The 69,616-nt window shown below is 54.1% G+C and overlaps 1 protein-coding gene across 2 annotated transcripts; it reads left to right on the top strand.

The window, feature by feature from the left end:
• Positions 1 to 13,011: 13,011 nt before the first annotated feature.
• On the top strand, positions 13,012 to 60,598 carry TLE3 (TLE family member 3, transcriptional corepressor). 2 transcript variants are annotated; one of them, XM_082648068.1, is made up of 20 exons: positions 13,012 to 13,046; positions 13,595 to 13,695; positions 14,211 to 14,274; positions 15,267 to 15,311; positions 33,592 to 33,654; positions 35,243 to 35,317; positions 42,910 to 43,114; positions 44,901 to 44,917; positions 48,506 to 48,625; positions 49,553 to 49,603; positions 50,254 to 50,406; positions 50,821 to 50,953; positions 51,521 to 51,705; positions 52,548 to 52,624; positions 53,390 to 53,639; positions 54,025 to 54,272; positions 55,101 to 55,248; positions 56,048 to 56,198; positions 57,314 to 57,390; positions 58,496 to 60,598. In XM_082648068.1, the coding sequence occupies exons 1-20, from the start codon at positions 13,023 to 13,025 to the stop codon at positions 58,601 to 58,603; spliced, it is 2,295 nt and encodes a 764-aa protein (XP_082504194.1). In that variant the 5' UTR covers positions 13,012 to 13,022; the 3' UTR covers positions 58,604 to 60,598. The 2 variants fall into 2 exon arrangements, with proteins under 2 accessions (XP_082504194.1, XP_082504193.1); XM_082648067.1 differs by having other exon boundaries at positions 51,521 to 51,720.
• The last annotated feature ends 9,018 nt before the right edge of the window (positions 60,599 to 69,616 follow it).

Genomic DNA, 69,616 nt, shown 5'->3' with positions numbered 1-69,616 from the left:
GCAAATCCCCAATCCCATCTCACCCCCCCCCCACACACACACACATCTGTTACCCACTGAAAACCCACCCCCACTTGCATTTTCCCTCTGATTAACATTGACCTCCAGCATTTGGGCCTCTGAGTCTTCCCCTCTTTTCATGTCTCCCACTAATGTGAGACATATTTAAGTTCCGGGAGCAGAGGATCTAGCTCTAGTAGAAAAGCATCTAAGTTTGGATTCAGATAAAGAGGCTAAGGGGTCTGAACACATTGAGACAAAACAGTTGACGTGCCCTCATTCATTCAGAATCACTAACAGTCATTGAAAGCTTGATGCCAGCCCACGTTATCCCACTTAATTCTCACAACCACCCTGTCAGGAAGGCACCATTAATATCCCCATTTTACAGATGAGGAAACTGAGGCTTAGCAAAAACAAGTGTTTTGCCCAAGGTTCCACAGCAAAAAAAAAAAAAAAGAAAAGCAGAAGAATCAGAATATCAACCCACATCTGTCTTCCAAGAGCACTTGGGCTCTGAATAGAAGAATGTACCCTCCACTAGGTTGCATAAATTCAACTGTTTATGCTCAGGCTTGATGGCCCTGAGTCATTGTTATTTTCAATATCATTATTCTTGTGAAACAGTTAAACAGCAAGGAGAGACAAAACACCCCAAAAGCCCAAGTCAGGCTGAGGTTGGCACAGTCAGGAGGTTGGCCGGAAGAAGTAGGAGGGTACCAGCCAGGAGTCAGGTGCGGGAAACAGAAGCCACTTTAGCGATGTGACACAGACAGCATTCAGTGGAAGGAATTGGTATCTGACATACCACTGGAAGGGCTAGAGCAGAGGGCTGGGGCTGGGCCTCTGGGAATCATACCTAGAACTCCACAGAACTTGTCTGCCAGAGGGGCTGCCTCTTTTTTTTTTTTTTTTTTTCAATTATGGTAAAAAGCACATGACATAAAATTTACCATCTTAACCATTTTTACGTGTACAGTTCAACAGTGTTAACTAAATGCTCATTGTTGTGCAATCCATCTCTAGAATTTTTTTCATCTTGCAAAACTGAAACTCAGTACCCATCTCCCCTCCCCCCAGCTCCTGGCAACCACCATTTTACTTTCTGTTTCTATGAATTTGACTACTTTACATACATTAAGTAAGTGGGATCATACAGTGTTTGTCTTTTCGTGACTGGATTGTTTCGTTCAGCATAATGTCCTCAAGTTTTACCCATACTGTAGCACACGACAGAATTTCTTTCTTTCTTAAAATTGAGTAATATTCCACTGCATGTATATATCACATTCTGTTTATCCGTTCGTCCATAGATAGACACTTGGGTTGCTTCACCTCTTGGCTATTGTGAATAATGCTGCAATGAATACAGGTGTGCAAACACCTCTCCAAGATCCTGCTTTCAGTGGTTTTTAGGTGTATACCCAGAAGTGGAACTGCTGGATCCTATGGTAATTCTATTTTTAACTTTTTGAAGAGCCTCCATACTATTTCCAATAGCGGCTACACCATCTAACACTCCCAACAGTGCGCAAGGGTTCAAATCTTACCACATCATAACTAACACTTGTTATTTTCTTTTTTTAATATAATGGTCATCCTAATGAGGTTGAGGTGATATCTCATTGTGGTTTTGGTTTGTATTTCTCTAATGACTAGTGATGTTGAGCATCTTTTCCTGTGCTTGTTGGCCATCTGTATATCTTCTTTGGAGAAATGCCTATTCAAGTCCTTTGCCCATTTTTTTTTTTTTGCGGTACGCGGGCCTCTCATTGTTGTGGCCTCTCCCGTTGCAGAGCACAGACTCCAGACGCGCAGGCTCAGCGGCCATGGCTCACGGGCCCAGCCGCTCCGCGGCATGTGGGATCCTCCCAGACCGGGGCACAAACCCGTGTCCCCTGCATCGGCAGGAGGACTCTCAACCACTGCGCCACCAGGGAAGCCTCCTTTGCCCATTTTTAAATCCAGTTATCTATTTTTTTTGTTTGTTTACCTGTGGGAGTTCTTTATATAATCTGCATATTATCCCCTCATCAGATATATGATTTGCAAATATTTTCTGCCACTCTGTAGGCTGCCTTTCACTCTGTTAATTGCTTCCTTTGACACACAGAAGTTTTAAGTTTGATATAGTCCCATTTGCCTACTTTTGTGTTTATTGCCTGTGCTTTTGGTGTCACATCCACTAAATCACTGCCAAATCCAATGTCACGAAGGATTTTTCCCCCATGCTTTCCTCTAGGAGCCTTGGTGGGAGGGCTGCCTGGCACAGTCAGGAGGATGGGGAAATAGATGGCCACCTCTAGCATCTCTGACTTGACGAATACCTGCTGTTACCAAGAGTCAGAGCTTAGAAAGCTGCCCTACCCATCACAACTTACCCTTGACACTTATGAAGCTAGCAATTAGATACTGGAACACGGGTGCAGAAAAAACCACCCTCTTTACAAACACACCACCATTCGGAAACGATTGGGGTAGCCAGAGATGGTCTCTGCCGTACTGCTGCTTTCCTATCTTGCTTGAGAGCATCTAATTGTTGAACTGTCTTTTTGTTCAGGGCCCTTGCAATGAAGGAGTGTAGAAGTGTGATGTTTAGCTGTCAGCCTCTGCAGTATAGGAAGGTGCCTAGTAAGGAAGTTGGAACGCATGATAAGTGTTGGGGGGCCAAGGTAACACATGAGATGATGTATCAGAAAGTGCTAGGGCCTTGCTTAGCAGACAGTGGAGCATTCGTTCACTGTGACTTTCCAAGCACAGAGGAATGGTGGGTCGATGAGGCAGGGTGGTACTGGGTAGAGCAGTTCAATGCTCATGAGCATTGACTCTGCAGCTGGACAGGGCTGGGGTGGAACCCCAGGTCTCCCACTCCTGAGCTGAGTGACTTGAGCAGATCCCTGGGTCTCCCTGGGTTTCCCTTCTGTCCTCTATAAAAGGGCAGGTGTGGGTGGTGGGGAGGGAGGTGGCCCAGACTTATCTACAGCTCTCCCCTTTGAGCCATCCAACCCACTCTGAGGGTTTAAGAGTGGCCCTCAGCCTCCCGGAGTCTCCCTTTCCTCTTAGGCCATTTCACAAGTGCAAATGGGAAGCCAGATTAGCACTAAGGACTCCCTAGGTGTGAAGACAGTGCAAGGCCTTGGGCTATGAGGCATCTGCAGTGCCCCTCCCGGAGCATGGGGCTTCTAGAGCCCTTCTCACTAAGTGGGGGGGGGGGGGGTGCGGGGGGGGATTCTGTAGTCACAGCCGAGAATGTCTGGACAGATATCAAGCAGTTTAGTGATTCTAAAACTTCTTATTTAGCTCCAGAACCTCTCTTTATTTCCCCAAAGTATTTTGTAGAACCTAATGTATTAAACAGATAAAAAATTGGAGCGCTTCCAACGGAAGTAGGGGAGGGGATCCCTGTCTCCACCCTCTCCACTTCCCCATCTTCTTCCCACCCCATCAACTTCTGCAGATACAAGGACCGCCTTAGAGCACAGTTTAAAAACCTGACTGGGGCTTCCCTGGTGGCGCAGTGGTTGAGAGTCCGCCTGCTGATTCAGGGCACACGGGTTCGTGCCCCGGTCCGGGAAGATCCCACATGCCACGGAGCGGCTGCGCCCGTGAGCCATGGCCGCTGAGCCTGCGCGTCCGGAGCCTGTTGCTCCTCAACGGGAGAGGCCACAACAGTGAGAGGCCCGCGTACTGCAAAAAAAAATAAAAATAAAAAAAATAACCTGACTGGGTTATTCCAACTCCAGAAGGCCTAATTCTGGTCAAACTCACCATTATCAACTTGTGCGGTGGTGTACAAACCACTTTCTCTCCTTGATCGTCAATTTTTTCATCTATCAAATGGAGACATTTCCCTGCTCTACATGTTGTGTGTTGCTTACGAGTCCATAGATATGACAGTGCTGTAAACTGAACACACGGCTTTCGTTTTGTTTGTACCTTGCCTCCTTCTTGCAGATGTTCTGCAGTGGGTTAGTGGTCAAACAGCAAGTTGGTCCTCCAGACTTTCAAAATGAGTCTTTTTTGCAATTCTACTCCAGCATGAACATCTGAAATGGTATATCAGCCGTATTTCCTTCTTTTTTACATCAGAAGCCCCTCCCTCTTCTACTGCCCCCGTCTCTCCATGCTCCCAGAATTCCAGGTCCACCTGCAACCTGGACCTTCACAGTCTCCGTCACCTTCTTCCCTCTGTACCCCCAGCCTTGCCCCAGCCCACCCTTCTCAAGTTGCCCCAGGCTCCCTCCTGCAGGACCTTCCTTCCAGCAAAGGCACCTCCAAAGAAGGCAAAGTGTACGTATGCCATTCCTGGGCCACACCTCCCCCATCGAACTCCACACAACCTCACCCTATCTAGCCTTCCACCTGGATGGCTTTCAGAGCTGGGCCAACAGCTACTTTCCTGACTATTTCCCAGTGTAATACAGATGCCCGGAGGGGCCAGGTTTAATGTCCTCACTTGGAGGAGCTACCAGGAAATCCCAGCCAGCCCTTCCTAGAGAGAATTTATTTGAACAACTACATAATTGCTAATTTGTAGGGCAACCTTTAAAATGGCTTAAAGTCTACACAAGGGAGGATGCCAGAGCTAGTTGGTTCTAATCACCTTCTGGTAGAGCTCTATTCTCTGAGAATAGAGAAAAGAGAAGAAAAGGGGTCTAAAGACCCTGATCCCGTGTTTGAAGATAGAGGGTCTGAGTTCAACAACCACTTCTTCACATCCTAGACGAGTGATACCTTTTTGTATCTCAGTTTGCTCATCTGCAAAATAGGAATGGAGAGAGATCCTCTGCTTGTTAAGGTTAGGTGAGACAGGTTTGTCAGGGCTCCTGGACCTCAGGGCTATGCACACCTGGGACTGGATCATTCTTTGCTGTGGGGCTGTTCTGTGCACCATAGGACGTTTAGAGGTGCACAGATGTTTAGAGGCATCTTTGGCCTGTACTCACTAGATGCCCGTAGCACCGCAACCCACAACTGTGACAACCAAAAATGTCCCCAGATAGTGCCAACATCCCCTTAGGAACCAAATCCCTCCTGGTTGAGAACCACTAGTATAGGTGAGCACACTGGATGAACAAACTCTTCACTGTTATTGCCTGCATGCGACAAACAGACTTTTATCAATTCATTTACTAAAAGGATATAAAGCTGAGAGCAGATTTGGAAGTGAAAATCAAAGCTGTGAGGCAAATACAGATCCTCTCCTCTCTCCTCGCCCAACCCGCACCCACCATCAAAGACCAAGTGTGCTCGGTGACAGTCCCCCGTTAATCACCCAGCCTGACCCGGAGCACTCCCCTCTGCTTGCTGGCCTGGATAATTCTTGCGGCATGGGCCTCACCTTTGTGAAGTTGGATGCATTAATACCAGCAAAATATTTCTTAATCTCCTAAGCCTCCTTTTTGAATCCTTAAAAAGGAAAGAAAGAAATGGCACAAATCTCTTAATTAGGACGCCCAATCACTTCGATAAATATTTACCCGGTTCCGGCATGAGGCATAGAAACCCTGCACCCTTAGTCAGTGGAGGTCAGCAAAGTGCGCCTTGGGAACGGCGGGATGCGGTGGGGCTCGGCTTCGGATGGAATGCTGGGAGAATGTTTCCAGACTTAAGCTTCTGCTAAAGACAGGTGAACAAACACATTCCATGCCTACTCGGCACAAAGTCCCAGGTAGACGTGAGGGGCTCATTAAATTACTGCCCGGCTTCCTTAGCTTTCCGGAGAGAGGTGGTGGCCTCCTCCGCCAGTTGGGCCACCAGGCAAGCAAACCATCCCCAGCATGCTCTAGAACGTCCCGGCTGGGCACCTTTGCCCCTGTCTGGAACTCTCCCCTTCCTCTCCACTTAGCCACACCGAGGGCCACCCTCTATAGGCAGCTTCCCTGACTGTCAACCTCCACCCTTCTACCCAATACTGCTTCCCTGCATAGACTCTATTTGGTTCTTAGGGCCTACATACAGCCTGGAATTAGGGGTTGTCCTGCCTTGTGTACGTTCCAAAGGCAAAGGCTTCCCTTAGATTGTGGTACCTCCAAAGAGGTCTTACACAGAGCAGACTTTCTGTACATTCTTGCCGGGTAAGCAATCATTCCCATTCTACAGATCTGGAAACCGAGACTCTGAGAGTTTCAGGGTCTTGCCCAGGATCTTGCAGATCCTCAGGCCTCCTGATGCCCAGGCTGGGGCTGCCGCACAGTACTAATGAGTGGATTCCTCTCTCCTGACCTTAGGAGACTTTAGAGCCAGATTTCACTGGAGTCTGAAATAGAAGTTGGGATGAGGGCAGGGGTCTTAAGGAAGGGAGCCAAAGCACGTTGTCAGGTGGCAAAACACAGAAAGGATCCAAGGAAGCGGAAAGCGCCCTGGAGCAGGCTGAGGGGGAAAGGTTTCCGTTACAAGTCTTTGTTCAGCCTGGTCCCCTTTACCCACTGGCGCTTCTGTCCATCCTTCTCGACTGAGCTCAAGCTCCACCCTTCCAGGGAGCCCTCAGAGAACGCCCCCTTCACAATTCCTGTTCTCTCTCAGAGCCAGACCACTTTATACTCATATACTTCATTGTTGTGGCTTGTCTTCTCAGAAATGCTATGGACGCCACTGCTGTTTAGTCGGACTTCTCTGCCTCCAGAACCCCTCACCCCTCCAAGGCTTAGCCTTGAATTGCCCCCTCCTTTCTGCCCTTCCCCTCCCACACACACCTCAAGGGTCCTTGGGCAGTATGGATGTCCAGGGTCATCTGAGGACCACGAGAAAGAATGGGAATTCCAGAGAGGGAGGGGAAGGCCTGATGACCTCAGGAGGGGCTCCAGCGAGCTGGGTGTTCCCACCGGGGCTTGGCTACTGCCTGGATTATTCCCTGCAAGGGCTGGGACATTAGACCTTCCTCATCTCTGCAGGCACCCACAAAACGTGCATGGAGTCGAATCATCTGATGGTTCTGCATCATCATCATCATGACCAACATGGCTAACTGTTACTGATCACTTCATGTGCCAGGTTCTGTACTAAGTACATTGCATGCATTAACTCCATCAGTCCTCAAAACCATCCTCTGAGGTGGACAGGACTGTTATCTCCACTTTACAGATGAGGAAATGGAGGCTTAGCAAGATGAAATAAGTCCCCCAAGGTCACATAGCTGGGACCAGCCAGAGAATTGGAAAAGGGGTAAGGAGACCCTGGGAAGTTCCCCAGCCTCTCAGAACTCAGTTCCCTTCCCTGAAAAGAGGTGGTTGCAGGATGAGCTCCCTCTGGGTCTTCCCGGGGCCCCTCCAGTTTCCTGTGGTCTGTCCTGCAGCCCTGATCTCCATTCCCAGGAAAGCCAAGCTTGCATAGTGGAGTGTGGGGGCTGAAGACTCTGGAGCCAGATTGCCTGGGTTCAAGTCCATCAGCCACTGAAGTGACTCTGGGCAAGTCATTGTACCACTGCATGTCAATTGCCCCCTCTGTAAAATAGGGGTGATACTGATAGTACCCACTTCATTCACTGTGAGAGGATTAAGTGTGTTAATATTTGTCAAGTGCTTAGAACAGTGTCTGGGACAGAGTTAAGCACTATGTAAGAGTATGTTAAATAAATAAAAATTCCCTTTCCTTTCGCTCTGTGGTGAGGTGCTCACTTGTGGAAGAAGGCTGGGGATGACTGAGTGGGGGGTGGGGGTGGGGTAGGGGTGTTGAAAGTTGGGGGACAGAACTGCCCCAGGAATGGAGTCAAGAGCCAACCATCAGAGGAGCCTTACAGAATCAACCAAAGGGGAGAGGGGAGAGAAAGATTTCTCTTCCCTTTGGGCAGTCCCAACAACAGACCTTTAGAAAATCAAAGCCAGTGGAGGCTGGGGGGCTGGGGGCGAGCGGGGGAGGGATGATAGAGAGCGATCTGAAACCCACCCAAGGTACTGAGCTCTTCCTCAAATAGGAGGCCACAGCCCAGTGGCTGACCTCAGTCAGACCCTTTGATTGCTGGGAAAGGGAGAAAACATATATTAACACTTTATCTAAAGTGTTTGACAATTATTTTTTAAAAACCAGAAAAGCAGCTCTTGGAGCTGGCAAACTGCTACCCACCAACCACCCTGCACCTCAAATGAGGGGCTGGGGAACCTCTGCTCTGCAAATCCAGGCCGGACTTTCTGTCTCACCGGGTGACTTTTTTTTTTTTTTTTTTTTTTATGCCAGGAATTCCTCTCCCACGTGGGGTGGACTCCGAGGTACTCAATTAAGCAGCCAATGAAAAGTCAGCTCTCCGGTAGCAAATGACCCTGACACTTCTTGTAACATAAACAGTTGAAACGTTTCCAATTAGAACTGGAGACAGAGACGTTTGAACTCTCTCTCTCCACTCCCCTCCTTCTTTAAAAATAATTGTCAAGCGCTTTGGACGGGGTGTTGTATACATGTTTTTTCTTTTATCTCTCGAGCATAAAAAAATTATTTTTCTCCTTGTTTTTCCTAATTTGTGGGGTGGCAAGGTGGGGGGTAGAGCGGTGGCGAGCTGAAAGGGGTGCTGGCCTGGTTGCCTACCTCTCCGTTCCTCTTGAGGCAGGAGGCCCAGACAGCCCTGCAGAGCTGGGAGTGATGCTGGGTGCAGAGCGAGTAGAAGCCAGGGGCTGGGGAGCTGGGCCTCTGACCTCATCGCCAGAACCTCAGAATGAATAAGTGAATATGAATTAATGAATGCCTTTCCTTTTGCAAAAGCTCGCCCCGGTCCAGCTCGCGCTAGCAAAGGGGCGCTGAAGTTGGCTGTTGAGCCCGCTGCCCTGGACTCTAATCCTGACACCTCTGCCCAGCTTGGGGCAAGTTACCGAACTTTCTCGGCTTCTCTTTCTTACTCTATAAAATGGACTACCAGCCAGGCCGCTTCCTTCAGGAGTGAGGTGAGGATGAAGAGAGTTCTCGCCTGGGTAGCTGTGTCCTGCCCTGTACACAGAAAGTGCTTGGGCGCCGTTATCATTTCGGTCTGGGTGGCTGAGTAGTCCACTCGGGCCCTGCAGAGGAGGCGGCTCCCTGCAAAACAAGGTCGATCACACGCCCCGCGGGCTCCTCCAAGGTTTCAGGCCTGGCGCTGGCCGTAGGGCTGTGGCTCACAGGTGAATTCGACGCGAGTCTGCTCTGCTCATGGGGTCCCTAGGAGAGTGGACGTCGGGGCAGGAGCGACGCCAAACCCGAGACGTCTCTTCTGGCCACGGTCTGCGTAGACCTGACCCAGGGCCCGGGCTCGTCGGCCGACTGCGGGCGGGCGCCGTCGGAGCCGGTCTCGAGTGAGAGCGGAGAGGGGGAAGGCCGGTACAGGGGCCGCGTCCCGGGCATCTTGAAGGCATTGTGTTTAATAAATCCGGGCGAGACGCACACTCGCTCTCCCCCCCCCCTCTTCTCTCAGCTCCCAAATCGAGACCTGCTGCGGGAGCCCCAGTTTATGGGGTCTTAAACCCCCCCTCCACTTTGATTAGCAGCTTCAAAGAGCTCCCTTTAAAGTTTGCCCCCTTCCCCGTCCCCACCTCCTTTTACATTGCCACCCCTCCCCCATCACTCTTTCTAGACTTCTGGACGACAACAGAACACTTAATGCAAGTTTAAAAGTGGGGGGAGGCTGGGGGGAAGCTTCAGGCTTCCTCCTGAACGTGGGCCGTAGAAATTACCTGTTTCAGGCTTGCACAGGAGTCGGAGAACCGTGGAGCTTGGCTTTTTTCCTTTTTCTTTCTTTTTTTCTTTTCTTTTTTTCTTTTCTTTGGTGTGTGTGTGTGTTTTTACCTTTTATTATTTAAATTGATACGTTTCATTACTAGGGAGAAAAATAAAATATTCCTTTGATACACAAAATCAAATTGATATTTAGCCTCTGCTTACTTTTTTATGCATGGCTCCTTTATACCACATGGTAGTGACAGATTGTTTGAGCTGGAAGGAAAAGCCATTCAAAGCTAATTAAGCAGCCATTCCAAGCACTATTTGCAAGCGGGAGGCTCAGAAGCCTCGGCATTTGTCAGCGCTCCCCCACCCCGCGTGGTTTTGACTGACAGCCTTGGTCTCGGACTGACAGCGCTCGGCAGCTTCACCAATCGGTAACAGAGACTCCCATCAGCCGTCTCTGATTGGCCTTTCGGGCCTTGATCGGGGGAGGGGTCGGCGACCCCCACGTGGGGGCAGGGGCGAGAAAGGGGCGGGGCGGGTGGGAAGCGGGTGCGCCCACCCGTGACGTAGAGGGGAGGGCAGAGAAGGGGGAGGGGGAAAGGAAGCTCCAAAGCGGAGCCATTTTGTGTCTAATGAATGCAGCGGCCAGATGCTCGCATCTGTTGAGCCGGGCTTCTCCTCCCCCGCCCTTCGGTGCGTGCCGCACACGATTTATGTTTTTATTTAGGAAAATAAATAAATGAAGAGAGGAGCACGGTTCGGGGCTGGCGGCCGGAACGGACGCGGGGAGGTTCAACTCCGAGGCGGGTGTTCACGTGTAACTCCCATCGCACCGGCCTCCGAGCGCCCGCTCGCTCTCAGCTCCTCATTAAGATGCAAAAGCGAACTCCAGCTCCTAATGAGGAGAAAATATAGATCCGGGGACCGCCGACGGCCCCGGGGTGCGTGCGGGTTCGCGGAGATGCTGGACGGGAGGGTCCGGGGGCCCACCTGGGCCCGCCCACCCGGCGGTGCCCGTGGGCTTTGGGACGCTGCCCTTCCAGCTTCCCAGCCTCTCGAGGGCCGCGTCCCCCAGGCCCGTCTGCCCTGACGTAACCCTGAGCACCAGAGGTGGAGGCTATCGCTGTGCGGGCAAACTGGCCCCCGTTGTCGAGCGGCCTGTTTGACCGCGCGGGGAGTCCCGGAGGCGCGGCGGCGGGGTAGGAGAGGAGTGCGCGGGGGCGAATGAGCGTCTTCGCCTCGCGGGGCGTCGAGGCTGGCGGCCGAGACGCCCACAGGCTCGCACACGCGCCGCTCCGCAGGTTTCCGCCGACGCGGTGACACTGCCGAGGGCAGGCTGAGGAAACCGGGTCGGAACTCGGAGCTCCCGGGCCGTGGTGAGGCCAGGCCGCCACCGCATTCCCAACTTCGCTTCCCTGGCCCCGGCTCTCAGTGAGCAGCTGCGGCGAGGGCGTAGCCGTCTCCACCGGGAAGGAGCCCCGTGTGGGGACAGCGTGGACTGAGCAGGGTGTCTGCGGGAGTCGGGCTCTTCCGTCTGCGGTGCCCGCCAAGCTAGAGTTCCTCCGACTTCTCGGGGGCAGCCGCCGCACATCAAAGAGGCTGTTTATTTGGCTTTCTGAAAAGAAGGACAAATGAACAAAGAAGAAAAGCTGGGGGCCGTGGGGTCGGGGGTGGGCCGGAGAAGGCGTAAAGAAAGGGACACCCTCAGTTCCGAGCAAATTTTTTAAGGTGGGGGGCAACTTTGGGACCACCACTTTATCAGTCCGAAATCTTGTGAAAACATTAAAGTGACAAAGTGATTTTGTTTGTTTTATAGTATCTAATTGGGCTGCTTTGCAGACCTAATGGGATTAGAGGGAGGTATCGTTTGCCGCCACTGCAGAATAAACTGATACGTTACTACCAGCCACAGGTTTTGAGGACTGTACAGCTTTTTTTTTCTTTTGTTATTATTCCTCTGTCTTCCCTCTTTCCCCCTCCCGCCAAATAATTATTTGCTAGTAGATCGTGGGAAAAAAAAAAAGAGAGGAGGGGAAAAAAACCCTAGCAGCCCAGGACTATAATATATATCTATTTATTATATGTCTTTCGGTTAATTCCTGATCTGAGGAGCGCTGTTTTTCACTCCCATGCGAAAGTCACCAGCGGGTAGGGCCTGATTGCTACTTTTCATGCATAGTTTTAGACACAAGAGGGCATTGTGACGTCGCGCCCGGCGGCGCCCAGTCGCAGGCCGAGTCTGGCAGCCCCACGTGGGGGCCCCGCGCTCCCATTGGCCAGCACTGGGCGAAGCTGCCACATTATTTTGTTACTTTTCAGTCCCTATTTGGAACTGCTCTCGCGGCAGTTCAGACCTCGTGCTCGTCTCCCTCGCCTGTCTGTGTGTGGTATCCGCAGGTCCGGGGCACTTTTTTTGGTGCGAGTGTGTGTGTGTGTGTGTGTGTGTGTTTGGGGGGATTGTCGGGGCGCGAGAGGAGAGCCGAGCCGAGGGGAAGGAAGGAAGCCACAGAGCTCCCCGGTCTCGGGCTGCTTCTCCCTTCCAGCGCTCTCCTGCCTGCGCGCTCCGAGGCGGCGGTGGCGGTGGCGGCACCGAGCGCTCCTCGCTGGGGACTCGGCGCTCAAGCAGGGAGCAGCGAGGACCCCTTTGATGCGGCTTCCTGTGCCTGCTGGAGTTAGGATGCCAGGGTGGTTGATTCCCACCTACTGAGCCCGGAGTTTCCTCCTCGGCCCTGGGAAGGGCTTGCAGCGGCGGCGGCAGTAACAGACAGAACAGCAGGCTCTCCTCTCCGAGGGGGGGGGGGGGGTCGAAGCGCCCGCGCCGGGCTCCCGCCCTCACCCTCCGGCACTCCTGCGGCCCCAAGCCGCCACCCCGGTGCCTGCCTCCTTCCTCTTCTCGCCGAGAGCCGCCCCTGGGATCGGACCCGCGCGCCCCGGATGCTGGGGCTGCCCCGGCGCGCCTCCCTCCTGGCGCGACGCGCTGAGTGAACCGGAGGGCGCCCGCGCTTGCCCCAGGAGGGGCCCCCTAACCTCGGGACCCCGCGCCGGACCCGCCGGGTAGACGACGATGTCCGCTCAGCCCCCGGCTTTGACGCGCTCCACGCAGCGGGGGGAAGGCGACCGGCCACAGCCCGCCGAGCCCTAGGTGCACAAAGCCCGCGCCCGCCGCCCGGCCTCGGCGCCCGCCGACGACTTTGCCGCCTGCTTCGCGGCTCTTTGTCTCCGCTTGGGGCGGGCGCCCGACTCTGGGATTTCGGTGTGAGAGCGGGCTGGGGGGGCCGGGGACGAGCTCTCGGTTTCCCGGCCGCCCCCCGCTCGGGCTTGGCTCCCCCCTCCCCCGCATCTCCCCTGCCCGGGCTCTCGGCGCTTCCACGCTCTCGGAATCACGACCCCTCCCTGCCATGTATCCGCAAGGCAGACATCCGGTGAGTAATTGCAATTCGGTTTATTTAAGCATCTATCATGGGAGGGTAAACGAGGCAGTTTATCTGGCACCTCCATTTTGCTTGTTGCTACCTTTATAGTGTGTGCGTGTGTGCGCGCGCGCGCTCACACAAAGGGGATGGGATGGGGGGGCGCCGTTACGAGAGGAGGTTAATTCCGCCCTAATGGCGTGGGGGGCTGCCAGTCGTCCTGGGGAACTGTTTTCACGCTGTCCTCCGCCCCCTCGCCTAAGTATCCCAACTCACTCGTTGTGTCTCCCCCGCCCCAGAAGGGAATGGGAGCCCCTTCGTGAAAGGGATGGGAGCCCCGCGGCCAATAGGGAGAGGTTAGCCCCCCCGTCCCCCCCCCCCGCCCCGTCGGGGAGCTGAGAAACTTGCTGGAAAGGTGCTGGGCTGTGAGGGCGGCCCCTATGGTGGGTGGGTGGGGGAGGTGCGGGGGGAGAACGGGGAAAGCCAGTGAGGGGTCTGGGCAGCTTGGAGCCGGGTCTGACGCCCCCGCCCCTCCGCTGTCTTGTCCTCGCCGGCTTCAGGCTCCCCATCAACCCGGGCAGCCGGGATTTAAATTCACGGTGGCTGAGTCTTGTGACAGGATCAAAGACGAATTCCAGTTCCTGCAAGCTCAATATCACAGGTAAGGCCAGTGGGGGCCGCCCCGGGGCTGGCGGGGCGGGGGCGTCTCCGCCGCAGCTCCTGCCACCACCCCTAGGGGACCGAGCGGGCCCCCGACCCCGGGGCGGCGGGGCAGTCCGGGCCTCTTCCTTTTGTTTCCCCTTTCCGAGCGCGGCGCCTTAACCCTTTGCTGCCGGCAGAGCCTCCCGGGTCCCTGCGCCGCCCCCAGGGTGAGGGTTCGGGTCGCGAGCCGGCTCGCTCCGGGTTCTGGGGGTCGCGAGCGAGCGTCGGGGTCCCGCCCCCCCGCGGCTCGGATAAGTCCACTCTCTTGGCCGCGGGAAGTTTCAAGTTGTTTCACTCCACCTCCGCGTGTCGGGGACCCAAGCCCCCCTCCCCCAGAGACTGCGGGATAAGGGGTTCCCCCCGGGGGGAGGGTGTCAGGAAAGTGACAGAGTGGCTCCCAGAGGCCCTTGGGTTGGGGCCTCGGAGGAGGCTGTGCAGGCGCCAAGTCTGAGCCGGCTCCTTCTGCCCTCGCAGCCTCAAAGTGGAATACGACAAGCTGGCGAACGAGAAGACGGAGATGCAGCGCCATTATGTGATGGTGAGAGGCCGGGGCGGCGTGGGCCTGGGGAGCCTGGAGCCGGGTCCCCTGACCGGCCTCCGCCGGGCAGCCCCGGAGCGGGTGTAATCCGAGTGTGCCCTCTGACCCTTCACCAGCCTCCCATAGCCCGGCCACTTGGAGGAGGGTGGGTGAGAGGAGGGGCAGAAAGAGAAACCCAAACCCCAGGCCAAGCACTTGTGCACTTCCTTTGTGCCCCCATTAATTTGTGTTTTGAAGGTTTCCCAGAGGGCTGGTTGTCTTATCTTGGCTAGTAAGATAGGATTGGATCAGCCTATGTCAGGGTTGGATAAAAATCTCTCTTAGAGATCTCCTGGGAGTGTTTGAAAACTTCACTGCTCTGCAGCCCTGGGATCTAGCCAGAGTGGGGCGTAAGGCCCCTCCGCCTACCCCCTTTCTCCGGGGGTTTCTGACAGTGGAGGAGCCTTTTACAGGCGTTTGCCTCCACTGTACACTCAGGGATCCCCCAACTGAGAACCTTAAAGGCCCTGGGACAGTGTGTAGACATCCGCCCTTTTCCCGGTGTCTATTCCAGCAAGTTTAAATCTTCTGTTGGCGAGGAAGGCACCGGAGGTCCTTAAGTGAGGCTCCCTGCACTGCTTTGCACATAAGAGGCCTTCGACACATTGCTAAATAACTCTCAGAGGACAAGAGGGTCCCAGTGTACACACGACTCCTTGTTGAACGAGAACCTTGTATAAACAGGATATATGGCACAGGCAGGGCTGGTGGGAGGGAGGGCCCCGCTCTTCATAATACTTTGCGTATAGGATGTTCTGTTGCAGTGAGAACAGCACTCATGAGCCGGTCTTCAGCTCTGCAGCCCCTTTATAGCCGGCTTTGGGCTTTGACTTAAACTTCTTTAGCAGATGTATCATAAAAGTATCATTTGGCCGAAACCTTCCCCAAAGCTCATTGTGGAACACGAACAGACTTCGGTGTTGTGCATTAACGGCCGTTACTTTTACTTTTAGTACTACGAGATGTCCTATGGATTGAACATTGAAATGCACAAGCAGGTAAGTGCTTTACCGTACATGTCTAGCTTTAAAATTTTTACCTAATCCACAGATGTTTAAAAATGGCTCCTCCTGTTTGAAAATGAGCCTCGTTCTTCTGTTCCTTCTCCTCCTCCTTGAAGAGTGAATGGATCCAGCCCTTGACATGCAGGGGTTGAGGCTTGGCTGATTTCTTGGACATGTTGAGCTTCTGGTGTCCGAGCTTGTGAAGTTTGTCCTGGTGTTGGATCTTGGTGGAGGAGGAAGCAGCCAAAGGAAACTTGTTCCTTCAGGATCTACTCTACAAACTCCTGAAACCCAGAGGTAGCTGGCTGCTACCTGTTTTAATGTAAAATTTTCAAGAGGAAAGGCAGGAGAGTTTGTGTGTGTGTGTGTGTGTGTGTGTGTGTGTACAAAAATATGTTTTGCCTCGATGAGATTAAACTTCAAGAGTCTTAAAAGCCAGGCTGAGCTGTCAAAATTTAAGGGAACAAGCCACCAACTGCTTAAAAATATAAAGCCAGAATGAAATACGGCCCAATGCCTTATGTATATGAGGCAATTCTTTTATCTCCATCTTAATGTGAAGGCGGCCACAGCCTTTCCCATTTTTCGGAGAAGGAAGATGAAGCCGAGAGGTGAAGTAATGAGCCTGGGGCAGCCTAGCCAGGACTTCTGAGATGGCTGGGGGTTGAGCTCAGCTTTGAAATCCTGGTTTGAAGTCAAACCAGTTTAGCTAGTGTGGTAGTGTGCGATGGATATGTAAACTACCCCGTATTGTCACTCTTCTAATAACAGTATACCTCAGACCGGGCGAATACAAACACCTTTATCTTGCTGCATATCAGTAACTCATCCTGGGTGCCGGGCTGGGCTGTGGGAGAGGCCCCGTTTGTGTATTTGTTTTCCGAGGAGAGGCCGCCTATAATTTGGCCTGGCCAGTGATTAGCATTGACTTGGCAAGGAGAAATGGCGCAGGCCGGTGGTCCTCTGTAACAATTGGTGTTCTTGAAATCCCAGGAGACTGTTGACTTATTCTAGTCTTCGTTGACCGTGCTTTGAATGGACTTTCTGCTCTAAATGAACAGTCGTTTACAAGGTTTAAACTTCGCTCTTTAAGGGGGCAGGACCCAGGGCAGGTGACCTCTGGAATGCTTGTAGATTCCTGTCTGCCCACTCCAGTGGCTTCGCACAGAGTCTTTGGAATCTAGTTTCCTTTCCCCTCCTGGAGGGAACCCCAGTGTTGGGTGAAGGGCAGCCAGAAAGGGACCTGAGTTTGTTGAGGAGTCTGGGGAGGCACATGAAGGCTACCAGGTTTTTACTTCTTGACCCACAGGAACTGTAAACAGACACCACTTTGTAAGTAAAGCTGTCTCTCCTCGGGAGTCGGGGCTAGAGACTGCCCAACTTCAGGTGGGACTGACTGGGTCTGACTGGTCCAGTAAGAATGTGTGCAGTGCAACCGGGGTTCCAGGTGTTCAAGGGCCTTGGGCTCTTATGCAGGATGCAACCTCATCCCTTTCTCCACCCCCTCTTTTTTTGTCCTCAGCGCTTGGTATCTTGGGTGTGTTTAAATTGAACAGGGTAATTGCACCCAGGTTTAAAAGTTATAGCAGCCGTTCTTCTAAGAGCTTCGTGGTTAAGGTGTAATATGTCGTTGCATGTCGAGGTCTGCATGGGTGGTGTTCCCCGCGTCTGTGAGTGGCTGGTTCTTTGGCACAAAGAATCCACCTCGGCTGGTGGAGCGAAGCTGTCCCTGGAGTCCTGGGGACACTCTGAACCCAGGAAGAGTTGTTCGCCTTCCTAGCACATTGAGTGGTGGGGTTTGCATAAGGAGCAGCTGTGTGCATCTGGGACTTCTGGCCAGTCCCCAAACCAGGTTCTTAGGGGGAGAATGCCTGAGGTTTGGCGACATGGTCTCATTTAATCCTGTCAGCTGCCAGAAGCAGATAGATGTATTCTTTGCCCTCTTTTTGGAGGCGAGGAAACTGAGGCTTCAGGGAGGCGAGGAGGGCAGACCTAGGACTCAAATCTGGGCCTCTGGCTTCTAAACAGGACTTTACCCTGTTTGCCACTCACCTTTGCCTTCCAGCCTCAGCTCCCACTTGCTTCCCAGAGGGAGTGTTCCGTGCTCTGAGTTCAGTGCCTTTACCGGTTTTATGGCAATCTCTGAGTTGGGTGCAATCGCCCGGTGCCTGTGTAGGAACAAAGAGGCAAGGAGGTGAAGCAACCCTGCACTGAGAAATGCAGCCCTGACCTCCTGGGGCTGGCCACTCCCTAGGCATGCAAGGGTTCTGCAGAAGAAAACCGGCCACTAATTGTAGTGTGGGTCTTGGGTGCATTTGGCGGATGGTGGTTAGGCCTGAGCAAACAAGTTTATCAGCTGACCTGTTCAGCGGTTGACTGGTGTTTTATCTGCACACACAATCAAGTGACTGGAGTGCTTGAATTATTCATGCAGTGTCCTGCCCTCTAGACTTGACTGTTCGTGTGATTACATCTGCCTGGAACAAACAGGCTGGATTCTTCATCTTGAAGCTGGCGGGGGGGGGGGGGGGGGGGGGGCGGGAGGGCGGGGACTGTCTGTACTTTTATATAATGGATGCTCTCCAGAGCTAGCACCTTGGGGAGTGTGGCAGTCCTCAGCCTGCGTGCTCCCGCTCTTTCTCCCTCTCGCTCTCTCTCTCTCTCTCCCTCTCCCTCTCTCTCTCTCTCTCTCTCTCTCTCTCACACACACACACACACACACACACACACACTCACCTCTTACCAGCACCCCCACATATTTTCTTCAAAAGCCGTTTGCTGGCTCTATGGGAAACGCCTATTAGTTGGGAACCTCAGGTTCCACCAGATGGGCCTGAGTATTGACAGAGGGCAGCTGATGAGGTGCGTCCAGCCCGTTTTTATTCTACCGAGAGGTTAAACTCACTGTGGCTGGCTCCTTTCCTAGCTGTTTCACTGTCTCCCTCTCCGTTCTTTTTCCAAGCTGTCAGATCCCAGAGAAGCAGTAAATGGTTTCTCCTCCCCTCCCTCCCTCATTGTGGCAAAGCAGAGGTTACAGCATCATGGGCCTGGCCCGAGATTTCGAGAGGTCACCCACCTCCTCCAAGCCTCTACTTCCAGGCAGGATGTCAAGGGTGATTCAGCAAGGCCGGGGAGGTGATGATGGCTGGCCAGCTCGTCAGTTCCCATCTTGTTCCCGCAGAGGCTGAAGCTCTCGGGTGTCAGCCACAAATCGCCAGCGCAGAAACAAGCCCTCCGGAGCGATCGTAGTGCATTGGGTTTGAGGCACTGGTGCCCTGAGAAGCTGGGGCAGGCCGTCTCTTCACCCCCCTGCTGGTGAGCGCTAAGGTTTTGGAAGAGCACCAGAGGCCTTTCGATTTGGGGACAGTGTCATGCCCCCACTTTTCTGTCACCGAGCAACACTTCTTCTAACTTTCTGTTCTAACTGGGAGAGCCCTTTGGCATCTCCTGCAGACCTTTCAAGTCACAGATGAGGAGACTGAGGCCCAGGCAGGGGAGTCGAGGTATCCAGCCCCATGTTAGCAGAGGAACTGCCGCTGCCACTTTTCCTCCTGACCCCAGGTCTCTTAGCAAAACTCAAGAAACGAAGAGCGCTTATTTACTAACTAATAGCACTCTGTGTCTATAATTATTGTTGATTTCTGCGTTATCTCAGGAGGCTAAGGCCACAAACCTGGCAACGCCAAAGTCCCGCATTTCTGGTTCTATAACCATATCAGATGAATCATCTTTGCCCGCCCAGGGTGCTCTTCTGAACCGCTAGCTATTTGCACAACCAGTGATTCAGTGCGCCTAGTAATGAACACAATGCATAACTAGCAATCCCGGAGGTAAGGGTCACAGGTAAGGTAAAGTGATAAAACCTGTGACTTTCATCTAAGGATGGGGGTGGCCATGAACGTGGCTGAAGATGGAGATGGGACATCTTCATTTGTCATTGCCCTTCTCTGGGTCCTCACACCTACATAAAAAGGGGCTTGGGCTGGAAGACCTCTAGGGATAACAGCTTGAAGTTTTGTGGCTGCTGTGAAGGTGTGGGTGGCCAGAGCGGGCCAGCAGGTGGTGAGGTTACCAGAACCCTGCCCAGGAATCAGGTCCGTCTTGGTGAGGAGAAGGTGGAACACTGAAATTGAAGGGGACGTGGGTCTTCCTACTAGGGCGGTGCCTATTTGTGTGGCATCTGAGTCGAGCTAAGAAAAAAACCTTTGAGTATCATTTATTTTGGTCAGAATGCTGGCATCCGGGAACCGCTCTACGCCCTGATTTCCTTCTGACTTTCTTGCCTTGTCGCTTTTCTCCGAAACAGTCTCTCCTCTAGTCATGCTGGCCTGGGGTGCCTGCCTTGCTCCAGTTTGGGGTCCACCAAGCTCCAAGCTCCCTTCACCCTGTCCTGTCCACCTAGGAGGAGCCTGCCTCCCAGGCCCCCAAGACTGCATCTCACACCAGCCTTCTCGGGACCCCCTCTTCCTTCTTGCTGATGGAGTTGTCGGAGCCAGGGTCTGTGTGCTTTCCTTGCGCTTTTCCTTCTCGTCCATTTGATCACTGAAATGACCTGGGAGATGGGCACATGGTCCCTGTGTTTACCCTCCGATCAAGGAAACTGGTCCTAGATGGGGACCTGGCTCCTTACTGAAGACTCTCCGTGAATCCTGCTGGACCAGGAGCTCCTGGAGGGCACGGAGCTCTTCTTTCTGTCTGTGGCTTCCTCCTTCCCCAGCTCGGACAGGAAGGGTCTAGCCTAGGTCAGAGGCCCTTTGTTTCCTTTTTTGGTGTAGGAGTGAGTCAGCCAAGGGATGAATTCCCTTTTCCTTCCTGCGTGGGGGGAAAATGTTTTTCCATCCCGTTTGTACAAAATCCTGGGATGCCAGGGGCAAAAAGGTGATCAGGCTGGACCTCAGTGGGGTGCCCTGCTGCGATCTGCATGCAGGAGGTCCTCCTACACCCCCATAGCTGGGGGGCAAGCCCCTCTGCTCAGGACTCCTATGTGCACTTAGCATATATTGGGTGCTCAGTGAACACGTTGCTTCTCCTTTGCTCAGAATTACTGGGCAGTCAGAGGGTGTGAGTCGAGATGGGGGTTCGTTGCGGGCTGGCCGCTGGCTCTGCAGGCTTCCTCCTGCTGCTTCCTACTGCTCACTATCCAGTTTCTCCATCAGTCAGATGAGCGGGTTGGACTGATCCCCAAAATGATTATTAGGGGCCTGGGGTGTCCCGGGTGTGGTCTGGGGCTTGTTCCACAGACACCTTTCCCTCCACGGGGGAGTCGGGCATCTAAATAAGTCATTGCAATGCAGTGACGTAAGTACTAACGGAGGAGCCCCCGGGACGGAAGGGCTCATCCTTCCTGGGAAAGGGGAGTCGGGTCAGAGAAGACTACATCGAAGGGCTGTTACTTGAGCCTCGTCTTAAAGGGAGGGCTGCATTCGTTAGGCAGGAGCCGCCAGTGGAGGGTCCTCCGGGGGTGGCAGCCGCAGTGCTTGGAAAGGCAGCCAGGTGTGTCCCGGAAGCCACAAGTCCACAAGTCTTGGGAACGGGGCGGGGAGGGGGGACTCCACTTGGGGCAGGAGGTGAGGTGGTGACATGTTGCAGCAAAGCGATCTCCAAGGCCTCTCTGCTCTCACACTCGCCGCTCTGTGGCTCTTCGGTCCCCAGATGGCTCTCCAGGGCTGGCCCAGGTCCATCTGCCGGGCCGGGCCGGGGGGCCACTTGCTGCAGTCTGTGGCCTGCTTCCCCACCGTCATCTGCTGGTTTGAACTTTACTCCCCAAAGTGGCATTGTCTTCTTGCTCATATTGGTAATTCTGTAATGACTGGTTATGACCCGCCCCCTCCCCCATATTTAATTCTCATCAGCCCAGCTCTCCACTTTGCTATTAATGATAGCAGCCGGCAAAATAGCTTTCAACATGCCATTGACAGTCTGGTTTAAGAGAGCACTTGAAGTAGTGCTAGACAGTTGAAAGCACCCATAATTGTGTACCAGAGTGAGAACTGCGCACTCAAGGGCCTTGTTTTTATATGCTTAAAGGGACAATATCTTGTTTTCAAGATCACAGCCAAGATGCTTTCTCTCCCCTTCTCTCTTTGCTTTTCTCCCTTGGCTTTTGCTTTTCTCTTGCCTTTCAAAAGAAATGTTCCTTCTCAGGTTGAGGCTAAGGGGAAACTTAGGGAAGGGGGGGAATTTCCTGCTGCCACAGAAGTAAGGTTTGGTGCCGCCCCCGAGGGTCTTCTGGAGGAGATAATGGGGGCGTTGCAGTTCTCCCCAGCAGTGATGTTGAGTTCTTTTATTTGCTAGGGCTGTTGCACTGGTGAGCATGTGGGTGGAGCGAGCAGGCTTCCAAACTGTCACCTTGTCACCGTGGATGTGCAGGCAGAGGCCATCTGATGGGGGAGGGGTCAGCCTTTGGGGAGTCAGATCAGGGGCCTCGAAGTCCCTCAAATCAGATTCCAGGAGGCCGTTCTTCTGCAGAGGCCCCTCCGGAAATCGTGAGGATGGGGAGGTCAGGGACTTGCCTTCTTCAGGGGAGGTTCATCCCAGCTTGGGATGAGCCAGGGGACCCATTTACTCAGCCCTGAAGATTCTGCCTGAGAACAAAGACCTCCCTCCCCTTCACCCCAGTGATGTCACAACTTTGAAGGTTCAACAACCTTTTAGGAAGAGGCTCCCTTCGCTTGCTATCACCAGAACTTCCCCTGACCAATTGCGTCCTTTGAAGGGTGAAGGAAGAACCAAGTGCCCAGGAGTGGGGCTGAGATTCCAGGGGAGCCCCTTTGGGGTTGGGTCTGGCCGCGCCCATTGCCCTGTCCTCTCAGAGGCGCCCCGTTTCATTCACCCGCCACGTGAGTGACACAGGCGGGGTGCTGGGGCTGCCGCCATCTCCAGATAATCCCAGGGGAAAGCCTTCATCAAGGATACAGTGAAAATTTGATCTACCAGATACTGGAGATTATAATAATATAGCCTTTCGTATTTCTGCAGCACTTGATTGTTTGCAGAGCAGATTAGACATTTTCACCTTAGAAACCTAAACTCACAGGCATTTGACTCCAGGACACACACACACCAGGAGGAAAGCATCAGAGCCTGGCACGAAAGGCCTGGCGTGTGAAGATGACCTGTATACTTAAGGGTGCCACAGGGCTGTGTTCTTTTCTTTATTTTTATTTATTTATTGTTTTCGGTATGCGGGCCTCTCACTGCTGTGGCCTCTCCCGTTGCGGAGCACAGGCTCAGCGGCCATGGCTCACGGGCCCAGCCGCTCCGCGGCATGTGGGATCCTCCCAGACCGGGACACAAACCCGCTCGGACTCTCAACCGCTGCGCCACCAGGGAAGCCCGCAGGGCTGTGTTCTTAAACTGGGGCTGGGTTTAAGAGGGGAGGAGAGCGTTGTGGAGGCTCTGAGCGCCCTGAGGGATGAGACCATTCTGCATTCACGGAGGCCCCTGAGCCCGTACCGGGTGCACGGTGTGCATTTTGTTGGGGACTCCGGGACTGTATGTTCCAGTTTGGGGGTCTTCCTGACCCTGGATAGCGTCACGGACCTTCTGGGAAGGATACCAGGCTTTCTCAGGTTTCTGAGAGAGGCCTGTGGTTGCGAAAGTCGTGCTGGTAGGAAGAAATATGTGTCATAAACCTGTATTATACCGTGTCTTTGATAGGCTTAACCATTTTTTTTTCCCGTCTCACATGACAGGACAGTTGAAGTGTGAGAGGAGAAGAAAGGGAGGGGGGTGAGGAACGAGATAGTTGGGGAAAGATGATAAAGCAGAGATATGGGGGGGCGGGATAAGGAATGGTGAAGAACCAGGGAAAGCATGCTGACTTTGGATTACGGGAGCACCCGAGTAGCAGGAAGCAAGGGTTAATGGCTTGGAGGTAAATTAGTAAACGATGCCTGTCATTCCTCAGCTATCTATTTGGGCCTGGAGTTCCAAGTGTTGGGGCCTTATCTCATTGCCCTTTTAAATCCTTGATAACCATTGTTCACAGCTCTTCGACTTTTTTTCTTCCCCCTTAATTCCGAATGAGAACTTTTTCTTTCGTTTGTACTGGAAGGGTACATCTTCCCTCAGAGGCGGAAAGAGTTCTTTCCACCAGTCCTGCAACCTGGGGGCAGGGCAGGGGACTCTTCCTGCCTGGCTGGCTGGGGAGGTTTCTGTTTTAGACTCCTGCACCACCCAGCCAGGAGGTGAGGACTTTGTGACAAAGGGCCTCTACCCAGTCCCCAAACACTTCTCAGGGGAGAGCCCTCCACAGGTCCGTCCTGCTCCTGGTCTGAAACTGAGCATCCCGGCAGGCACGTGCTTTGTGAACCAGTGGTGAGATCTGCTAGGGCGGAGCGGGGCAGTTTAGTGTGTCTGGGGGTTAAGGGATGGGAGGCAATCCTCCAGCTGAGGTGCAAGCGGGGTACACGGACTATCAGACTTCCTGCCCGGGAAGAGGTCGGGCAGACTCATGGGCCTGGGAGAAGCTGCCGGTGATACCAAATGGTCTGGAATGAGGGGCTAAAAGCCTGGTGGGAAGAGAGTACCCATGGGATCGGGCAGATGGAGGTAGGGGGCGGGCCAGGGCTGATCAGTCAGGGGGTGCTTTAGCCCCTCCTTAAACCCTTACTCTGAGAAGAGAAGGGGGCCCTTCCTCAGAGGTGCCTTACCCGTGGAGAGTGCTGCAGTCCAGTGCCCATCTTGCTTTGCCTAAGAGCAGAAGTCCTCGGGCAAGACTCCGGAGGAGTTGAGGTTGATGGCCCCATCTCCTAGGCCCTCACGCTTTATCCCAGAGAATCGGTATCCCCATGAAACCAGCCCGAAATGAGGAGAAGCATTAGAGCCCCCAAAGAGCTGCCCTCCCCCTGCCACAGTTCTCCCACTGTTGGCTTGACGCTGGTCTCCGTGTCACCTGGCGCTCTGTGTGTGGCACCGGGGAGCCTAGCCTGCAGGAACTCCTGAAGGTGGCGGTGGTGGGGTATGTGTGTGGGTGGTCTTCTCTCTTAGCCTTTTCCGGTTTCTCTCTAATCTCTTACCTGGTTCTCACCCCACTTCTCAAGGGATCTCCACCTGGCTCTCCCTCGCTATACCCCTGACTAGGTCCCTGTCTTAATCCCCCTCTGGTGCTGTAGGAACATTGGGCATTTCCCAGGCCTCCAGGTGGTGGGTCTTTGATAAACCCTTTTTCATGAAGGTGCCAGTGGAATCAGAGTTGGTCTCTCAGAAGTCAGTTGGTTCTCGAAGGGGCATCCTGGGAAGTTAGGTTCAGAGCACCAGGAGCTGGGAGATGGCCTGTCCTGGTGGCTAGGAGACAGGCTTGGAAGTCATACAAACTTAGTTTTGAGTCCTAGATTAGGATCTACTGGCTGTGTGACTTGGGATAGGCCATTTCTCTCTGCGAACTTGAATTTGTAATGGGAATGGTGAGAATGCCTACCTGTTAGAGTGGTACTGCCTGATAGAACTTTCTGCAGTTGTGGAAGTGGCTATCTCATTGTCCCGTACGGTAGCCACCAGCCACATGCGGCTGTTGAGCCTTGGAATGTGGCTACTGTGACTGAGGAACTGAGTTTCAAATTGAACTTTAATTAACGTTAGCTAGCCACGCATGGCCGCTGGCTTCATGTATTGGACTGTGCGGTTATAGAGCGTGTTTTGAGGATGATGTGAAATGACGCATGCTAACTGCTTAGCACAGTACCTCCCTTGTGTGTGGGGAGACCTCAACAGGGGGTTCTCACAGCGGGACAGTCCCCGAAGTTGCCAAGGCCTGAGAGAGCGAGGACCAGCTCCTTGCTGTTACACGTGTTGTGACACTTCCCAGAGCCCTTTCTCCTTTGTGACTTGTTGATTCCACATGCCAGCCCTACAATGTGGACACCAGGAGCCCCGCCTAACAGTAGGAACACTGACGTTTCAAGAGGTTAAGTGACCCGATTGCGGTCTCCCTGTGGATCAGGGGTGGGTTCAGAACTGGTAACTCGGCTTGTTTCATTTGGACCAGTGATCTTTATCCAGAGGCCACATCAGGGTGTGGTCTTCTGTGGTCTCCACGCTGGCCCACCCTCAGACCCACCTGTACATCAAGGCTTTGATTCCAGTGTTGGGAAGTCCTCAGACAAAGCTTTTTAAGAATTCGGTGAAACATGAGTGTCAGCGACGTGTAGACTGGGGTTTCTCAACCTGGGCACCGTTGGCGTTTGGGGGCCAGATAATTCTCTGTGGTGGGGCTGTCCTGGGCTTCCCGGGATATTAAACAGCATCCCTCGCCTTTACCTCCTAATTTCCAGTAGCACCACTTCAGTTGTGACACCCAAAAATGTCTCCAGACACTGCCAGTGTCCCTGGGGGAGTAAAATCTGCCCTGGTTTAGAACCCTTGATGAGGGGGAGGAATTCTGGCTCCAGAGCCATTGTCTTGCTGTGTGACCTGGGGCAGCTGGGCCCTCTCTGGGCCTCCTTTTCTCCATCTGTGAAATGAGATGTTGAATGTGCTGATGGTTTGGGAGGGGGCCAGTCTGAGAGGGAGCCGATCGTTTAAGGAAGTCTCTAAATAACTGATCTTGATTTTTATGGCCTGTGAAATGCCACCATTCCTGCCATCCTTGTCTGGGGAAGAGAGGCCCCTCTGACCCTTTTAATCTAAGGAAGGGCCACGCGCTTGGGTTGTGGACTCAGTGATGGGGTGGGTAAAAGGGGACTGTTTTCTGCTCCTTCCCCGACACCTCATTTTCCCCTTCCCACCACCCAGGTTTCCCAGAGAGCCCCTGTCCCTAAAAAGTCACAGCGCTGACCTTACAGGGAGACTCCCAAAATTTAACGAGCCGCCTCTGCAAGGGTAATGTGACTTTTACAGCCTGTTGAGGGGCAAAGGGAGATTTGCATAATGTTCCAAGGGGGATTAGGTGGCTGGGGGTTGCCATAGCAACGCCACAGGGATGAATTGAGAATTTTCCCTCCTGGCGGGAGTTGGCCTGTGGAGTCTGGGAAGGTGGGGGAGGGGACCAGGGGGTTATCTGAGGGGAGGGAGGGAGGGATGGGGGGGGTTGGTGGGGTCTTCCGCGCCTGGGATGAATGGGCAGTGTTGGGAGAAGCTGTAATCTGAAAAGGCTTTCCCTGTTCCATCTACACAAGCAGGCTCTTTGAGGGCCATTCCCTGGAGTGGGGGTGGGAGGCAAGCAGAGTTTAATGTGTTTGGGAGCCAAGAAATTAAAGTGAACAAATATTTAAAGATTATTGGATCTTGTTAACAGGAAGCCCGGTGGATGGAAACTGAGAGTCTGAGAAAGGAAAGTCTCGAGTCTTAGAGCCAGGGAGGGACTTGGCTGTCACCTTTCCAAGTCCCTCCCTTGGAGTGGTATCCACGCCCGTGTCCCTGTAGGGTTGCCATTGAATGCTCCCCGGGACGGGGTACTCACTTGCACACAGCACCTAATTTGTTTTTGAGAGCTCTGATTATTAACTTGGACCCAAGTCTGCCTCCTTCATGCGATGGAAGCTGAGGTCCTAGCGCAAGACACACCTGGGGCGGAAATGCAGGTCTCCAGACTTTGCGTTGCCAACTCTTTCCAGGGTCAGTGGCCTAGATGCTTCCTCTGTTCTCCCACCCACGCCACTCCCCCGCTTCCTCACTCAGCGTCACCATTCCCAATTCCCTTACTCCCTAGACTCTTGGCAGAAAATGTCCAAGACTTCTGGTGGGCACAGAAAAGGAAGGCGGGATTCCTTTCAGGGGAGCACCTGGGAAGGTCATGTCACAACTCAGGGCCCCCAGACTCCCTTGCTTTTCATCTGTCCTCGCTGGGTAAGGGCAAGTGTGTTAAATCCTCTCTGCCATCTTTACTCTGTGTGAAGGGCACGGGGACCAGTGTCACAGGCTGGCCCCAACCAGCGTCCCCTTCCTTCCCCCGGGAGACAGATCCTCAGGGTCACACCAGGGCTGGGCCTTTTTTTGTTCCGAGCCCTCCCTGCATAAAGAATTCAGCAGGCTTCCTCGGAAGCATAAATATTTAATGGCGTTGTAGTTATATATAATTTGATCAATATGTCAATGCTAAAAGGGCCTTTAAGGAGGCTCACCTATCATTGAGTGATCTGTGATGTAAACCTCCCCAGCCCCTGCAGGAGCAGGGGTCATTATCTCCCGGGCTGCCAAGTGGGTCATTTACTCCCCCCTCCTTAAAGACACCGTGGAGCTGCTCTCCCCTAGAGCCAGTGCCTGGCGGGGATGGAGCAGGGCCTGGGAACCCGGCACTGGCTTTTGCTGGAGGTCTCACACCTCCCTGTCCCTGGACTTCCTTCTCTCTGGTGATAACACGTCCACTTGCTTTGTTTCCGAGCTCTGTGAGCTTGGTCTGAGGAGAAACTGCTTGGCAAGGAATTTCATCTCGTAGTCCAATAATTGAGGGCCTGTCAGTTTAGAATTGCCTAGGAGATGCAGTGGGATACTTGAAGGTAAGATTGCTCGGATGCATTGTTCTGGAATCTCCCAGTATTTGATTGCGGGGTGACTGTGGCACCTGGCTGCCACAGCTTCCTGCTTCTGCATGGCCCCCAGCCTCTCCCTGTGCCCCTGTGATGTTAATTCAAGACAGGCAGCCTCCCTTTGAACACCCCAGGACTTGAGTCAGAGAGCCAGGTAAAACCCCATCCAAATTCAAGAACCCCAGAGCAGACCAAGTGTCCACCCCAGACACACACGCTTCAAGAGGAGTCACCCAAGGCCCAGCCAGCGGTCCAGAGGTCACATGGCCTGTCGGACGCAGAGCTGGGGGGGGGAGCACCATTTCCACGGGACTTGGGGTGTAACTCACATCTCACGTAGGTATCTTTCCGTCAGCTCGTTTTTCTCGCACACGTCTACACACGGGGCTTCAGAATCACAGCACTCTGTTCTTCCCAAGACGCTGGTTGTCCCGTGAAGAAATTCTTGTTTTAGAAGTGAAACCGGGAACCTAGGAGCGGCCCTTTGGCTGCCTCATTGCTCTTACTTCCCACTAAGTGAGACACCTTGAAGAGCCCTTGCCTGGCTGTCTTCAGCTCCTTGTGAATCACGGCAAGAACCCGGACAGGAGGTGCTCGGCACCTACAGATAGGACATCACTGCTCTTGTCTGCTCTGTGACCGTTGGGTGCAGTATGGCTGATGGACACATTCGAACGGTCTGTGCCGTGAAGACTGGTCCTGGGGGCCAAGCCCAGCCAGCCCCAGCCTAGCCCACCGCCCGGCATCCATCCGTGTCTCAAGTCGGCTTGCCTCTTCTCTGCTCATCCTTTGAACTCACGTTCTGCTCTGTTTTACTGAGCTTTCTGGAGGAATCGATGTGTCACAGAGCAACTCAGGAATGTTTAGCGTTCTCAGACTCTGAAAGATGGCTCCTGGATCTTATCATTTATTCAGTCCATCCCTCTGTTTTGCAGACGACAGAATTGAAGCCCAGAGGAGGGAAGGGATTTGCCCAAAGCCATGCGGCTAGATTGGAGGCCGAGCTGGGAGGCGACGCCAGGTCATTTCTGTGTGGCTCCGGGGTCAGAACGTGCTCTTTAAAGCGGCCAGGTTCCTCCCTCTCCTCGTTTTTATTGGGCTGAGGTTAGAATGAAGTGTGCATTTTCAAGAGCTGATCGGTCCAGACCACCTGGCAGTTCAAATACTGGAGAGACGGTCTTCTGGAAGTGGCTGTCAGCTGTGACTTGAGCAGGCAGTTAAATTAAAAAAAAAAAGAGCCGAGGCCTGGCTGGGTGCTGCCGGTCAGGAGTGAGAGGTTGCTCGGGGTGTGGACCAAGGGCAGATTCCATCTCCCTTCAGTGTCGTGGGTCAAAGGCCCAACGGATGGGAACAGCAGCAAATGTGAATGCAAGGGTGTGGCTGGAGCAGTGTGCTTTGAGAAAGTTCTGGCGCCCTCCGTCTACCCCAGGATGGTTAGAGGTTCTGCTCTGATGAGATGATCGCGTGAATGGGAGTCACTAAGGCGCGTGGAGCGGACTGCTCTCTGGGAAACTACACTCGCCCCCGCCCCCCTCATCTTGTGTTCCGTCACTTACTGCCTAACAGTCTGGACGGCGACACAGGGCAGGTGTACCTCCTGCGCCTAGTTGAGAGCGCAGATTCCGGATTTCGCAGGATCTCTGTGCACGCTTCTCTCTCTGAGCGGCTGCTCTGTCTGCGTCGAGTAGCTTAGTTCCTTCTGAGGAACGATGTTTTTCCACCAGCAAAGCTGCCTTCTTTGAACCACACTTGAAAAGAAACTTTCAAAGGCGGCACCAGGCTCCCCAAACACCTTTTTCCAAAGGAAGCCGTCCTCCCGCAGCCTGGCACCCGCCGCCTCCCAGGTTCTCCTCCGAGGCTCTGACTCAAAGGCAGTGGCCTTTTGGGACCAGGATGGAGGAAGGATGAAGGTCCACCCCGTGAGCCCCAGCTGCCTTATTGATAACAGGGTGCCCCGAAGGCCAAAAGGAGCTTTCCAACGTAGGATCTAGTTCCGATTTGTGATTTGTGACCTGTCCCGATTGTTAAAAGTCACACGTCTTGATTCTTTTTTTCTTTCCTTTCTTGGAAGTGATGTTTAGAGCTTGTTTGAGTTGGATCAGATGCTGTTTTAACAGCTGCCCTAATCGGAAATGCTGTCAATTATTAACCCTGACAGTAGTTTTTCTTTGAAAAATACTTCTCTGAGCTCCCTCAAAATGTCAAAATTTGGCTTCTTGGTAGGAAGTCGGTTAGTGACGTTGCTTAATTGCCAGGCGTCAGTTTCCCCATCTGAAAACTGGAGATTGATGAGGAGTGCCTTCCCTGTAGGGCTCTTGTGAGCTCACACATGCAAAATGCTTGGAGCAGCTGGGTCGGCGGATGTTAGCCATTATTATTATCGTTGTTGTTAAGAGTGGTTCTGTCCGGTCGACTTTCTATTTGCAGGAGCTTCCACTCCTGCCGTCATCACCCTCAAAAAAATAAACATGAAAAGGAAAATCGTTTAGGGAACAGTTTTCCTGTTCATTCTTTGACGCACCAGCGTGCGCTGAGCCCGTTCTCAGGGTTGGATGGTCTATGTAGAGGAAACCGAGGCTCAATTCCTGCTCGCACATGGTGGGGAGACCAGGAGGGGAGAGCTGCTCCCCGGCAGGGGACGGTCCCAGCTGGGAAGGATGGGATCGCATGCTTTCTCCACCCCCGCTTCCTCCCAGGAAAAAAAAAAAACCCAGACACGAGGACAGGGACCAAGTGTGACACTACCCCCTTTCCTCTGCCCTCCCCCAACACCGTACAGTCCTAACTCGTGGCAGGCCAGAGTCCTTCCTGTCACTCGGGGAGGCCGCTTTTCATTAAGTCTGGGCCCCAGGAGAGAGCCTGAAGGCTGATAGCCCAGGCCTCCGGAATATTGCATATCTGTTCTGCTGGTCGTGACGTGTGGGGTTGGGAGGCAAGAACTGCTCCCTGTGGGTGGAAAGGTGAGATGAGAGGGGACTTGGTCTGAGCCCCCCACAGGGCTTCTGAGCGACCCAGCCGTGGTCACCTAGTAGCCTGGATGCCAGGCTTGAACCGGTCTTGAACCAGGCAGAGCTACGTGAAATCCCGGCAGATTTTTCCTCATAACCAGAGGATGCTGGGCTCTGGACCAGGCCGCGCAGGGGAAAGATCCCACCTGGGGGCAGCCTGTGGCCGCACGTTTGGTAAAAGATGCGGGGAGAGGGAAGGTCAGCTACTTGTCATTTTGTTCCTTTACCTCCCAAGATCTTGACACTTGACCTGTTTGCTAGAGGAAGTAAGCAACAGCCGGGACTCCTTTATAACTACCCACCCCAAAAACGGTGAGAGCTGTAGTTGCTGAGCAGGCCAGAGTGATGGGGAAGGTTCCGAGCCTGCGCCTGCCTCCCTGGCTGTAGCGGGGGCAGCAGGCAGAGCCCAGCGGGCGGCTTGTGGCTGGTCTGGCTTGACCACTGCCTCACCCTGTCGATGAAGGACTTGTGCTCCTGGTTGTAGGTCAGCGCTCCGTCCGCCACTGCCCCTCCCCCAGATGCCCCCCACAGTGGGGCAGGCCCAGATCCCTGGCCAGGGGCCACTGCAATCTGACGTCTCAAAAAATAAATGCGGGGAGGCCAGCGAGATTCTTTTGGTTCAACATTTACTGAGCACCTACTACGTACCAGGCTCTGCTATGGCAGTCATTTGAGGTAAGAAGCCTTGGACCGATGAGCTCCCTAGCAGTGAGGATGGTTTATTTCGTTTATTTCTCTTTGCTTTTTGTTTTAAATAAAACTTTCTGTTCTTATCTGGCACATAAACCTGTGACAGTTGAGTGATTATGTTGCTCTTACGGGTTTGGACTGATTTGATTGTTTCTAGAACTCCCGACGTGTACAACCCTGACTCTTATATTTTATCCCTCTTGCCCACTGTCAGTCAATTTGGGGGAAGAAAAATGAACATAAGTGAGAAAGGACCTTGTTTTGGAGTAGAACTCTTCCCACTTACCTAGATTAATAATTTATACAATAATTAGTAATCGTCCCAGGTTCCTTACAGTATGAATGACGGGCATCCAGTGGGCGGAGGCCAGGGATGCTACTAAAAACACTACAATGCCCAGAACAGCCCCATGCAACAAAGAATTATCTGGCCCCAAATGTCAATAGCATTGTTGCTGACAAACCCAGTTTGTACGACAGACTGTTATACAGTGCCCTTGCTGGAATATACCCTGAATGTGCAGATGTGGCTGTGAGTCCCATGGGGCTTAGCGAGGATGATACACCCTCTCCACCCTGGAAGTTTAGAAATGTGGGGACCGTTATTGGCACTCAGTTGGTCTAGGATATGGGGGACAGTCTTTCACACCAAAGACTTGTTTTACCCCAGATGCCCACAGTGGGCAAGACTGGCCCTATTCCTGAGAATCTAGAGTGTTCCAGGAGAGAGCGGTGATCTCTGATCCCCACCCAGGAGCCCCTGATGCCCCGGACAGGCGTTCTGAGTTGGAGCCTGCACCGCAGCCAGCAGCCCCAGGACGTGGGACCACAAAAGCCCGTCAGATTCCTGGTCCATGGCCTGTCTCTTCACAAGCCAGGGGCATCCTCATCACTCATGAGTGGCTGGGGGCTGGGGGGAGGAGGGGGTGCTGGCCCCAGGAATTCTCCTGAGGGCCAGGGTCTGTTCGTAAGCCTTCAGACAACATTACTTTTATTTTAAGTGCACGAGGATTTCTCATCCAGAGTCATTTGACATGCAGATGATCACAGATTTTTAAAGGCTGTTGTCATGGTTTTGTCTCTGAAAGATGGCTATGTGCTGATGAGAGCCTTGAAGCCAGCTCTGGGACCTCAGTCCTGGTGGCCTTGGGATTCAGAAGGAGATAAGAGAAGCAATTCTGAGACTTGTCTGTCTGGTCCTCGGCCTTCCTGTCTGGATTCAGTTAACCATTTAGCCCCACTGTTTTTTTCTTTTTTTTTTTTCTAAACCATTCTTCATCTGAGATGGTTTCACATGGAACACGGGTGGCAGAATCAGTTGATGTTTTTCTGAATGTGATCTTTTCTGGAGGGTTAGCAGTGGGGCAGAGAATTGTTTCTGTGGTCAACTTAGATGAAGGGCTAGGGATCCAATCAGTTACATCCCGAGCATCATGTTAGAGAAGGCAGTGCTTTATGCCCCCCAAAAGGAAGCGTCGACGGTGGGATTTCAGGCTGGGCAGCACATATAAGGGTGAGGGATCGGTCTGGTGGGAGACAGGCAGCAGTGGAAAGTGGAGGGCGAGGGAGACCCTTTAAGACACATACCGCCGGGTGTGAGGCTGGCCCCAGGGAACACTTTGGCACATGCAGCTGGGCGTCTTCCATCACCTCCTGATTTGTCTGGGAGCCCGAGAGCCTGGCTTGCTGTTGCCCTTGGGGCCACACGGCACAGCAGTTCCTTCTCACCACACTGCATTTCCCTCTTGTTTGTGATGGGTTTCACCACAGTGGGCGGTGTGGAGGTGGTTCTTGTTTCGTTTTGCGTTGTTTTGATTAGGGCTTCCATCCAGAGGAGGCGAACTGGATACTCTGAACCAAACACAGAGACCACCTCTGATAGGAAATTGGAGCTCCCTGAAATGTAGGCAGCCCGGTTGGAGGGAGTTGGAAGAGATTGCTTCACGCTGTGGATTTAGCGAGGCCTCCTGGCAGGAGGCCCACCGAGGGTGGACGGATGGAGCCCGTCGGGGGTCTGCGGTTTGGGGGGAAGCTTGTCCTTCCACCGTCTGACATTTTGGCGACTTGATTTATTGGCCTGAGCCTCACGCAGTCTCTTTTCCTTTGCAGACAGAGATCGCGAAGAGACTGAACACGATTTTAGCACAGATCATGCCTTTCCTGTCACAAGAGGTAAGCCCTTCTTTTACTGTGCCCTCCGTTTCTTGCAGAGCAGCCCAGTGGCTGCCTAGGTCTCACCGGAGCCCCAGCCCCTGTCCGTTCACGTGGACTGAAGTTGACAGCCTGGGGCTTTACAGAAGCTCCTCTGGCACATCAGAGGGCCCACTTGCTCCTTCAGTGGAACCTGTTCTCTGCCCTTGCCTGAGCCCCGAGAGGAGGGTCCTGGCCTGTGGAGGGGCTAACAGTGGGCAGTGGGTACCGCTGTGCCTCCCCCACCGCCGGCCCTACCCCATCCCAACCAGCATTCCCAGCCTCTGCTTCCCCGTGCCCCAGCTTCCACACCTGGAGACATCTAAGAGCAAGGCAGCCTGGCCAGTTAGCACCAAGGGCCAGACCCTGCAAGGAGAACTACTACCCAAAGGGGACCCCAGCCCCCAGGACAGAGTGTCCTCATCAGAGCATGACCAAGTCAGTCACATCATCTTCTAAGCACACTTTTGCAAGAGACTCCCGCCTGAGGCAGGGCTGGACCAGTGGGCAGTAGGAGAAAAGCATCTGCAAGGAGGCCCCGTGGTGCAGGGCAGATGGGTGGGCTGCCCGAGAGGGGCCCCTTTCCATCCAGCAGAGCTCACTCCAGCCTGGGGCAGGCCTGCCCGCCAGGCCCCCGTCAGTGGCTTAGACCACCCTCGCTCCCTCCGGGATTCCTGGGTCTCTTGAGTCGCAGTAGTGACCCATACGTGATTGAATTCATGTAAAAACAGGATATAGTGATGTCCTAGGAGCTTGCAACCCATTAGGGGAGACAGCTGCCTATGAAGCAGGTTTCACCTCAAGGCTGAAGGGAATGAATGCACTAAAAAAAAATGTTTTTTTTAAATAGACTCTATTCTTTATAGTTTGAGGTTCACAGCAAAACTGAGTGCAAGGTACAGAGACGTCCCCTAGCCTTCCCCACCATCAACATCCCACACCAGAGTAACTGATGAACCTACATCGACACATTATCACCCAATTCCCAGCTTATAACGTTGTGCCGTTTTTTTGTTGTTGTTCGTTTTCTATTTAGATAGATGCAGGGTGAGTATCTGTAGATACACGTACTTTTCCTCTGAACCCTTTGGGTGTGAGTTGCAAACACCCTGACAGCTCACAGCACTCACTGCTCCAGCTGCCTCTCCTAACAGGACACCCTCCTACGGGACTGCACCGTTGTCACCACATTTAGGAAATGAATAATCATTCAGTAGCATCTTCTAATATCCAGCCTGGATGTTAGTTTGGGGACTTACGCCTGGAAGGAAGTTTTTTTTTGTCTCAAATGCCTGGAAGGAAGTTTTTTTTCTGCGTGGCGGAGGGAGACGGTCGACAAATAGCCCTCTTTGGGCTCTTTTATATTTTAACTTAAAACTCCGGGAAGTGTGGATTACAGAAGTAATAGGCACCCGTTGAGAGGGGTTTAAAGGGTCCCCCGTCCTCCCTGTGTCCTGCTTTGGTCGGTGGACCTCCTCTGCCTCCTGTGTCACCACCTGTCCCCTACCCCCGTGCCTCCGTGGTGGGTCGGGGAAGGCGGCCGCCTCTAACCCACACCCGCTCCCTCCAGCACCAGCAGCAGGTGGCGCAGGCGGTGGAGCGAGCCAAGCAGGTCACCATGACGGAGCTGAACGCCATCATCGGGGTACGTGGACTCCCCAGTCTGCCTCTCACCGTGTGTATAGCCCTTTTATTCCTCTCACTTACCATAACCAGAGATGGACCCTGACCTTAGCTGGCCTCAAAGAATGGCAGCCCCAGGGCTCCGGCCTCTCCCAGCATCTCATGGGCTTGGACCCGCCTAGAGATCTCCCCCTGTGGCTCCCCGGTTGCCTCTCACTCCCCAAGTTAAAGCGGTGCCCGACAAGACCCGATCCGCCTCGAAATTCATCAACCCCATCCTTTCCCGGCTTTCGGTATCTCCAGCATTGAGCGGGGGGTGGACTCTGGGATCACCTTGGAGGCCAACCTGGTTTCTCCCACCTCCCCAGGGGCCTGTCCCCTCACTGGCAAAGGTCTACCCTTCTTTGGCCACCTGGGATCAGAACTGTCTCTGCTGTACTGTGATGTGAAACGTGCTGTGGCATTTGGGGCTGGGCCTTGCTGTCCCATGCGCTGAGCTGCCTGGCGGAGTCTTCATCCTGGGCCCATGTCAGGTCCAGCCAGGGCCCCTGGCTAGGTCTCCCTGATGTTCTAGAAGTCCCGTCTCACCCGGGAACAGGAAAAGATAATGCAGAGTGCTTCGTGAGGCCTACTTCTGGTCTGGCCCCTCAGTGAAAGGAGGAAGCCCGATCTCTCCCCTTTAGTGCTCCTACCTGGCTTACATCTTTAGTGCGTTTGTGGGATTCACGCAGCATCTTCCTCCTGCTTGCTGCTCTGGTATGAGGCTGCTAAAGGATATTTAAGACAAGCATCTGAGGAGAAACAGGTTTTTTAAGGGGACTTTGGGCAAGACTCTTAGCCTCAGGATGCACCTGTCCACCTTTGGTCCCTAAAATGAACAGGGTGGGTGAGATCACTGCTTCCCATCCACAGATGGCTGAGTCCAGGTCCCCAACGGAGCTTCTGAGCAATACATTCTAGGGCACTCACCCCAGAGTTCTTTTCCATAGGTTTGGGGTGGACCCGGAAATCTGTGTTTCTGAAGTTTTCTAGATCATTCGGAAGGGTAGTCAGGCTTGGGAAGCAGTGGACTGGTTGGCTGAGGTCCCTCTAGCCCTCTGATGGGTCCTCATTCCTCCGCTTGTTCTTAAGTACGGTCATTATTTCAAGGTGGAACTGAAGGCCTAGGATGTTCTGCTTGGTGGGTTGATGATGACTCTGGGCTCTTCATTCTGGGGCAGAAACCTGGAGACCTGTGTTCTAGTTAAGCCTCTTCCCCAGGTGACCTCAGGCAGTCCCATCTCTTCCTCGGGCCTTAGTTTCTGCGTCTGTTACAGGAGGGGGTGGACCAGCTCATCTCTTTGGGCCAGGAACGCCGGGAGGGTGGGCTTTTGGAGAGACAGAGTGATGCTGGCGGGTACTGATCCTCCCACACAGTATTGGGACCCCGTGATGGTTACTGGGTTCTGTCCTTCCGGTCTGAGTCCCGTGGCAGCTGCTGAGAGCTGCTGGAGGACGGCCAGGGCGGGAGTATTAGCCTGGTCTGAATCCTGACAGTGTTGAGGGGGGAGGAGCAGAGAGGAGGCCAGAAAGGGGAACGGGAGTGACTGGTCACTGCTTTTAGCCAGTGAGCTTGGGAGGCAGAGCCCCCGGCAGGGAAATCATAATATGGTAAAATTCGAAGTCTCCTTGGAAACCATCTTATTAGCCCAGGGTTCTTCAGCCTCAAGACTCGTGAACTTTGAGGCCACATACTTTGTGAGGATGTGCAGGAGGATGTTCAGCAGCAGCTCTGGCCTCCACCCACGGGATGCCAGTGGCACCCTCCCACACACAGCTGTGACACCCCAGAACGTCTCCAGACATTGCCAGATGTCCCGGCAGGGGGCAGGGGCAGTGCACGAAATGGCCCGTGGTAGAGAACCACTGATCCAGCCGACGCCCTTGCTTTACAGAGACGGGGAGTGACTCACAGATGGTCACACACGGTCCAGGAGCAACACCAGGCCAGAGGCCCCGGGCTGGCTTTCGGCTTAGGGCTCTTCCCCCCGCCACCTCCCGTCCAGTCCGGCCCCGGTGTGGCGCCCGTGTCCTCCTCAGTGGCCAGTTCACAGCGTGGGGGCTTTGCTGAGAGTGGCAGATGAGGGCTCGGGGTGGGAAGTGCGTTCTCTGATACTTCTCCTCTCTCAGAGCCTCTTCCCTATCCGCTTTCCAGGCCCAGCCTTCCCATCCCTCCGTGGCCGCAGTGGAGTCCCTTCTCCCCCACTGTCTCCCCCCACCCCCAACTTTGGAATTAAAATCCTCTTATGAAATTTTTTTTTTTTTTTAAGTTCTAAGAGAAGAGTGGAATTGGGGGAAGAAGCGCTGCTTGGATTAGCTCCACTTCCTTCAAGGAGTATTTAGGAAGCTACACGTTAGGCCAAGGCAGCTAGAGGCAGATACTGGAATTCAATTAAAGCCAACGAGTGGGGCCTGTGACCCCCATTTTCGAGGTAATTGCTTCTCCGGCTCTGAGTGAATGCGGCCGTCTCCCTGTCATTAAGAAGGCAGCCGTCTAATCAGTGCGCCTGACAGAGCCTCACAAGGCAGGAATTACGGACGGCTGAGGATGGCTCGCCGAGCCGGGGCATCCTGTGAGGGAGGAAGGAGAGGGACAGCGGGCTTGCGGCCGGGCTGACTCGGGAGAGCGATGGGAGGAGGGTGGCAGGGGGCCGGGAGGGCTGATGGCCAGAGGGCAGGAGTCCTGCCCCAGCAGGAAAGGGCGGTGAAGGGGAGGACCCAGAAGCCTTGTGGCTACCCACGTGGTACTGTCCGATTTGCCCCTCTTGGGGGAGAAGTAGCCCAGCCCCCTGGTCTGGGAGTTAGCGGGGGCTTTGGGCAAGTCACTTCATTCCTCTGGCCTGTTTTCCCCATTTGTGAAAAGATGGAAAAGGGCTGGGCAAGTTTCCTTTGACGTGCCCTTTTCAGTCAGTCATCTGGGGCTCTCCTGGGCATGGGGTGGAAGGATTCTGGGTTCACATCTTGGCTCATTTCAGAGAGAGATGAGAGGTCAGGTAGACACATCTGGCACGGGCATACCTGCAGCTAGCGGTGTGTGTTTATCACGTGAATTAGAGTATTTCCAGGGCCTCCCCTCCAGGTGAGAGAGGCCAGAATCCAGCGTCAGCTTGGTGTGAGGGGAGAGGGGACAGAGGGGCTGACGGAAGCCCAGGCTTGCTGGCCCAGTCCGCCCACCACACACAGGGCCACTGGGAACTCAAGTGACCGTCTGGGGAAGGCAGGCCTGAAGGTGTGTGTCTGTTCGCCAGGGCCTGCCAGGACCCAGTTACTGCAGACCTGTTACACACCCTTTTTTCTTGGGTCCAAGTTATTGGGGGATCGTTGGAGGGTCAAAAGGTTCCTGAGCGTGAGGGGTGAAATATTGTCCTTTGGCCAGCAGCTTGCACAAGCAGATTAAAGACCCCGTGAGCCGAAGTTACCCACCATCTTCAGAACTCGTGTTTTAGTTTGCTCCGTGCTAGTCCAAGGTCACTGAACCTGGCAGGTGGCGGGGCATGTACCTCACTGGCCCCACTGACGATCTGGTCTGCATTCCCTTGGAAATTATTCGTGGAAGATACAAGTGTTGGCTTGATTGGTTTTTTTTTTTCATTTTTTTATATTGGAGTATAGTTGATTAACAACGTGTTAATTTCAGGCATACAGCAGAGTGATTCAGTTGTACGTATACATGTATCCACTCTCTTTCAGATTCTTTTCCCATTAGGTTATTACAGAATAGTGAGCAGAGTTCCCTGTGCTGTACAGTAGGTCCCTGTTGGTGCTTACTTATTTTTTTTTTAAATTGGGTGAGCGGGGTGAGGAAGGGGGAGGTTTTCGCTTGTTACAAACTACACTGGGTATTTTGAAGCCGGTACTGAGGTTCTCGCGTTCCCTCCAGGACGCCGACGAGCTGGGCTCAGTTGACTGGGAGAAGGATGGTGCGGCGAGCGGGCCTTAGAATGAACGCATCTGTTTCTCTCAGCCAGGGGGCCGTGGTAGAGAGAAGTCGTGCTGGGTTTGCGTCCTGGCTCTGGTTACTTTGGCTTAGCGGAGTTCCTTCACCTCCCCCTGAGCCTGTTCCCGTCTCTGAAATGGGGATAACGGGGTTGTTGTGAGCTCTCCAAGCTATAACAGAGCATGAAGGCACAATTCAGCCTGGAGCTGGGGGGCCACCTCCGTGGGCAGGAAGTGGAGGGCAGGGCGTCTGCATCTTATGCAGTTAGGACTCTGTCTGGAGGTCCTTGGTGGGTCTCAGCCCTGGAAATGCTTAGACAACTTCACTAGGTTTAACCCAAATCATGAACCTGAGAAGCGAAGCGTTAAATCAGGTTGCAGAGGCATGAAGCGTGGTGTGCACAGTCCAGTTACACAGACTCGGCCAGCGCGGGCCTCCCTGACAGCCTCCCGTGTAAGTGGCCGTACTTTCGGAGCCCGGGAACTGGGCATGTGGCACACGTGAGGACAGGGACACGCGTCTGCCCCATGGGACGTGTTTTTTGACAGGTTGCTGTCCCAGTGTGAAATGTTAAAGGTGGGAGGAGGGCGTGCTCACGAGGGGGCTTGCCTCCAGACGCCCCACCCCTCTTTTGGGGTTGCGGGGTGGGTGGTTGACTTCCTTTCCTATGGTGGACGGAGAAATCCTGGTCTTGGAGGGAATGGTGGAAGCCAGGGACAGGCTGCTGCAGAGTGGTGAAGCCCAGTTCCCTCCTCAGACGGTGGACTTGATCCCATTTGTCCCCAGTTGAAAACGCTGTCACCCTCCCACTCGGATGTCACTGTGTTTCTGCACATCGCCCTCTGAAGTCACAGATATGTCACAGGGATAGAAATGCAGCCTGAGGATGGCTGTACCCTGCCTGCAACACGGGGACGGAGAGACAGGTGGATCACTGCCAGCCGGCTCCCCCTGCCCCGCTGCGGCAAAGACTTTATCTCACCCTTTATCACAACCAGGACTGTTGTTAGCAGACCCTTGGCCCAACAAGCCCTGGCGTCTGTCCTCGCCCCAGGAGAGGAGCCTGGGAGGAGGTCGGCTCTCTGTCCCTGCTTCCTGGAGCCTGCTGGGCCGTTCCCGACGATACCTTCCAGCCACCCAGAGCAGACCTCAGGGGAGTTTCTGGCTGTGCAGGGGGTGCTCTTGTATTTGAAGATGAGAAGTACATGGAAGCTGCCTTTCCTCTGTTGCAAAGAAGAGACACTCCTGCTTGACGGGCCACAGCTGAAAACCAACCTGTCCGTCTGGGAAGCTCAGCAGCTTTGAAAGCCACTGTCTTCCAAACAGCCACTGCAACTACAGCCTTTGTTCCAAGTTTCTGATGCTGGTTCACTGGTTCGTGTTTTGGGAAGCAGGATGCGCCACTGATGCCCCTCTTCCCAACCAAGAGGAGGCTTGGATCTGGGCAGGTGGATGGCTTTTGGACAGAGCCACTCTGCTGACTTACTTCCCAGCCTCTCTGTGTAAACCCTTTTCCAACATTTTCATTTATTCACCCAGCAGATGTGTATTGGGCAAACATGCCAGGCCCCACCCGAGGTGCTGGGATGGATAAAACAAGGTCCTTTCTTCCTGGAGCCCACGAGTTGCCAAGATCAGAGAAAGATGCAGTTCTATTTGTGGTCCACTCATAGTTTTTGCTAATGTTTGTTGAACACCTACTTTGCCTTCACATGTAGTTACGCACGTGATCCTTGTACAACCTGAAGAGATGGGCTGCATTCTGATCCCCACTTTGCAGATGTGGAAACTGAGGCTGAGAGAGGTCCACTGTTGTCTAAGTTCTTAGTACTGATAAGAGATCGAGCGGGACATCTTCCTTAGTCTGTCTGGCTCCAGAGTCTGAGCTGTCATAACTCTCAGAAAGGAGGAACCTGTTCTGACCCGGATGATGGGGAGGGCTTCCAGGGGGCCCTTCGGCTTCGCTTCTGCTCTGGCGTCTCGAGGCAGATCTGGGGTCAGGCTGCAACCTGGACCAGTGCCCACCGGCGGCTTCCGTAAACTGCCCACCAAGAGATGTCCTAGGTCTGGAGCAATGGCCGTGGGTCCCAGCCTTTCTCCCCAAACTGAGAAATGAGCTCTCTGGGGCCAGGAGTGTGGTGTGACTGGGGGTGCCATTAATTTGGGGGTGCACCAGGTTGGCGGTTGGCGGCTTAGTTGGGGAAGAGTGGGGCTCTTAATCCCTGACCTCAAACACACTCATTGCCTCTCGGAGCCTCACGTCTGTCCAGAGCCGTGGGCCTGCATTGTGTGTTGTTGTCTGTTCATCAGTGGCCTGAGAGCCACGGTTCACACTGACAGGCGAGCTCGTCACATCTTAGCTCTTTGTCACCCCCACCAACTCTCCCTGCTTTGGGGAGGAGGGTCTTTTAGGCACATTCTTTGGCTGACGTCGGTGGGTGACAGATTTGAGTTCAGATACCACACTAGGGGTGAGACTTGGCTAGTTACTGGCTGCCCCCTCCGGCCCCTAGGTGCCAGTTTGCCATCTGTAAAATGGGCCTTCTGGCCCATTCTGCCAGGTAGTTGGAAGGGTCAGAGAAAATATTTGGAAAGGGCCCAGGCATTGATTCAGGCATTCAGTAAATTTCTGTTCCCTCCTGTTGTGCTCGTTGAGAAGAAAGATGTATGTGTACCCAAGGGCCCAGCCATTCCTAAGACATATTTCAGTCCCTATGAAGTATTCAGCCGTGGCGTAGCGTGCCCCACAGTGCCCGTGGTTCTTGACGCAATCTTGGGAATGATAAAGGGCGCTTTGTCTTGGCTGCTGGGGGAGCGCAAGGGGAAGGGGGAAAAGACCCTGAGGCTAGTGCCAAGTGGAATCCTTAATTAGGGATTGTTACCCTTGCTATTGATAATAAGTGACTTAATGCACGACTAGATTTTGGAAGGGGAGGGAGCCTTGGAAGGGCCTCTGGGAAACGTTTAGCTATTGTTATGAGATCACTTAGTGAGTAACCTGCCTGAGGTCACCCAGCTAGTGAGTGCCAGGATTTGAATCCTGGTCTGTCTTGATTCCAAAGCCCCCACTCCTCCTGTTACCCTGTTCTCCACTCTGATGTCCGGTGACGTCGGCTCTCATTCCACTGGCCCCAAACTCCTCTCGATCTCGGTACTCCTCTGCCGTGTCCTGCCTCCGCTTTGTAAGACAGGCTTGGAGTTCCTCAGGATTAGGGAGTCTTCCCCAGGGTACGGGCTCAGGGTGGGAAGCGCCGGCTGCTGACGTTTGCAGGCATGCAAGCATGAGCAAAACTGTGGCCGTCGGGAGCGTAAAAGTGGATCGCCCTCAACGGAGAGGGAGCCCCGACGACTGGCTTTTAAACGCATGCTGTATTTATCTTGGGCTTGGAGACATGCGTTGAGAAGTTCTGTCCTGAGACTGGGGTTGGAGAGGAGGTGGAGCGTTTGCCATCATAGATCTTGTGTCTCAATTGCGGTCCATTACCAGACTTCCTCCAGCATGACAGCATGTGTGGCCTGAGCTGGGGGCAGAGGTACGGGGGGCACGTGCCCCCGGCACTTCCTGGAGGAGCGAGAGGGCTGGCCCAGCCTCCCCGGCCCTCCCCGCTCAGCCGCGCTCACCACCAACTTCATTACAGCAACAGCAGCTCCAGGCGCAGCACCTCTCCCACGCCACGCACGGCCCCCCGGTGCAGCTGCCGCCCCACCCGTCAGGCCTCCAGCCTCCAGGGATCCCCCCGGTGACGGGGAGCAGCTCAGGGCTGCTGGCGCTTGGTGCCCTGGGCAGCCAGGCCCACCTGTCGGTGAAGGACGAGAAGAACCACCATGAACTGGATCACAGAGGTGCGGCCCGGGGCAGGGGCGGAGGGCAGCGTGCAGGGCTGGGGGCAGAGGTTTCGGAGGCCCCTCTGTGAACAGACACAGCAAATGCTGTCACCCTAGGACCAGGAGTTAGCAAAAGGCTTGGGGCCATCTATTAAGATCCTGGTACATGGAAACTGGAGCCCCATCCCCCAGGCCACCCCCCAATCCCTGATGTGTACCTTCTCTTCTTTGCCCTGGAAGACATCTTGTCCTTTCTTCCTGGAATACCTTCCCATCTTCCTAGCCACACCCTGTCCACCCTCCAAGGGCCAGCCCCAGTCCCACCCCTGCAGGATGCCCTCCTGGCCAAGCTGAGGGTCTCTTTTCAAATTCCCATAAGAGTTCAAGAGTTGGGGGTCCCAAGACGGAGCCCTTTGTTACCGTTCTTCTGTTTCCTACCCTGGAAAGTGTTTTATCCTCACCAGGATCCTTAGTCCTCTGAGGACAGAGACCACGTCCTTTGAAAAAGATACCCAGTTGGCGCTCAAGTAAAGCCTCATTAGGGGACTGTCTTTAAGTAGAGGTGGTGGTGACACTGCTGCAGGGAGATGATTGGGAAGACTGGGAATGAGAACGTTCTCTACCCTTAACCCAGCCTGTCCCGCGAAGACCCCTGAAGCTGCGCTGCGAAGGGCCTTGGGAGGGGGCCTAGTTTGATCGGGAAAGGAGAGGGCCTGACTTCCTAGCAGACCCTTTGCAAAGATTGCCACCTTGTGTGGTCTGCCCTTAGATATTAGTCTTATAGCTTTATTGAGATACAGTCGACACATGCTATCCTGTTTAAGGTGTACCATGTGATGGTTTGATTTGCCCTTACTTACTGGGGCACATGGCCAACGTGTTATGAGCCGGCCCTGGGCACGGGGGGCTTGGAGTGTTACCATCCTGCCTGGGCCGGGGCCATGGGGCGGTAGGAGCAGGTCGTGGGAACCAGAGACTAAGTTTTTTTGCCCCTGCAGTAGGATGGTCCTCCTGGCAGAGGAAGAGGGCCTCCCCACAACAGACAGGAGGATCAGGGAGCTAGTGCTTGGCTGGGCAAATAATCAGAGGCCTCAGCTTCCTGGGGCGTCTTGGTAAAGAAACAGAGAAGAGTATTAATTAAAAAACAACACCCAACACCGGGCTTCCCTGGTGGCGCAGTGGTTGAGGGTCCGCCTGCCGATGCAGGGGACACGGGTTCGTGCCCCGGTCCGGGAGGATCCCACATGCCGCGGAGCGGCTGGGCCCGTGAGCCTTGGCCGCTGAGCCTGCGCGTCCAGAGCCTGTGCTCCACAACGGGAGAGGCCACAACAGTGAGAGGCCCGCATACAGCAAAACACCACCACCAAAATACCACTCCGATAATTCCTTTAAAAAACAAAAAAATAACAATAATGTTCTCAACTCCCAGATCCCATGGCTATTTTGCGTAGCACGATCCTTCCCAAGTTTACGGCTTTAAAAACTGCTGACCAGTAATCTTGGTGCCCTTCTCCGCATGTCAGGGAGAGCTAGGCCACAGATCCCCCGCTGCTGCCCCGCCGGGGCCTGGTGGCCGAGTGAAGCATTGGGATTGGGGCGGTTAATTTCCAAACTGAGAGACGTCACCTAATGGCCCTACCTTGGCTGACCCGCGGTGACTCAGAGCCAGGCCGCTGCTCGTTTTAAAACCCGTGAACTAGCAAAGCATAAAAGGCAACCGGACGATACTGACCTTGCTTTCTTTTTTGTTTCTTTGTCTTGGGGGACCTGACCCTCCTCCTGTCCTGGCCTTCTGTCCCCAAAGAGAGAGAATCCAGCACGGTAAGTCCAGCACTCTGGAACCTGTTGCGGGGGGGGGGGGGTTGGGTGCTGGGGGAGGGTCAGCCCTAACCCTGTGTGGGCTCCTGGGAGGAGGGTGTTGTCCCCTGTTGAGTGACCTGCACTTGGGGAAGCCTTCGTCTCTCCAGGCTTCAGGGCCATCATTTGTGAAATGAAGAGCTGGGCTAAGTGAGCTCTAACCAAACGCCTTTTGTAGGAGAGGTGATTACTGGAGAGGTCAGCCAGCCAGCCCTGGGCCCTCCAAGGGGGGGTTGTGGAGTCACAGGCTGAGCCCAGAGCTCGGGACCCTGGTGTCCCCCCCTCGTTTGGGGCCGGAGTGCCTCCCTGCCCCCCAGATTGGCTGACCCCTGTATGATCCTATATCCTCCTCATTTCCTCCCAACACCTGAGGCTTCTCCCTGTTCTAGGCTTTAACTCGGTTTGAGAAAGTGCTAGCAAGCGAGCATTAAGGGCAGGCTGCCTGCGTGTCTGTCAGCTCTGAGATTTGCTGTAAATCTTTCTGAGCACACGGAGGCTCAGAGGTTCTGTTTCAAGTGAATAAGCCTCTGAATAAGCACAGTGGAGTCTGGATAAAAAAAAATCCTCCAGCGATTAACACAGCTATTTTATTCCTCATCGCCGTCCTCGTATCTGGGGCCATCTAATCTGTTAGGATGGCTTTGGTTATTACCTCGTGTTAAGTGGGACTTGGAAGGTCAGGCAGTTAACTAACCATCTAGACAGCAGCTTCCTTGGGCAGCTCCTCCATCCCGACCCACCTCCCCTTCCCAGCCCTCTACCCGGGCTGACTTTAAACCTCCCATTAGCAGCGGTGCTCACGTCCCCTCTCGACTTGCCTGTGTGCTCAGAAATCCAGGTCATGTGGGCCCAGGAATGGCTAGGTGCGTAAGAAAGGAACAGCTGAAACTGTACATCCATTTTGATTGCTTTAGTGTTGATCCCAGTGGGTGGCCTTGTTGGAGGGCTGGGCTGGACACCTCAAGGCTCAGTCTGGTCCCAGATTCATGGGACGTTGGGGAGTCCTCTTGGCCTCTCTGAGCCTCAGTTTCTCTATCTGTAACATGGCAATATTCCTGCCCAGCCAGCCTCTCCGCTTAGCTAGGAAGACCCCCTGCTCAGAACGGGACCCAGGATCCGGAGCTTAACCTGCTTAACAGGGACCTGCCGCACAGAGAAGTGCTCGGCCCCTTCCCTGCCTTCACACATGCTCATGCTCGTCCTCGTCGCTCTTGACTCTGGCTTTGTGCCCCCATCTGTGAACGATTTCTGCTAGAAGGAACCCATGGGGAACCCCTAAGAGCTGGGCTCTTCGCTCCTCAGTGCTCGCCGACATCCAGACTCAGGGCAGAGGGGCCATCCTTGGGCCACTGGAGAATGCCGTGGAAATGAATCGGGACGCCGTCCTGGGCCGGGAGGGGGTGTGGGGCGTCCCGGGGACAGGCAGTAGGGGCTCACATGTGTGCACGCGGCCATGGTGTTGGAGGGAGTGTAGACACACGTAATCAGCCCTTTGGAAACCAGGTTGTCAACAGATGAGGCCCCGGCAGGAAAGACAGGGCCGTGTCGGAGTGGGAGGGGGACCGGCTGGAGGGGCTGGAAGCTGTCCCGGAGGGGTTAGTCTGGAGTCCAATTAGAGGTAGCTTCATTCATATTTCCTTGCCTAGCCGAAGCAATAAAAAATACTTAGTTTTTTGGCCGCCTGCCAGCCAGAGGCGGGCTGGATCGATGCCGCTAAACGCCTGACAGGACTCTGCTCCGGTAGCAGCGAGGGTTTTCAGCCTGACTGCAGGAGAAGAAAGAGCCCGCTGTTCTCTGAGCCGTGGCCCTGGTCGCGGGGAGAAACACGAGCAGCCGCGCGCCCCCCTTTCCTCCCCGCCTGCCCACCCGAGAGCAGAGGGGCTGGGAGCGCTTCTGCTTAGCGCGGGGTGGCCACCGTCAGAGGAACTGAAATGAAATGACGGCGATTTTTCTGCCGGCGCTCGCCCCGGCTAATTGAATCACGGCTGTGCGTGGATCGCCGCCGCGCCTGCCCGGCTGCGGGGAGGGTTGAGCTGCACTTCCGTTATAACCTCCATATTTTCTTCAAGGTTTGATAACTCTGCCATTTTAATTTGCTTCAGGCAGAAGCTTGGCAGGGAAGGGCTGCCCAGAAACCGGCTTAGGGGAGGAAATAAAGTCCTGTGGCTGGCTCCCGCACCGCTCCCCCCCACCCCACTCCGGCACACTGTCCCCGGCCGCTGGGGACGTGGGGAGACTTTCCAGCTGCCTCTTGATGCCCTTCTCCTCGGAGCAGACGTCTCTCTGGGTCCCCGTGTGGCCTCGTCACACACCCCTGGGGATGGGGATGAAGCGGACTTGGCCTTCCCTCCAGCTGGATTGTGAGCTCCTGGAGGGCAGGGACTGTGTCTTGTTCTTTCCTGCACGCCTGGCATCCAGCCCCAGGCCTGATCCAGGGCAGGTGCCCTAGAGGGTGCCGAGCGAAGCGGGGACGGGGTCGCGTGGCCTCTCAGGAAGGGGCAAGCCTCGGCAGCCCCCTGGAGGGGGTTGTGGTATTTTTCTCTCGGCACAGAGGTTTGCTGGCAGGTACCCCTGCCCGTAGCTCCTCCCTCCCTGCTCCCAGCCCGCTCCTGGTTACCCATCACACCACCAGCCAGGGTCCTCCTCTGCGGGCAGCTCTCCCCTTCCAGCATCGCTCCGTCCCCGGACCCGCTGGCCGGTACTTCTCCTGCCTCGCCTGTTGGCCCACCTTCCCTCTTCCCAGGCCTGAAATTCCAAACTCTCCTTGTCCTCACTTGCTTTGTAGTTGAAGGGAGAACTTGCTAAGTCTCTTCCAGGCCTGCAAAACTTGGGTTTCCTTCGTGTTGCCTGCTGCTGGGGGACCTTGGGCACGTTGCCCATTGTCTTGGGGCCCCTCCTTTCCCGTCATTACAAAGCGGGGGAGTCTGCCTGTCCTCTATACCTTTTCCTGTCTTAAGAGGGGAAAGGCTTCATGACGTTGCATTTTCTGTTTCTTTATAACTCTGGAGTTTCTCTAAAGTTGTAGAAGGCCATGCTGTAGTTGTAGGGTGTTCGCACAAAATGCCCCATCGCCCACCTACACTTAGGAGGCCTGTTGGCACCCCGGCGATCCCCGTCCCGGTCAGTCTCCCCGCTCCTGTCGGGTTCCGCAGGTGAAGTATTGCACTTGGCCCCAGTTTGTCGGCTCAGATCCATCTTTCGAGACGCAGTGCAGATTGAGCTTATCCATTCTTTGAGCAAATGTATGTGGCAGGCACAGATGGGCGGTGGGGGACACAGGCGTGACCCCCGCCCGCCCTCATGAGGCATACAGTCTCATAGGCCAGAGGCAGACGGCCCGTGCTGGGTTAATTATCTAATAGCAGCTATAAAAGAGAATTGTCGTGCTCCCAGAGGAACCGAGTCTGGGGAGTTGGGAAGGCGTCCCTGGGGAACCTCCGATGGAGCTGAGACCTGCAGGACACACACGACACCTCAGTTGACCTTCTGAGTCACTTAGCTATGTCGATATGTGCATGAAATGTTCATACTCACTCTCCTCCTTGCTTCCAGAATAACTCAGTGTCGCCCTCGGAAAGCCTGCGGGCCAGTGAGAAGCACCGGGGCTCCGCCGACTACAGCATGGAAGCCAAGAAGCGGAAAGCAGAGGAGAAGGACAGTCTGAGCCGATACGTGCGTCTGAGAGCGCGGCGGGTTCCACCGGGGTTTGGATTGGGTGGGCTGGGCTGGGGGAGACCCCACGGGGCCTGAGTCGTGGGAGAGTCAGGAAGAGGTGGGGGCAGGAGACACTGCCGCACTGAGGAGGGCAGGTGGCCCGGGCAGGGGAAGCGTCCACAGACCGATGTCCTGTGAGCCTGCGGACCATGGCCAGGAGGCAGTGGACAGGGAAGTCATCCCAGCCTCCGTAGGGCCTGGGGAGAGCTAGGGGCACCTCCCCCGATGGGCCAAAAACCCCCTGCTGCCATCACGGCCCCCTCAGAACCTCCGGTCTGCTCTGGGGACCGTTCCTGGCATCCCCACACTTCGACCCTACAGGTGGTCGTGGTGTCTGCTCTGTGCCAGGCCGAGCAGGGCTGAGAGCTGGGGCAGAGGGCAGGGGGCGATGCACTGTGGGACCTGGTGCCCTTGGGCCCGGCCCTCCGTGTTCAGCTCCTTGGCTGTTCTGGGGCTCCGGACACGTAGCACAGCCAAAGCCTCAGCTGCGTTTCTGGGAGACAAGGCTAATCCCCTCCCCACACACACGGTGATGGGAATGATGGAACGAGACCAGCGCACTCACTTGCAAATGGTGGTGGATATCAGGCCAGCTGGAGAGAGGTGTCTGGCTCCAGAGCGACATGTTAAAGCAGCCTTAGAAATATTATAACTGGGCAGGTGTTGGTGAGGCCGCCTGTGGGCGTGGGAGCAGAGTGACCGTGGGGCTGGGGGCTGGGCTAGCAAACAGCAGGGAGAAGAGGTCAGCTTTGGTGGGGCTGAGTGGGGAGAGCATGGACTTTGGGGTTTGGCCGGGGTTCAGATCCTGGCTGGTGGAAGCAGGGGCGTGGTCTGGGCTCAGTCTGGGGTGGGCGTGGCCTCTCACTGGCTTCCCTCTCCGTGCAGGACAGTGACGGGGACAAGAGTGACGATCTGGTGGTGGACGTTTCCAATGAGGTAAGGGCCGGCCCAGGTCGCAGGGCGACTGTCCCTGGGCAGGGTGGTCGGCGATTGCTCCTGTCCTGGGTGGGAGCTGTCGTGTCTCAGCTGTTGCACCGTTACCAGCAGCCCCAGCTGGGTGACGAGGCCTTTGGGGTTGGGGCATCCAGCTGGTCAGGAGGAGGAGGGCAGGGCTTGGCTGCCTGGTGGCTGGGCATTCGTGCACACTGCTGGGGTTCCTAGGCTGGGTCTCCAGAGAGAGGCCCCTGAAGACCCCAGGGGAGGGCTGGCTCCCAGTCACCATGGTCCTCCAGGTCAGCTCTGTTCTCCCCACCACCCCTGGGATCTTGGGCTTGTGAGCCTCCTGGGTCAGCCTTAGCGAGGGAGGGGGAGCTGGAAAGGACCTACCCAGGGCCAAGGCCCAGCTGCCCAGCTTGGAGTCCTGAACCTGTATTTGATCTTGGGCAGGTCACCTCCACCCACCCAGGCCTCAGTCTCCCCCCATCTGTGGGATGAAGGGGTCAGACTAGGTCATTAAAAACTCATTGTCCCCACTTGGGACCAGGCTCTTTTCCCATGCCCTGTGCCCACTCCATTCCCGTCCCCAGAGCAGAGAGACTCCAGACTCGTCACTGCGCGGCACATCCCCGTATCACTTGTGTTTTTAGGACCCAGCGACGCCCCGGGTCAGCCCGGCACACTCCCCTCCTGAAAACGGGCTGGACAAGGCCCGTGGCCTGAAGAAGGACGCTCCCACCAGCCCCGCCTCGGTGGCCTCCTCCAGCAGCACGCCCTCCTCCAAGACCAAAGACCTTGGTCATGTATGTGGGGTCTGCCCCTGGCGCCGCAGAGGCTGGGAGAGGGTGGGGAACGTGGGGGCAGAGGGAAAACGTTCTGGAAAAGGGTCTGGATCTGGAGTGGTGCTAAGTGGAAGGCAGAGGGCTGGAGTAGAAAGTACACGGATTGGGGCTTGGCCTGGGTTCAAATCCTGTCTTTACCACTTACAGGCTGAGCCCTGTGCTTATCATTAGTTAACGTTTCTAAGCCTTAGCTGCTGCATCTATTAAATGGGAACAATTACCACAGTCCCTGCCAAACAAGATTGGGCAAGAATTGAGGAGCTGTGGGGCAGAAGATTCAGAGCTGGGTCCGGCACTGGGCTTCATGTGGTGCCCAGCTCTTGGGAGAAAGGAATCTTCATGGCTTCCCTTGGTCTCTGCATCTACCCTCTTCAGAATGACAAATCCTCCACCCCTGGGCTCAAGTCCAACACACCAACCCCAAGGAACGATGCCCCAACTCCGGGCACCAGCACGACCCCAGGACTCCGGTCGATGCCGGGCAAGCCTCCAGGCATGGACCCGATAGGTATAATGGGTAGGCACGATGGGGCTGGGCTGACCATGTTTGAGGGGAGGGGCTCTGCCCCAGGCCAGGGCTGGAGCCTCACAGGTGGGGGCCAGGGAGGGGGGTCAGAGTCAGGGCTCTCCCAGGGCCCGTCTCTGGGGGACCTGGTCAGGTTTGAGGAGAAGGTGAGTGCCTGGTGCTTCAACACCGATGTCAGGGCTTCCTGGAGCCGCTGTGCACTAGGTGTGTGGAAGGAGCTTCAGACAGGTCGGGACACCAGTGATCTGTCTGCCTCTGCTGTTAGTTCTGTGAGGCTCTGAACAGCCCCCTCCTCTGGGCCTCCGAGTCCTGCTCTATAAAAAGCGGTGGTCACATCTCTCAGCTCGAACCTTCTTAGGCTGTGAAGATGGGGTTCTCTGGTAGGTGGGTTCAGTCCAGGAGGACTGCTTGGAGTAGGCAGCTTTAGAACACAGGAGGGATTGCTGCTGGGCAGGGAGGCAGCCTGGTGGCCTGAGCTTTGCCCTTGATGGAGGCGTGGGGCCCACTCCCCTTGGTGGCCTCTCCCGGCTGACGGCCGCCTCCTTGCAGCCTCAGCCCTGCGCACGCCCATCTCCATCACCAGCTCCTACGCTGCACCCTTTGCCATGATGAGCCACCATGAGATGAACGGCTCCCTCACCAGCCCCAGCGCCTACGCCGGCCTCCACAACATCCCACCCCAGATGAGCGCGGCTGCCGCCGCTGCTGCCGCCGCCTATGGCCGATCGCCAATGGTGAGCTTTGGAGCTGTACGTAGACCTTTTGGCTCCTTTTTTGGGGGGACTGGGTAAGGAGCGGGGGAGTTGGAGGGGGTGAAGGTGGCCCTTCGTGCACACCAAAGGGGACCTGGGCCCAGCGACCAGGCAGCTAGCTGCCTTTGGGGTAGAGTGTTTATTAGGAATAAGAGTGGAACACACTTGGGGGTCAGCAGACCTGGGTCCCACCCCGTCTGCCCATCAGTTGCCACGTGACCTCACACAACACAGCCTCCCTGGGCTGCCCCTTTCCATCTGGGAAGCGGGGCTGACACCTCTCTTTCTGGGCTCTGTGGGGGTGGGAATCCCACGGTGAGTCGGGTGATTTCCACGAGGCAGGGACTTGGCAAACGGGGCAGCCCGTTATACCAAGATTTGTCTGCCGTTTATTGAGAGCAGTTCAGACTGGAGAGGTGGGTCCTCTTCCAGGAGACGGTTTTTCTCTTGATCTCCTGAACCCAGGTTGGCCTCCTCTCCACATGACAAGCCCCCTGGGACACCAGGGGAGGGAACAAAGTGAGGAGGGGCCCGCTCGGCCTTGCAGAGCAGGGAGAATGAGCTGGGGGTGGGAGTGGAAGGTAACCGGCTCAGAGTTCGGGGTCTGGACCATCATCCTGTTCCTGCCATTGTCCTGGACGAGGCACTTGGCCCTCCTGGGCCCGTGCTCTCTCTGGAACAAGGGGCCGTGCTCTGCCCAGCTGTCTCGGGTTCTGAAGAGGCAGCGCCGTGCGGGTGGGACAGGAGGTGGTGGAGGGGGATGTGTAGTGGGGGGACGTATGGCGGCATCCCGCACTAAGGGCTGGCCTGGCCTTGCCTTACAGGTTGGGTTTGACCCTCACCCCCCGATGCGGGCCACGGGCCTGCCCTCCAGCCTCGCCTCCATTCCTGGTGGAAAACCGTAAGCTTTGGCTATTTTCTGCTTCTTGGGGAGGGCAGGGGAGAGCACACCACCCACCCACCCATCCATCCCCTGCCCTGGTGGACCTCCCCTGAGGGAAGGTGTCTGCCCCTCTCGGGGTACCCAGAGGCCAGGTTGCAACCCCAGCAAAGCTGCCTGGCCGCGCTCCTGAACGGCCCCCAGGCTCCCTCTGAAAGGGGAACGAGACAGGGCTGGGGTGGAGGATGTGGTCCCTGGGCTCTGAGAGGGAAGGAACACTTCGGACACTGCGGTCTCTCAACCAAACGCCGTGGAGCTGCCCTGGCCTCGGGGGCTCCTGTGGGTTCTGCCCACAGCTGGCACTTAAGACAGCAGGCCGACCACGCTGGCTCGCCCCTGGCCCTGATGTGCACCCTGGGACTCATTTGGAGGGTCGCAGACACGTTTTCCTCCCTAACGTCACTGGCTCCTAGAGGAGGGGTGGCGTTCAAGCTGGGTGGGGGAAGGGTGCTCCCTTCGCATGGCCAGTTTGGGGTCAGCAGCCTGGTTTGCAGCAGGGATCTGTGAGCGGGGGCAGAAGCCAAGGTTGGACTCTGCAGCGGTTTCCGGCCCGGTGGAGCCAGGCCAAGGAGGTTGGGGTTACCAGGTGCCCTCAGATCTGGGGAGAGGGGACACCTGGAGGCAAGGAGGCCAGGCAGGGGCGGGTGCCGGTCAAACTAGGCAGGAGCTGTGCACACTGTCATTAGAGGATTGGAGATGGCAGAAGTGTGGTTCTCCCCCTCCCAGAGCCTACTCCTTCCACGTGAGTGCTGACGGGCAGATGCAGCCCGTGCCCTTCCCCCACGATGCCCTGGCAGGCCCCGGCATCCCCAGGCACGCCCGGCAGATCAACACGCTGAGCCACGGGGAGGTGGTGTGCGCAGTGACCATCAGCAACCCCACGCGGCACGTCTACACAGGTGGCAAGGGCTGCGTGAAGATCTGGGACATCAGCCAGCCGGGCAGCAAGAGCCCCATCTCCCAGCTGGACTGCCTGGTGAGGATCCCGGGGCTGGGGGCATCCCTTCCACCTGGTCTAGGAGAGCGGGACAGCCTGGGTCGGGGGAGAGCCCCATCCCCCCCGGCCAGGTGCAGCCCTGTATTGGCTGAGCGACTTTGGGCAAGTTGGCAAACCTCCCTGAGCCCCACTTTCGTCGTCCGTAAGGGGAGGCGTTGCCGACCTCCAGGGGTCTGTGAAGAAGTGAGTGAAAGTTTGAAAGGGGGGTGAACGAGGAGTGAATGAGGAGCCGAGTCGGACTGGAAGCTGCCTTCGGCAAGGGCAGGAAGTGGGCAGAAGCGGCCAGGGTGCTCAGTGTGGTGGACCCCCCTGGTCCCCAGGAGGGGAGGAGGGTGGTGCTGAACACTGCCCCTTCCCCCTCCAGAACAGGGACAACTACATCCGCTCCTGCAAGCTGCTCCCCGACGGGCGCACGCTCATCGTGGGCGGCGAGGCCAGCACGCTCACCATCTGGGACCTGGCGTCACCCACGCCCCGCATCAAGGCCGAGCTGACTTCCTCGGCTCCGGCCTGCTACGCCCTGGCCATCAGCCCCGACGCCAAAGTCTGCTTCTCCTGCTGTAGCGACGGGAACATTGCCGTGTGGGACCTGCACAACCAGACCCTAGTCAGGTTAGGCACGGGAGGGAGCGGGGGTCCTTGTCCTTGGGAAGGCCTCGCTGGCCGTGCCTGGTATCTTTGTTGCGACTGGCCTGTCCGAGGTGCCGTGGGCCGGCCGGAACAGCGCGGGCGAGGGCACCCAGGTGAGAAGACAGCTTGTGCCAGATGCCTGACATGGGTAGACGATGGAGGGCTCCTTGGCCCAGGAACTTGCACAAGGCTCTGGGGAGAAGGGGAGCTGGGGACACACAGAGAGGGCAGGAGAAGGAGAGGCGTTGAGACCAGAGTGGAGGAGCAGTACCTCTTGGTGGTTAAGTGTGGGGCCTCAGGAGCAAAACTGCAGGGTTTCAATCTTGCCTCCGTGTGACCTTGTGCAGGTCACTTAACCTCCGTGCCTCGGTTTCCCTTGCATGCAACGGGCGGAGTGAAGCCCCTTCCTTAGAGTCGGACCCCAGCGCCGGGCCCAGCATCGGCCCTCAGTGCAGTGTGGCCATCTGCGTTAGTCATAGCGCCATGCAGCTGGTTTATGGCCTCAGCCGCGTGGTTTATGCGGGGTGACAAGGATGGATCAAGAATGCAAATTGAGGAGGCATGGGGTGTCGGGCTAAGGGGGGGGTTCCCCTGTTACGTACCTGCTCTCCCAGAACTGCCCCTGCCGAAGACCCTTGAGCAGAGTAGGAGAGGGGCCCAGGCCTGGCTCTGCTGCAGGCTCCTCGGGGGGACGATGGACCCCAGTTTCCTGTTCTGCTCAGGCGGAGCTGGCCTGCCCCCTGGGATGGCTGTCCGCTTGGCATCGGTTCTTCCCCGGAGCTCACCCCCATCCCTGCCTGGCCTTCCTAGGCAGTTCCAGGGCCACACGGATGGGGCCAGCTGCATAGACATCTCCCACGACGGCACCAAGCTATGGACCGGAGGCCTGGACAACACCGTGCGCTCCTGGGACCTGCGGGAGGGCCGGCAGCTGCAGCAGCACGACTTCACCTCCCAGGTGTGCCCCCGAGAGCCCCCCCCTTCCTTCCATTGGAGCAGCGTGGGGCCTTCCCTCCCCAGGTCCCAGTGGCTGAGTCAGGGGACAAAGGGGCCCTCACACCTGGTCGTTGCAAATGGACCTGAGACCAACCTGAGCCATCTGGGAAGGCTTCCTGGAGGAAGTGGCAATGAAACAGAATCGACAAGGCTTTGGATTTGGACACACTTGCCCCAACGGCTTGGATTTGATTCCCAGCTCCTCTGCCGTTGAGCACTTTGGCCTTGGTTTTCGTACGTGGGATGGGAATAGTCATAGCTGCCTCATGGGTCTGGTGGGAGCACCTGAAATGGTCCCTCTAAAAGCCTTGGCTGTAAGCATGGCTCATAGCATTCTATAAGTGCCAGGTGTTACTGGGTTCTGTTGTTGTTTTATTGCTTGTTTTAATATTTTAATCTTGCTATTCAAGACGTTAGTGTTTTATTTACTCACATTTTTCTTAAGGAAAGGCGGAAGTCACTGAGGCAGAGAGAATAACTGTGAGAGGGAAATATCTGTGCCACCTCTGAGTTTGCTCTGCCACTTTCTAGAGTCAGCAACCTCTCTGGGCCTCAACTTCGTCACCTGTCAAATGGGGATGAAACACGAGATCCCATTCCCCTGGGTTATCGGGCTTGGCTTTGCAAATGGCAGGTGGGGAGGTGCTGGGGGAAGGAGTGGTGGGACGCTGAGCCTTCAGGGTCCCAGAGCAGGGCCCTCGAGGAACCCTCACCCCTGTGGCTCTGGAGGATGCTAATCTCCTTATGCCCCTCCCCCGCAGATCTTCTCGCTGGGTTACTGCCCCACCGGGGAGTGGCTGGCCGTGGGCATGGAGAGCAGCAACGTGGAGGTGCTGCACCACACCAAGCCCGACAAGTACCAGCTGCACCTGCACGAGAGCTGCGTGCTATCCCTCAAATTCGCCTACTGCGGTGAGCCTGGGGGAGCGGGAGCCCCGGGAGGCCTGGCCTGCCCTCTGTGCATAGATGCGGCCCAAAGCTTAGAGAAGGGCCAGAGCCCCAAAGTGAGCACGGTCCCAGAGCCAGGCCCCCTGACCCTGACCGGTACCCCCCATCTGGCATCCCCCCCCCTGCATCCTCGGATGCAGATGCTGCCACAGGGTACCAAGCACTTGTGAGACCAGGCTAGAGCCAGAGCTTGCTGGCTTGGGGCAAAGGAACAGTACTCACAGCCCTGCCGGCAGTGCTTCCAGGTTGTGGTTCAGACCCCAGGCTTTGGTGGCCATAGCTCTGAATTGGAATATCTGCTGACCCACTTCATTTTCTTTAATATATAAATTTATTTTACTTTTTAAAAAATTTAGTTATTCCTTTTTGGCTGCGTTGGGTCTTCGTTGCTGCGCGCAGGCTTTCTCTAGTTGTAGCGAGTGGGGGCTCCTTTTCGTTGCGGTGGGCGGGCTTCTCATTGCGGTGGCTTCTCTCGTTGGAGAGCACGGGCTGTAGGCGCGTGGGCTTCAGTAGTTGTGGCACGCAGACTCAGTAGTTGTGGCTGTGCAGCTCTGATGCGTCCCGTCCTCTCTAAACCCCGACCGGTCTTTCTGTGGACCAGGAATTGCAGGCACCCCACGTGGCTCTGGGAGCCCTGGGGCATTAACGCAGGCAGAGCCCTGGCAGCGCACCTGCAGCGATCCCCGCCTTCCGCTGGGTCTCCAGACACTCAGAGCTTTGTCATTCCTAGCACTTCCTGCCGTCTTCCAGCGGTAGAATCGAGATGGATCAGTCAACCTTAGTGGCTTTAAAAAGCATCTTTCGGGCAGTGTAATCCCTGTGATTAACTGCAGATCCTCCCTTTCTCCATCCCAGCCTGCCCACCCCTCCCCTTGATCGCAGAGGAAGGCATTCTCTGGGTGTCGATGTTTGTGTTACCGTGTCTCGGTTACAAAATGCCTCTCACGAGTGAAGAGTTGGCCCAGCACTGGTTAGCGGTTCACACTGTGTTTCCATGGCAGCCAGCCATGTATGGGGCGGGTCTCACTTTAGAGGGCAGCAGCCCACAACCTGACGTTTCCTTTGCCTCCCGCCCGCAGGCAAGTGGTTTGTGAGCACCGGGAAGGATAACCTTCTCAACGCCTGGAGGACACCGTATGGAGCTAGCATATTCCAGGTACCACCCGCCACCCGAGCGCCCCTCCTGATCCTGCCCAGAGTCAGGGCCCGTCCGCGGCGATGGGGGCGGGGCTGGGGGAGGTGAAGCAGAACTTGCCTTGGCCTCTTCCAGCCCCTGCCTGCCGGGGGTCCAGGATGGGTTCTCCAGAGGCAAGGGCTTGGACTTGGGCGCATCCGTGGGCCATACACTCTGCTGCTAATGGCATCTGACCCCTCGGGGTGAGGGCTTTTAAGCAGGGGCTCTTGTAGGGTTTCTAGAGCAAGGAGAAGTGAAAACATGCTCTTGGCTTTGGCCTGCACGCTGAGCCCTCGCAGGAGGTGTGCTGGGCATTTGAGCAAACTGGGCAGCTTTTTCTCTGAGCAGTGTTGTCTGATATTCAAGTAAGTTCGTATTTCATCTCAACACTTCCAAGTAGGGAGAGAGGTGGGGCAGGAGAAAGATCCAGAAGGAGATGGGAGAGAAGGAGGAGGCTTTCTGTGAGTTTTCAAGACCTGGGGCCTGATGCTGTACCCTCTCACTTGGTCACACAGACGCGCACACATACAGAGACATGCCACACACACACACACACACACACACACACACACACACACACACACACACACACACACACAGAGTCACACCCGCTCTCAGAGCCAACAAGCCACTTTCTGGATTCAGGCTAGAAGTCTGGCGTCTAGCGTGTCACGCACGTAACTTTCAAGTCTCCAGTTACACTGGATGCTTCAAAACTCAGGTGCAAATCCTTTTTCTTAGCTCACCAGGCTGAGGGTCTGGCCTGTTGACACCTGCTCCCAGCTCAGAAAAGCTTCTTCCTGTTTGTAAACTCAGGATCAAAGCTCACAAGGCTCAAGTGTTCTGTTTTGCTCCTCAGAGACTGTACAGATCACGTTGGGCCCTGTTAACGAGCTTTTCCTTGTGGGGAAGCAGGTGGAAGGGGCCCCTCTAACGGGAAGGGCTGTGTTTGAAGGCCCTGCAGTGTGGGCTCCAGGGCGGGCAGAGGGCGGTTGAATTCAGAGAGCACTGAAAGGGAGGGCGTCCAGTACCCACAAAGTGAATTTGTCCTTTCTCTCGCCGCCCTCTCTCGCCTCTCCTCCTCCAGTCTAAGGAATCCTCATCTGTCTTGAGTTGTGACATTTCGGCGGATGACAAATATATTGTAACAGGCTCTGGTGACAAGAAGGCCACGGTTTATGAGGTCATCTACTAAACAAGGACTGTAACAGGGCTGTCAAACTCCGGGAGAAACAGACTCAGCTGTGCCGGGGAGACCCCGGTGAGGGGCTCCGTGGACGTGGAGGATGGGCGGCAAGCGGGCCAGCGCTGTGCTCCGGCGGCTGAGAAGGTGCCCCCGTCACAGTCGGGACTCCCAGGCGTGGATTGATGGGACTCACGGACTCTGATGGATTTCTCCTCTCCTCCCCTTAACGATCCTGGCAGATGCTACACATAGATTTATTCGGGGGCTCGTGGCTCCAGCTCCCCACAGACGCCCTCATGAATCTTTCCTTCCCCTCTTGTTTTTGATGTGTTCCCCTGCCCTGGCTCGGGGACACTGGAGCGTGGACCACACGTTTGTGCCAGGGGAGGGGGGGTTTCACGTCCCTGACTGTGCAGCGCACGAGGTTTGTGAAAAGTGTAAATAACAGACTCCTATCTCGGACTGGTCAGCGGGGGGAGGAGGCCCCTTCCCACCGGCAACGCCAGCCGTGTATTTCGCCTGCTGTATTTGTAATCCACTCGTGGTGGTGGCTTTTTCTTTTTTTTTTTTTTAAAAAAAAACAAAAGTTCCCATCTGGGAAGGGGAGGCAGGGAGCGGGGTGCAGAATGGAGAGGGAGTAGAACGGGGAGAAAACTCCTGGGGTGGAGGAGAGGCACTACGGCTGGCAGCCAGGTTGGCTACCAGGTACCCCCCGGACAAGTGTATCTCCGTGTGGACCTGGGAATCGATTGAGGCGTGTCAGGACCAAGCTCCAGACAGACTGACGGACTGACAGAGCTTGAGATGGGTGTCAGCCCGGGTGACGGCAGCAGAAATGGTGGGTTTTTCTGTAGTCCCCTGAGCTCCATGCTCCCCTTTCAGGTGTCTGACCCCCTGTCTGTCTGTCTGTCTGTCTCTCTCTCTCCCTTTCTCTCTCCCTCCCTCCCTCCCACCCACCCTGACCTCCATCTCTCTTTGGTGCACATTTGGTTATCGTGGTGAGAAATGGAAGTTCAAAGCCACTCTGTCTCCGGCCCTTCTTAATCTTCGGACACAACCTAAAAAGGACACGAAGTTAGAGGAAAGCATAGCGACTCAGCTCAGGGAGCTACCAGAGAAAAAATAGCAACTGATGTGGGTGCTTTTTTTTTTTTTTTTTTTTTTAATTTGAATAAAAGGAATTAGAAGTGATGTCCTTTCATAAAATGCCTCCTCTCCCCTTTCCTGCCTCTGACCTCCTCTCTCCTTAGAGGGAAAGTGTGTATTTAACCTGCAGAGCTGTGAGTCAGGTTTATCTCCCCCCTGCCTGGGGCGAGGGGACTTGGGGTTGGGCTGGGGGCACACTGGGCTGACTTCTTGTAGCTTCCCGTCTCTCTTAGGAGCCCAGACAGCTTACAGCTAGAATATCGTCTCCTGCAGGTGCCACTTTTTGGTACCAAAATGTTCTGAGGTGTTAGGATTTGGGTGGGTTTTTGGTCTTTGGGGGTTTTTTTTTTTTTCCTTTTTTCCTTTTGGTCTTATTTTTTCTTCTTCTAAGGAAAAGCTAAAGGGCGTCGTGAGTCCTGGTGGTGGGCTCTCCATGGATGTAGCATATGGAAGATAATTTTTATACTGCATTTTTATGGATTATTTTATAATGTGTGATTCTGTCTGGTGAGAAGGAAGGAGGGGCTCTGGTGAACCACGCCCCTCACCCCCCACCCCCCCCCACCCCACCCCCCAACCTGGCATGGGAGGCTGCAGAGACGCAAGGTGCGTTCCCTTTCTAAGGCTGGGGAGACGTATCCAGAGTCTGTCTGTGTGTCTCTCTCTCTCTCTCTCTCTGTCTCTCTCCCTCCCTCTCTCCCTCCTCTCTCTGGGTCTCAGATGCTCAGCTGCCACCTCTTGTTAAGGCTCTCCCCACAAGGGAGGGCGAGGGTGGAAGACAAGTTGATTCCTGAAGAAAAGAGAAAATGAAAAGTCATTGTAATGAGCTGTTTTTATATTTTTAAAAGTTACTATTTAAAGGTTGGTTTGATCGTTGCGTTTTAATTGCATCCCCCGCCCCCAAGAAGAGAGCGGGGCGCTGTCACCCCCATGTCCTGGATCCTGGGCAGCTTCCTTTGTCATCCATAAACGTGAGCTCTTCTCTCTTCAAAGCACTGCCATGCTGCCCCTGCCCCTAAAAAGTGATCGCACGGGACAGTTAAGGGGAGTGCTTAACTTGCCCTGAGGGGAAGCCCACAGGTAACACCAAAGTCCTCTACGGCTGTCACTGCTAAACTTTTTGGGAAGAAAATGAAGTGTGATGAACTTCCAGTGAAGTTGCAAAGTGTCTGTGATGTCACATCAGGACCCTGAAAACCTCCACCGTCTTTTTTAAGCTTAAATTCAGATGTTGTGAGCTGACCCCGCTCTCTAATTCACTACGGGTGCATTTCTGAAGGAAGAGGGATTTATTTACGGAAGGGGCAGGATAGGAAATGCAGGGCAGTGCCCTCAGGGAGGCAGGGCTGGCCCGGGATGGTTCCCAGGCTCTTGGCTGTCACGCAGCCCTGGGCAAAATCTCTCTAGAACTAGGGACGAACGTGGTTTCCAACTCCGTATTTTGTCAGTCATCGTAAATCGGCACAAACGATTGCCTGCTGTTATTTCATACAAGAAAGGGAGTTGAACATTTGAAAAAAGGAGTGACGCTCGGGATAAAGCAGTCTATTCTAAGCCTAAGAAAGGACAGCTGGACTGCACACACGGGTCATTTATCTGGAGCCGGTTGTCCTCTCAGGCTTACAGCGGAGAAGCTTCCAGCAGGTAGCAAGAATGCCCATGGGGGGCTACAGTTTGGCTGACAGCTCTGTCTTGTCCTGGTTGCACAAACTTGAGGAAAAGCATCAGCCCTTTGAACCACACTCCTTGTTTGTCCAGGTCTTATCGTCACAGCAGAGGGCCAGAGGGGCCAGATGGCAGGCCCTGGCCAGAAAATTCTGTGTTTGCCAGTGGGTTGCCCATCGGTGCCGAGATAGGGTTGGAGTTGAGGCTTGCATGCCTCAGCAGGTAGAAGAGGAAAACACCTCATAATGCTTACCTCCAGTCTTGTGCTGCTGGGAGTGAAGGCCGATGTCAGGTCCATTTCTGAGAAGGGGAGGCGACCTACCTCAGAAAGGCTGTCCTCCCAAGACTTCCTGGGCACAGTCGAGGATGGAGAGATGACCAAGTTTCAGGCCGAGCGCTAGAAGCTCACAGTCGAGGGTGGGGAGAGACATTTGACCTGTGAAAGTGTGGTTGGGGACATACCCTTGGGCCCTGGCTGCTGGTGCCTTGACCCCTTCCTGTCATCACGGCCACTGTCCTGAAAGGAGCTCACCAAGCCTGTCCACGCTGAGCCTCACACTCCGCCTGCTTCCTCTCCTCCTCTCTCCCCCGCCCACCGCTGCCCTCTCATTCCCACGCTTCCCACCTCGCAGAACCTCAGCTCCCCCTCTTACTGCTCTGCAGGTGATTCCTCTGCACTCAGGTTTGTGAGGCCTCTTGGAGTCTTTGGGGAGAGACCCAAGTATGGTAAACAATCTGACTTCATCCTTAATCCCCGGAGCTTGCCCACACCTCCTCCTCCACAGGATGGTAGAAAGCCTTGATATTTTCTTAGCCCTTTTCAAAGTCACCCCCTAACTATTGCTGCAAAAATCCGGGCTCATACTAATTGCAGCATTTCACACACCTGTTTGCACAGCTAGACTAGTTTCCCTGGAGTGCAGCGCCCAGGACTTCCTAGGCTCCGGGTTGTAACTAGTGAATAAAGAATGAGCTTTCACTGGCTTGAGATTAGCCCGTTTCTCAGGGCAAGTGGGCTGTCACAGTGCTCACCGCTGAAGCCCAGAGAAGGCACTGGTTTCTGCAGTTCTTCAGTTCTGTTGTGCTGCCTTTGCTCAAAGCAAGGAGATCTGTTTGAAACACATGAAGAGGGCGTGGTCGTCAGAAGCCAGCTTTCACGGTTTTAGGTCACATCAGATTATGTACAAGGGTCCAGGCCAGACCAAGCAGGGGCAGTGACAGGATTATCCTAAGACCAGGTCACCCTCAGGCCTCTCTCTGAGTCACTGCCATCCCTGTTCCCCACCCCTAGGCAGCCCAGGCCCCAGCAGGGGCAGTGACTGTCCTAACTTACAGGGTCTACGGGAAAGAACAGATACAGAGGTCTGGATGCTGGAGCCGGAAGTGTTATTGGCAAGACTCTTAAATGTTATGAACAGCCCACGGACTCTCCCGTGATGCTGGAGTGTAAATGTTTTTTCAAGAACACTGTTTGAGAATGAGCTATTTTTAACATAAAGTATAGCAAACAAACCTGATGAACCTTTTTTTATTTACACGGTTAGGCATCATTTGATTTTTTTATGACAACAATAGAAAGTGTGCTCTATAAAATGTACCGTACTCATGAGGTATTTTTAAACGTTACACCAAAATTGGGCCTTTTGTATTTGAAGAGACATCTATCCTGAGACCTTGGTTTGATAGATGGGACAGTTAAGGCCCAGAAAGGGTAAGTAACCCACCATGAGACACAGCCTGAGCTGAGATTGCAACTCATACCTCCCCCTCCCCTAAGCTCAGTAGCCCACCCTTAGTGAAGGAGCTGCCCGGTGGGCAGGACTGAATGATACTGTTTGGAGGATTAGTATCCAGGGGATGACGCCTCCTGCCTCTTCTTCAAGAGGACTGGTGAGGAAATTCCTCATGGAAGGGAGATGGCCCACAGTAGTCATGGAAGTCAAGTCATCCTGCCTTGAGAACACTCTAGAACTCACCCACCCATCTTGCCCATGCTTCCATCCATCCATCACCCAACCCACTCACTCATCTACTCATTTCTTCAGCCATCCTTCTGTCCACCCATCCATCCAACCAACATTTCTATAGTGAGAACCTAACGTGTGCCAGGCACGGTTCTGGGTGCTCTCCCTGCCCTCCCCACAGAGCTCTCAGCCAGCTGGCAGAAACGGTCACATAAACTGACAACTGCCGCTCCATGAGATATGTGAAGGCACAAACCAAAAGATGTCACTTCACATAGCTGAGACATCACCCAGGACGTGGAGTCAGAGCAAGGGGTTCTTGGAAGGAGTGAGCTGAACTGAGGCTTGAAGAATGCAGAGGTACCATGCCCAAGGGATGTGGGGAGGAGAGTGTTCCAGGCAGAAGGAACAGCATGTGCTAAGGCCTGGGGTAAGGGCATATCCTTCCCCGTGCCCCTCCCCTGCCCCACCTAGTTCTCCCCTCTGCCTTGCTCTAGCTCAGGAGGAGGGAGCTGCAGAGCCCACAGTTCGGGCCTGAGCCAGGAGGGGCAGGGGGACGAGGAGGAAATGAAGGGCGTGAGCTGCAGTTCAAGACTGCCCGTGATGGGTCCCAGGCTCTAGGTCCCCACCTCAATTAACATCCAAAGACTTGGGGTTCTGTGCACTGGATCACTGGACGTGATCTGGGTCCCTTACCCGGCTGATCTACTCACGCGGGACCTTTGTAAACTGCACACCTGTCCTCACCACTCCCCTGTTCGGAGCCCCTCAGTGGCCCTGGGCAAGCACAGTGTCTGAACTTTTAACTTGTCCTCAGGCCCAGCCATGCATCTCTAGAGTCATGTCTCACCTCTTCTCCCGCTTGACCTTACACACTAGTCACACGTGCCTCCAAGGCCCTGAGAAGCCACGCTCTGATTTTAGGTTTCGTATGTGTTTCTCTTCCAGCCAGGAATGCCCTACATCCTTCTTCAAACGCCTGCTCATTCTTTAGGGCTGAGTTTCAGTTTCACTTCTTCCAGGAAGCCCTTCCCTGAGCCTCAGCTTCTCTAGTCTAAACTGGCTGTGTCTCCGTTGTGCTGTTGGAGCATCTCTGCCAGCTCTCTGTGGCATGTACTATTCATGGTGTATTGTGGCTATTAGTTTCATAATATCATCCTCTCTCCTGATGTCCACCTGGCCCTCCCACCAGGCAGTGAGCTCCGAGAGCAGGGACTGTGTCTCGTATCTCTGGTACTTAATACGCAGTACGTGATCAGGAAATGTTAGTTGAATGAATCAGTGAGTGTGTGATGAAGATCATAGCTATTATTGATAGAGTCCTTAGTATGTGTCTGCCAGTGCTTCATAAGCACTGTCTAATTCTAAACACGTAAGTGTCCTATGAAGTCAATGCTATTATTATATTCATTTTATAGATGATGTAACTGAAGTTCCAAGATCACCCAATTTGTAGTGTTTGTACGATATTGCTGCTGGCTGGCTGGATGAATGAATGAGTAGATGGATGAATGAGTGGGTGGGTGGTGGACCAGCTGCATCATTAGGATTGGCTCAGAAGCTTGGAAAGAACTGATCTCACAGATAGAAGAGGACATCAGCAATCTCAGGATGAAGACCATAGGAAGGTAAAAGTCAAAGGAGGACAGAAGTGTCCACTGCCCAGCTTAGGCCTTCCTCACATCTATTAGGGCACATCTGTCAATGCCCAGAAAACTCCACAGTGTGCTCACCGTGCCCCTGACTCTGAGCTCCCCTCCCAGGCAGATCAGACAGGGCAGGGCTGATGGCTCAGAAGCGGGCCCTTGGGGGCTCCCGCTCTGCTGAGGCCAGAAGCGAGAGTGAGATGGAGCTGTGGTCTTGTCTCTTGTGAATATCACAGATGCAAGTGTTTGCTGACAATAGGTGACCAGACTTGAAAAAAGCACGTCTGGCATGTCCAATTCTGGCAAATCTAACAGCAAGCTAATTAGGGTTTCCTTTAGCCGTGTGGACAGACACGTTGGATAAAATTAAAGTAAAACAGGGAATTCCCTGGTGGTCCAGTGGTTAGCACTCCGTGCTTTCGCTGCCAGGGCCTCCTCCCTGGTTGGGGGAGTAAGATCCTGCATGCCACGCAGCACAGCCAAAAATAAATAAACAAACACAACAATTATTTTGATAGGCTACCTTGAAAGAAAGGGGAATCCTTTAATGTCATAGATAAAAAACTTTAAATGTAGAGTGGGAGCTCCCAAGCTAAGAAAGCTACATAAAAACTACATAAATCAAAAATGGGGCTTCCCTGGTGGCGCAGTGGTTGAGAGTCCGCCTGCCGAAGCGGGGGACACGGGTTCGTGCCCCGGTCCGGGAAGATCCCACATGCCGTGGAGCGGCTGGGCCCGTGAGCCATGGCCACTGAGCCTGTGTGTCCGGAGCCTGTGCTCCGCAACTGGAGAGGCCACAACAGTGAGAGGCCCGCGTACCGCAAAAAAAAAAAAAAAAATGGACAGAATTTTATAAGGAGGAATGGGAGATTTTAACGTATCCACTAACAGAAATTGCTAGATCAAGCTGAGAGAAGTTGATAAGGATATAGGAGATTTGAACAACATAATTGGGACATAGAACCAACCCTACAACCAATTATTGAAGAACACAGCTTACTTTTCAGCACAGCTGGAAGTCTTAGTTTTATCAATCAAAAGACACAGGTAAGGCATTTTGTCAAATTCAACACCCATTCATGACTTTCCTTAAAGTACCAAAGTAGGAATAAAAGAAAATATCTTTCATCTGGCAATGGATAGCTGAATCAGACCAGCAGCAACCCAATAATAGATAAAGGTTAAGTTTTAGAAGCATAATTTCAAAGTCAGCAACAAAACAAAAACGCTCATTATTACTGCTGCTGTTCAACATAGTGCTGAAGGCTCTAGCCAATGCGATAGGACAAAATAAAAGAATAAAAAATAACAAATATGATGATTGAAATGAAAGAACATCAGGATTATTTGCAAATAATATGACTACCTACTTAGAAAATATACAATTAAAACAAGTAAGAGAGTTTAATCAAGTTGCTAGATCTGAAATCAATATTAATCAATAGCGTTCCTATTCATAAGTAGTAATCAATTACAAAATGTAATTTAAAGAAATAAAACCCATTTACAATAGCAACAAAAATGACCTAGGACTAAATCTAAGTAAAGCTACATAAGACTTTTATGAAGAAAAATATTAAATGTTATAGAAGGAAATAATTTTTAAAAAGACTTATGCAGGGGACTTCCCTGATGGTCCAGTGGTAAAAATCCGCCTTCTAATGCAGGGGACACAGGTTTGATCCCTGTTCGGGGAACTAAAATCCCACATGCCGTGCGGCAGCTAAGCCCTCATGCCACAACTACTGAGCCCACGTGCTGCAAACTACAGAGGCCATGCGCTCTGGAGCCTGAGAGCCACAACTAGAGAAAGCCTGTGTGGCACAACGAAAGATCCCACATGCCTCAGTGAAGATCCCGCATGCCGCAACTAAGACCCAATGCAGCCCCCCCACAAAAAAAAGACGTATATGCAGATCATGTTACCGACCAGGATTCTTGGCCTTCCCCAATCAATAGAAATTGACTAGAGGCCAGACAAGAAATTCAGGCAAGGCTTTATTGGGGCCCCTCCTGCTGCAGCAGGGGGCAGCGAGAACAAACAACAGTTTCCCTTGCTTGCTCGCTCCCCAAGGCGGGTGGGCAACCTTGCTTCTTATATGGGGTGAGGGTAGGGGCGTGTCCAGGGGTCGGGTCAGAGGGGCGGCTTAGGTGTTTTGCCCACCCCTTAGGTGGTGGTGTGTGGAGGGGGCAGGTGCAGTATCTTGCTTTTGCCCCCTACGCCCTGTTGTTGCTCCAGGCTCTTCAGAAGTGGCAGTTGGGGCTTCTCTGGTGGCGCAGTGGTTGAGAGTCCGCCTGCCGATGCAGGGGACACGGGTTCGTGTCCCGGTCCGGGAGGATCCCACATGCCGCAGAGCGGCTGGGCCCGTGAGCCATGGCCGCTGAGCCTGCGCGTCCGGAGCCTGTGCTCCGCAACGGGAGAGGCCACAACAGTGAGAGGCCCGCGTACCACTAAAAAAAAAAAAAAAAAAAAAAAGTGGCAGTTGGGTTTTTTTGGTCTCTTTGTATCATTTGGGTCCAGAATTTGCCCCAACTGCACCATGCACACAGTTATTTTTAGTCCCGTACAGTTTCTTTGTATTTTGTTGCTTGAGGAGAGGGGTGTCCAGGTGCAAGCACTGCAGCACTTGCAACAAAGGGGCCCAGGTCCCAGCCTGTCTCATTAAGCTATACCATATTCACTGAGGAGAAAATTCGGTTTCATTTTAAAAGCTGTCTTTCCCAGCAATCTATACAGTAATGCAATGTTAAACAGAGCCCAAAAAGGATGCTTTCTATGTAATTTTAAAAGCTAATACTCACATTTATCTGAAGAGTAAAGTACCGATAATAGCAAATATAATTTTGAAGAGGCGTAAGAAAGGAGAACTGGTCCTCCAGATATCAAGACTTATTGTAAAGCCACAGTCAGCAGGAAAGTGTGCTCTTGGTGCATGTATAGACAAGTGGACCAGTGGAACACAACAGAGTGCATAAATGAATCTCCATAGAGATGAACTCTGACTATGACCCAGGTGCCGTCATGTATCATTGAAGAAAAGCATTTTAGCAATAGTTCCGGAGCAATAGACCATCTTTATGGAGGGGAAAATGGATCTCTACCTCACACAACATACCAAAATAAATTCCAGCAGGATTAAAATCCTTAAACTTTTAGGATCAAATATTAGGGAGCAACCTTAGGACTTTGAGTAGGGAAAGGATCATTGAACAAGACCCAGAAAGGGAGAGCTATAATAAAAAAAATAAAAGAGGTCAATTTGACTACATTAAAATTTAAAACGCCTGTACGATGAGAGCTGCCATAAAAAAGCATGAAAAAAATAAATGCATCGCCTATAACGGACACAGAAGTGGTATCTGGAATATGTAATGAATTCTTCCAAGTCAGTACGTGGAAGTAAACAACACAGAAAAATGGGCAGAATGCAGAAACAGGTGGTTCACAGGAGAGGAAGCACAAATGGTCAGGAAACAGGTGACAAAGCCCCATTCTCACTAGTCATCAGGAAAATGCAAATTCAAAAAACAAAAGCAAAACAGAACAACTCATTCCTGTTGGATTGGCAACTTTTTGAGTTTAATAACATGCAGCTTCCAGGAGGATGGGGAATGACATCAAACCCTGCTTGTGGGAGCATGACTGGGTCACCCACCCACTTTGTTGAGCATTTGGCAATAGCTAAGTAGAAGCAACACAACCCTATGACCTGGTAGTTCTACTTCCAAGTATATACACTAGAGAAACTCTTCCACAAACACACGAAGAGATACATACAGACATTTTTCATTGCCCCATTGTTTGAAGCAGCAAAAAATAACTGTCAATAACCAATAATGCATTATTGGAGGAAACATAAAGAAAAATCTATACGTTTTTGTATAATGAAATTGTATACAGGCTTTAAAAAGCATGAGCTAGATCTTCATGTATCAACTTGGATAAACCTCAGAAACACAATGTTGTGTGAAAAGAGCAAGTTGCAAAAGGAACTATACGATACGATACTATTTATGTCAAATGTAAATCCACACAAAACAATTATAAATTTGAGTGTACACATCAAACTATAAAAACACAAGTGGAAAGAACACAGCATGCCACCAGGATAATTGTATCTGTGAGGAGGGAAGGGAGAAGAATGTGGGAGTTCAGTTCGTTCTACCTATCACGTTTTGTTAGCTTTAAAAAAACTGAAGAAAATCTTAAAATGTTCACATTTTTTAAATCTGTGTGGTAGCTTTAGTAATATCATATTCTCTTCTGTATGGTTGAAATATTTCATAATTGAAGGTTAAATAAAGAAAAGCTAGAAAAATCAGGACTTGATAAGGAATCATCATAATTTCTGGTGACTAAGAGGGGAGCTTTGGGCATGGCGGGGGAAGTGGGGGACAGGTGCACATGCCCAGTGGCAGAGGGGCAAAGCTCACCATGTCGTCTTATCTATGTCACCAGACGTCTCCAGGTCCTGGTCTTCTTATCTATGGAGTCATGCTTGAAGGCTGGGTGAGCAATCCCGGGGTCCTCTCTAGCCTAGATACTTTGTGATTCTAATGATTCTGTAGATTTCATGGGCAACAATCTCATGCATAGACAT

Source organism: Grampus griseus (genome assembly GCF_964374135.1).
Source record: "Grampus griseus genome assembly, chromosome: 2".
NCBI classification, from domain to species: domain Eukaryota; kingdom Metazoa; phylum Chordata; class Mammalia; order Artiodactyla; family Delphinidae; genus Grampus; species Grampus griseus.
The sequence above is the reverse complement of the archived record's forward strand: the minus strand, read 5'-3'. Positions and strand labels throughout refer to the sequence as shown.

What these genes read in the sequence shown, in the direction of transcription:
- TLE3 (XM_082648067.1), top strand. Translation starts at nt 13,023, where the DNA reads ATGTATCCGCAAGGCAGACATCCG. An exon ending in ATCCGCAAGGCAGACATCCG is followed by an intron (nt 13,047 to 13,594) that starts GTGAGTAATTGC and finishes CGCCGGCTTCAG; the next exon opens with GCTCCCCATCAACCCGGGCA. An exon ending in CTGCAAGCTCAATATCACAG is followed by an intron (nt 13,696 to 14,210) that starts GTAAGGCCAGTG and finishes CTGCCCTCGCAG; the next exon opens with CCTCAAAGTGGAATACGACA.